The sequence below is a fragment of the Corapipo altera genome, unplaced genomic scaffold, assembly GCF_003945725.1.
Source record: "Corapipo altera isolate COAL_440 unplaced genomic scaffold, ASM394572v1 24b, whole genome shotgun sequence".
In the NCBI taxonomy this organism is placed as follows: Eukaryota; Metazoa; Chordata; class Aves; order Passeriformes; family Pipridae; genus Corapipo; species Corapipo altera.
This window is the reverse complement of record NW_020884888.1, coordinates 9,495,046-9,567,134: the sequence shown is the minus strand read 5'-3', so window position 1 is coordinate 9,567,134 and position 72,089 is coordinate 9,495,046. Positions and strand designations below refer to the sequence as shown.

General features: G+C 35.8%; 1 protein-coding gene across 4 annotated transcripts; it reads left to right on the top strand.

The window, feature by feature from the left end:
• Positions 1-15,645: 15,645 nt before the first annotated feature.
• Positions 15,646-41,811, top strand: VSTM2A (V-set and transmembrane domain containing 2A). Of its 4 annotated transcripts, none has more exons than XM_027643880.1 (5): positions 15,650-16,374; positions 18,679-18,845; positions 19,746-19,796; positions 22,994-23,330; positions 38,827-38,958. In XM_027643880.1, the coding sequence occupies exons 1-5, from the start codon at positions 16,296-16,298 to the stop codon at positions 38,871-38,873; spliced, it is 681 nt and encodes a 226-aa protein (XP_027499681.1). In that variant the 5' UTR covers positions 15,650-16,295; the 3' UTR covers positions 38,874-38,958. The 4 variants fall into 4 exon arrangements, with proteins under 4 accessions (XP_027499682.1, XP_027499681.1, XP_027499680.1 ...); XM_027643879.1 differs by lacking the exon at positions 38,827-38,958 and adding an exon at positions 38,965-41,811 and having other exon boundaries at positions 15,654-16,374; XM_027643878.1 differs by lacking the exon at positions 38,827-38,958 and adding an exon at positions 39,087-41,811 and having other exon boundaries at positions 15,686-16,374.
• The last annotated feature ends 30,278 nt before the right edge of the window (positions 41,812-72,089 follow it).

The window sequence follows — 72,089 nt, the reverse complement described above, 5'->3', positions numbered from 1 at the left end:
TTTTACAACTACCTATAAAGTATGACTGCAATATTATCCTCATTTTACACAGGGTAGCTAAAGTACCAAGATTAAGAACCATTGATTTGGAGAACTCATTTTCTGCGATGACTCAGACTTGAGTGCTCTGCCTGCTCACCCTGTTCGAATCACACCTGCCAGTAACTAGAGTCTCCACACTAGTCCATCAGTACCAGCTGCCTTTCCATTTGGAGACTTCCTACCACCAAGTATCAAAAGCAGGTCTTAGAGAAATGGGAAAGGTCATTAGTCAGCATTCCGACAAATGTGTTTTAAGCAGCTTACCTATCATCAGGCAAAAACTCTGCAGCAGTATCAGGGACAGAAATAGAAATCAGCTTTTCAATGCCCTCACCATGAGGTAACCTTTGTAGCCTTGCCTTGTGCATGGTAGCAGTTCCAGCTTCTGTAAGAGGGAGGCAGGGGGCCCTGAGGAAGCAACCTCCCTCATGCTCCAAAGCACTTCATTCCCAGAGCCCAGTCAGCCTTTTCTGAGGCTGAAGTTGGGTGCTGTGGTATAAAAGAGCCAGAGATGTGCCATCAAGTACACAATGGGATATATGCTGGAACAGAACAAAGGTCACTCAGTTTCATGTCTAACAATGGTTAGTAGAGGTTACTTAAAGGAAGAGTGTAAGAAACAGCTGAAATATGGACAGACATAACTTTCCACCTTGTAAATACAAGAAGCTTAAGATTTCTCTCACACACAATTCTTTTTTTTTTTTTTTAAGGCAGAAGTTGCATCCAAGCTAGTGCATTTAACAGTCATCAATGGACATTCATGAAATAAAGCTTCCTAATTAATTTCTAAACATTTTTGTTTCCTGCAAAATATCTTACAGCAAGAAGCTTCATAATTGAGAACTACAACAAATATATTTATCCGAAAATAGCTTAGTGTTTAGTACAATATCCTTGCAAGATAGAACGGTGCATTTGAAAGCCTTGGGTTTGGAAGAGATATTATCCTGAATCCTGCACATTCAATGACGAGTGCTTTAACCCAAATGTACAAACCAAGGCGTTGATTGCTGTATGTAACCTAAGACAGTGACTATGTCAGAGAAGCTTTTTGAATGTTTAGACTCTTCTGGCACTCCAACTCACATCCATCTCCCATTACATGTAGCAGTTCCTCTGATATAAGATGTCTACAATAATAACCCTTGAATAATATCTTTTACAGTTCTCAACTAACACAAACACAAGGTATTCACATATAGTCAAGGGGAAGTTTATACTTGGAAGTACATGGTATTGAGAAAGCTTTGCTGACATTGTTCAATACACCTGAATGTCCACTACAAATAATGTTGCCTACTTTCTCTCCATGTGTAAATATACACATCTACTCACAGAAATTATGTGGTCATTTTAATATGTAAAAAGTAATGAATCTGTCTCTGAAAGAAAACTTGAAGAAAATTCTTTAAAAATAATATATATTTTTTTTAAATCTCCTCTGGACATACACCAGCTATCATTCCACCATATGATGAAATGTCGAGCATTTCACCCTAAATTCCTTTCATGAATTCCATAGAGGTTGCTAAAATACTAAACTCTAAATGGCTTAGGAATATAGAGCTCATATGATTAGAGAGGTTCTGCTACGTAACCTTGAAACAATTATGTCTTGCCAGTAGATCAGACTAGCAGCCATGCACCAAAACCATACAGGTAGATATCAGTTAAATGAACCACAATTCAAGGAAATTATAAAAATTATAAATGACTGACCCTTATCAGGTCATTGTAAAAAGAAAGAGTAATTATACATCACCCCCAAAAGCTTTCTTTTAAAATCTCAGACACTGTTCAGCCCACTATAATTATCCTAACTTATAAGTAGTAAAATGTTTAGTGGGACAACTTATGGAAGCAGGATCTATGAGAGAAACTATGCAGTTAATGGGGAATTGCTCAAGTTGTAATCTATTAGATACTGTTGCAGATTCCTTGTGTCAGGTTGCAATAAATGGAAGTGTTACTAAAATAATTTATGTTGGTCAATTAACTCCTAGATAATAACTAATTATACTTTTATGCAACACAAACCTAATATTTTAAGCCAAACATCTGAGGTTAGACACCCAAAATCTCACAGCTGCTATACCAATCCTTAGCCTGAGCATGGATTTACACGGCTGAAAGCTGGCAACCACATTTGAATATTGCTTTATCACAATGCTGTGGTGTTGATTCAACAATTATTACAATTTGCTACTTCTTTCTGATTAGCCCCTGCATATCTGAGACATTTGCTAAAACATTTGCTCCCTTAAAAATGAAAGTAAGGATGAAAAAATGAAAACTGGGTTGAATGCAAGTTATTATAAACACTGCCCAAGAGTACAGAGGACTACAGTGTGCAGCTATTTGAGTGGCATATATTTACTTGAGAACACTGGACTTTCTTCAATAATGCATATCACCTCAAGCTAGGAAAATGTGACTAGCTAAAGGCAGGGATGCAAATATTGCTGTGTAAGCCTTTTCTTCCTTTTTTCAGTCCTTTTTTTAGCAGTGGAGAGGGAGACAGAGGGAGATGGAGGGAAAGAATTCATAAGAAAAGACTTGATGTACTACATTTGCTGTCTGAACTTGCTCCTGCTGTTTACTTTTAAAGAGGTCTTACATGGCTGTTGCTCTAAGAATAAACAAATAAAAATAAGTAAAAAAAAGACACATTTTCAAAGAATTTGTTTTGTGAAAAGCCTTGACATATTTTTATAACTAACTATGGAAAAGCAGCAGGAGAAAAAGTCACACCTGCACACTAGATTTAAAAAGAAGGTATACTTAAGATTATCTTTGTTTTTTTTTTTTTTTTAGTCCATTTTCCTGTTCCAAAGTATGGAAGAGAAAAAACCCAGATAAAATAATTTTTTAAAAAATCCTGCAGATAATTGTCTGTCTCTGCATTTTTAATACTAAGAATATACAAGATAAAAATGTAGCAACTCACTGAAGCTATCAAGGCTAAGGATTTGACTTAAGGTTTTTTCACATTCCTCTGGCATATGGCACTCCCAGGAAGGGCAGTACTATGTCAGAAAAGCTCAGTCAGGCCCAGTCATTTCAATATCACCCTCAGATCAACTGGGCATACAAAGTAATGACACTGTGCTACAGCAAGTGGGTAGTTTTAGAGAGTTACCACTGATAAGTTAAACTTAGGACCAACACATTAGCTTTCATCTGTGAATTGCAGAGCTCTTCATCATCCTTAATTTAAACCTGGATGAAGGACTTCTAATTATATGCAGTGTTCCCAAGGAAGCAGAGGACGTTGATGCCAGAACAAGGATCAGAGCTGAGCTCCTCTAAATGCATGCCTGGTAGGCTGAACTTCGGTTTTTTATCCAAACATTCTAAAACTGCATTTTGACATGTAGATAACTCACTGAGGGAAAGAAATTCATACTGTGGGTTGCTGTTTTACAATATCTCATGGGCGTTTCAGGTCAGTTTCTGTATCACACTGGAGGGGAGGCTGGCCTTTTATTTGTTGGTCAGAGCTAACGGGCATAGCCAGAGTATGGTTTGGGACAGTGAGAGACAGAGAAATCAACATGATTTCAAAAAAGCCCTCAGTAGTTATGGTATGAAAGTCACCCTGTTCTCTGCCCTGCACCCTTCCTGTCGTCTGTTGGTGGAAGGTATTTCTCTGCAAGCATCACTTTGTGGTTTTCCAGGCCAAGGACGGAGACAGCCTTTTTTACTAAGTGCAAGGGTAGTTGCTGCTGCTGGACAACTTTTAATTTCCTTATTGCTCTTCACAGAACCTGCAGGAATGAGACCAGTGTGTTCAGAAAAAAAGTGCATCTTTCTTTACTTTATGCTTTCACAGACCTTTGAAATTTACTAAATGCTTCCCAGGAGTCAACTTGTGTAGCAGTGCTGTGCATTATGTGGTAACTACCATCACAGTACTCACATCAGCACTGGAGAGAATTGCACCTGAAACACTCACTTTGGTTTTATAGTACAGAGCAGTGCCCTCTGCAATACTACAGTACAAAGAACTAGAATGACTGACTGTCCTACTTCAGATTCAAGACAAGACAGACTTTTGCCTTGCTATTTAGGAAAAAAAATAATTAAACCAAAAGCTTTCAAGCATCTCCTGTTCCAGCTGTAAAGATGTGGCAGGCAATGTAAATTGAACATTCTTGGCAGGTAGCTTCTTCCTAATGTTTATGGGTCAGGTTGTCAGACGTGAACAGTAGGGTCAGCCAACTTCTTTTCTACAATAAGTGACATACATTTTTACTTGTAGACATCTAAGTGATTTTGTGCTCTGTTCACCTTATCCCTATCTTTGTCTTCCAAGCAAAATTTTTAAGGAACTTTTGAATTGTATTTTATATTATCTTCAATCAACTAGGTGTCTAGATGAAAAAGATATTTTGGGTTATTTCTTTGTCCTTCAGGTCCTGTGCCAATAATTCAGATTTTCTTAGCATTATTTTGAAATAGTACAAACCAGACACCATTGAATGTATTTATGGCTTGTGTATATAATTGAAAACAATTAAAACAATTAAAAGCCTCCTGCAGATGGGAGTTTCCAGTTGCTGAAGGAGCCTGTACAGAAGTGTGAAATCAAAGTAGAATTTTTTTTCCCTGACTCGAAATTGTTTCTTCAACTGTTTAGAGAATACTGATTTGAAATCATAGAATAAGATTATTAGGAGTGCAAGAAACCACTGGAATTCATGGTGCAACACCAACGATTTGCCATCTCTCCTGGTACCAAGAGGTGAAGCTTTATAAAGTTTAAAGAGATAACTTTTTCTACCAAAACCTTTTGGTAGAAAACCTACCAAAATTTTCCTGAGGAAAATATTTAATTTTTTTTAATCTAAAAGAAACAGAAAGAATTCCTTGATCTCAGTAACAGAAGAACCATTTTCCCAAAGCTTTCTTCTATTACTAGAGCTTAATATCACCATTTTCTGAAAATGTTATTACCACCAGTATTTATTTTGATTTTTTCATAGATTTCTATATCTATATTCCATCTTATGATTTTTCATTCCATTATGTGTTTATATGAGTATGGATACATGTTAATGTCTTTCTCTCGGTCTCTTATTTTATGGAAGAATAGATAGAACCATGGAAAACTTATGAGAGCATCGACTGATTAAGCGTAGGAACCTAGTGCCTAAATGGCACCGTAGGATATCCTGACTCATCTCTAGCTGCACTCTCAAACAGATGTAGGATCACTCTAAGCTCTGTTGTGTATCTGCCAACCCCATGCCTGAGATACTCAAGGAAACCTAATAATATCAGTAGACAGCTTTAGCATTAGCAGCTGAATTGCTCTGTTATGACCCGTCCCAGAAGGAGAGGGTAATCCAAGTTCTTATTAATAAATACCTTGGGGTTGACTAGAGTGAAATGACACTGAACAATTGGTGTTTGCAAACATATATATGTAGGGTTTGTTTTAGAACAATTTTGTTTCAAAGGTAAACAGGTATGTTGCCATTTTGAGTGTTATCATCAATAGCAATACAGCAATATTAAAGCATCTATAGCAATATAGCAACATTAAAGCATAGCAATATTAAAGTGTAAAAATAAGACTTAAGGAAATGCATAAGGGAGAAAAAGGGGAAGAAAGGATAAAGGTGGAAAGATGTATATAGTCACTGCATACTGGATCCAGTGATGAAACTTGGAAGTTGCAGCTTCCATGCCTACTAGTGGAAGTGGTGGTCTTGATCTGCTGGGGCTGGGGGAAGCCCCCCCCAAAACTCAAAGATGTCATGAGTAATTATACAGTCTAGACTCAGGTGGGAAAGCCTTGAACTTCCCCAGGGCAGGGAGTTTAACCATGGATCATGTCATGGGACACTTCATAAGCCTCTGACATCCCCTAAGACAGTTGCAGCTGCTTATTGCGTCAGCATCAATCACAGTCCATCATGGTCCAACATTTGAGATGCATAGCCCAGGCTGGATGCCCAGATTTATCATGTATAGGGAGGACATTGCCATAATAAGAGGGATTCTCCCACCTTGCAGGATTTGCCTCTTCTTAGTCTTTTCCCTTATCTTGAAATTCAGTTTGTAGCTTCAGGTACGAATCTGCACCCAGGATGGTTGGACAATGGCTCCCACTTATATGATCTGAAGGTCCTTTGGCAGTATTCAGGGAGGAGTGGGCCTTGCTGGGTGAGTAGCTGCCTCTTTTCAGTTTGCAAAAGTCTTTTGGTGATCTTAAAATGTGTGAGTCATTAACTTTTTCAGTTTCTGACACTCTCCTATTTCGGAGAAGTGTTAAACATCCAACTCCTGCCAGCAAAATGTGGCTTAGAGTTGTTACTTTCATGACCTTTACCTACAGTGCAATGGCAGCAACAAGAATGAAGTTTAAGACACCTTCTGGTTCTCCTTTCAAAATACATCTCACATAGTCAGAGGAAAGCCCACTGTAACTCAAGCTAGGTCCCACAATTAGAGAATTATCTTGGACAGACACTTTTTACTCTTCTAAATGTTGTATTAATTAAATTCTCTTGTAATCTTCTGTAGTGGCAGCAAAAAGCTGCTGTTGTGGCAACCCTAGAGCTGTCCCTCATGAACAGGCTCATGGCAAAATATTCAGTTTACAATAGCTTCTTCTGAATAGCTCAGAAAAACTTGACCTTAACTGCTATTGCACTTTTCAGAATAATTGTAACGTTTTATTTGTATGACTAAAGAGAAAAATATAAATATTTCAACAGAGGGATGGAGGTAGTTTCCATTTAGAGAAAATGGATATTCTCAGGTTTTTCATCTGAAATTATATCAAACCTTTAATAAATAAAATTTTATTTTACTTCAATAAAATATGGAATGGTACTATTCTATAGAATGCAAAAATAGTCTTTTTTTGTTGAAATGACTGCATCTGCAGGTTTCTTCTATTTCCAACAGACATATTAGCGTCACATTTCAATTTTGTACTTAATGTCAAAATAGGATATTAAAACCCCCATCCCTGGTTCCTCATTATACTGAGCTGTACTTGCATAATTATTCTTTAGGCTTCACTTAATTATATGCCCCACCATGTGTTACTTTTCAACATCATAAGTGATACCACCTTACTACTAGGAATATTAAACAATGAAAGGCAACATTCTTTTGTTTGGTTACACAGCATGCTGAGTCTGAATTCAGTCTCCTCTCATAGATCCCCCCTTCCAGCTTCTGAATTATATCCTTTACAAGTGTTTCAAAGAACGGCACTTACAATCATGCACGCTCTACAATGTTAGGGTTGGTGTGTGGCTTTTTGTATTTCCTGTATCCCAGATATTACCCTGTTATTCAGAAAGAAATTGAAAAAGAAAAAATAATGAAAGAAAAGAATGAAGGGAAAAGCTGAACGAAACTACAAAGATTCAGAAGTTTTATTTCAGGTCATTTTTTTCTCAACCTGTCAAAATCACAAGCTAGTAATCAAGATGACAAATGAAGCATTGGAAAACCTACCCATCTAAAAATAGTATTTCTTAGATATCTAACATTGTGTAAACCTAAAAGGACAGGAATGTTTAAGTGAAGAAAAACAGATAGTGACTAAAAAGATACTGAAGTTGTTGATCCAGTTCAATGGAATAACAGAATCACAGAATCGACTAGGCTGGAAAAGACATCTGAGATCATTGAGTCCAACCTTTGAACTAACATCAGCTTGTCAACTAGACCATGGCACTAAGGGCTACATCCAACCTTTTCTTAAACACCTCCAGGGATGGTGACTCCACCACCTCCCTGGGTAGTTCATTCCAGTCCATTCAATGTTGGATATGAATTCTGATCAAACCTTAAACATCCCAAAAGCTTTTTCATTATAATCCAAAAATACGAGACCTCCTGACCACACAGGTGTTAAACATCGGCAGTTTGACTAACCAACTCAGAAATGCTATTTTTAAATAAGAATCTTTTTTCTAAGAATAATTCTAAAGAGTTTGACTTTAATAAACACACTGACAATGTCCAAGTGAGTGAGACAGATGGAATTTTTATAGTCAACACTACTCTATATTATCCAGAGAAATTGTGAACTCTAGGCCACCGAAGTCAAATAAAAGACTCCCATTAGCTAAAACAGCTTTTGCATCAAACTAAAAATGAGGAGATATTAGGAATGTCCCAAATAGAGGAAAATATTTTAATAGTTTAGCCCAATTAAAGTTCATTAGGCTTTATTTTATGGCTTACTTTGTTTAACAATATTCTAAATCAGTCGTAAAAAAACCTCTCAAAAAAAACCCAAACCAAAGCAAAAAAAACCAGACTAAAACAAAAAGAAAAAAACCTAAAACAATCCCAAACAAACAGAGAAAAAAAAAAAGTCAAATTAAATCTTCCTGATAAATCATCCTGAAAAACAAAGTAACCTATCAATCATTTCCAATCAAAAAATCCTAACATTTAATCACAAGCATATTCACACTTCAACATAGATCCACTTCTGTCTTTAAGCTTCTAATTAATAATTGTGTTGTCAAAATGCAGAATCATGAATAGTCCTTAAGGCTTTTCCTGTACAGAAGATGATGAATACTTGTACTTAGACAATCAAAATTTTATTTAGTTGTTAAAGAATATGCCTCCTTAAAGTAGAATCATTGAATTACAGAATACTTTAGGTTGGAAAAAAACCTTTAAGATCATTGAGTCCAACCTTTAACCCAACATTGCCAAGTCCACCACTAAACCATGTCCCCAAGTAAGTTCAAAGAATCAAAATTACAGGCTTTTTGCCATTTTTAATCCAATTTTAAATGTTAAAGAAAGTGAATATCTAATAAATGATTACTGAAGAAGGCACTTCTCTCTAGGCTGTGGACTGTTGGTCTATGGATGTTATCTACTATGATGGATTGATTATACCAAAGTAGGTACTATGGGGTAAATAATATCATCCTTACTCATACATCATAACAAGGATGTAATTTTCTTTACAGAGTGTGGATGTATGAAAAATCAGTAGAACGCATTCTTGCTGATTCATTGGATAAGGAAGATTTAATAAAATGTAAAAAAAAAAAAAAAAAGAAAAGATGAGATAAAAATCAGATTGTTTCTAAGGTAAGTATGTCAAAGATTGGATAGTTTCTTTCTGACAAAATTCAGATGAAAACTAGTCTCTGATAAGTTTCTGCTTACCAGCTACTTTTGTAATAAAAACTTTTCTATTTGCAATGATCTCTGAGGCCTCCTGTCCCTCTTGGCTTCATGGTCCTGCATCGTGAAGATAACCTCACAGTTATTGCGCTTACTTGAAAGCTATTGTCTCATAGGCAGGTAAATGCAGTAAAATAGTGCCCAAAGACAAATGCTGACAATTTTGTTTTTTCTCTCTGAAGAAAATAATTCTTTTCTCAGGTTGAATCTGCTATGGTAGCTGTTTCCCTGAACTACATAAAAACTAAAACAAAAGAAATACATGTAGTTAAAATGATGAAGGTTGATTTATTTACAGAAAAAAAAATGAATAACTTTATATGCAAAGAGCTGAAGTTATGCCAGTGTTTTTCACCATATCCTCCATGAAGCTTTCCAATATGTTGAAAGGGCATTATAGTAGGCATTTTGCAATGTCACTGGTTTACCTCAAAGGGATATGCAATATCCATTGTTGACACAAACAGCTTACTATATTTTGAAATTTATATTTGCTCCCATCAGAAGCATAATGAAAGGTTCTAGTTTTATGAAATCAGAGAGCTCTTCCTTTGCAAGCTAGGTGTACTTCACTGCACGGGTTTATGAAGTATGCTTTTCTTTGGTTTCTTCACTGTTTTTAAAATTACAAAAAAACCTAAACCAAACCAAAATAAACTAACAAAGAAAAAACCTATAAATGCATTTTGGGAATAGCTGAAAGGAATTGAATTCTTCAACCGAAAAGCTTTGTAAGTGCCTCATACTTTTCTGGATAAATAATCACGAGTAGTGATCTTGTCCTAGCTAACCACAGACAGACAATGACCAAATGGTACTTTCCACAGTCTATCTTGTTTGCAAATTGCACAGACTCTCCCAGCTTCCAGTTCTCCAGCTTGCTGGAAAAGGTTGCAAATAACTGTTCTTATCCTCAGCTGTCTCCTTCCCTAAAGAACTGTCCACCAGAGGGCTAGGCTTAGCATAGATTAAAAACAAACCAAAAATCTTTAAAAACTTAACATAGTCAGCAATGTCATGATTTAATTTTGATACAGACTGGGATTTTTCTGAAATGCAACTGTTAAAGTAGGTAGAAATTCATAAGACTGTAATAGAGTTAAATTTGTACAACTTGTTGACATTTGTAAGGCTTAACTGACAAATTTAATTGCAAATTACAACATAACAAAAATTACCACAGAAAAATGTTGTGCATAAAGACTTATTTGAATAAGATTTTGCTTCAAAAACAAACTAACAAATAACATCTACCATGAAACAACAGAAAAAGTATTTTTAAGTGCTAAATAAAGAACTTGTCTTGCAAGAAAATAGTTTTTCCCTAAGGCTACTCTCTACCTTCAGGATTCATTGTAAAACTTTAAACTAAAAAAAAAAAAACAAACAAAAAAAACCCCATGTAACACATATTCTGCTTTCTTTGCTGCTATTTCAGTGTGCAGTTACTCCCAAAATGCCTGTTCTAGTGAAGACAGGGAAAAAGGAGAAACTAAGTGAAAAAATACTAATTCACCAGGAAGTATCCTGTTGTTACTCCTTTAAGATAATTAAGTCTGCTTTTTTAGCACTGTGAGAACACTTTTCCTTCACCAAACTGACAAATCTTAAGGAATCAAGTAAATTTGGGGGCCAACTCCACATTAAAAAAAAAAAAGTATTTCTTTCACGGACAGAGTATTATTTGCCTTCAAAGAAAGGAATGAAGTTTTCTGTCTGACCAGTTTGACAGTTGTCTCCAGTCTTCCCCATTCTTTTGAACATGGTGAGCACGCCCCTCAGTAACAGCACACTGAATAACACGGAGAAAACAGCCCAGTCACTATCTGACCTCCAGTATGCCTTTCTTCCAAGAAACCACCTCAGCTATTGTTGTATTTGGGTATAACACTCTCAAGGATACCAAGAGGAAAAAAGGGGAAATCAAACTGGGATTTCAGTGAAGACTGAATTCAGAAAAGCTGCAGTCAATACTCATAATTCAGGCAGTATAAAATCCTACAATAGCATTTCTACATCTAATTTTTTTGTTTGATCTGCTAAAAAGATCTGATCACATGATACTAAGGAACTAAGGAACTGCTGTTTTTAAAAACTTACTTAAATCAGAATGAATTCATCATACTATAAAGATACTTCTACATTATTCTGGCTATGAACCAACTGGGAAAAAAAAAAAAGGACAAGAAAAAGGAGGAGGTTCGTAAGAAAAGTAATGCACTATCAAGGTTTTTTGCATGGTATGTTTAGCTTTGCCTGTTTTCCATAAACCTAGGGTACAGACTGTGCTTAAAACAGCTTTTTTTTTTTTTCTCTATTAAAAGCAAAGAGAAAACTAGGAAAAAGCATTTGGATTGATGCCTAAAGTCTCATTTTAAGGTTCTGTGGCCTTTTCTCCCAGCTACCTAATGGTAGAGAGAGACAATGGTAGAGTCATAAAATGTTCTGCTGTAAGTAAAAAGCTGTACTGAAAGAACATTTTTAAAGTTGCAAAATCAAGTACTCAAAGACAGCAAAGCAAGTCTTAAACTGCCTCCCTTCATACGTAAAACCATGTAGTCTTTAAATGCACCATGACATAGGGATTTTTTCTAGATCTTAGCCCACCTCATTAAGAGTATGCAAAGAATGGAATTCAATTAATCAGCAGGTCTTTGATATTTTGTTTATTTTGATTGTCCAGTGTGTGTCCTAGGCCTCACCCACACACACCACTCAAATCTTGAGCTGAAGGCAGAATTATGCATTTTCTTCTGGGATTCCCTATGATGCTCATCATGCAAATCTTTGAGAGCTTCCTGAAAGTTAATTTGTCTTAACAAGACCTCTCTGAAGTGACACAGTAATATATTCCACTTTACAGACAGACAACAGAGACATAGACAATGATCAATGCTAAGATACCCAGGGTCCAGATTGTGGGGTTTTGTCACATTTTACAATAATCTGCACCTTCAATCACAGCACCCGTTCACTTTAATTGCAGTTGTGACTGCTCAGTGCTTCTTCATCTCAACCATCAGGATTCTGAGGCAGGTATTCAGAAATGAGAAGCACACTCTAATGGAGCCTCTGTGATGTAAGGGACTGTGGAGCATCCCCCAGGACCTCTGGCAGTCAGAGAGAGGTTCTGCTTCTCCAAGCCAGAACTTAGTTGCCCTGAGATGAAGGCATCCATTCTCTTTCAATACTTGTAAAGCATAAGTACTACAGTATCCTTTATTTTCTGGGCCTGAGCAAGAAGCCATTCTTATACTAGGAGAATTTTGACTGCTCGGTGAAGCATGAACCAAAGTCAAGATTAAGAGAGATTCACCTAAAATGCATCATAATTGCTTGTAAATGAAAGGAATGAATTAAGCTGATGGACAAACTTCATTTTGACATTTTCTAACTTTCAACCCCTTCGCTGGTGCCTCATCTCCTTGTCAAATCTTTCTTTTTTCTTGTTTTTCTTCTGTTTCCCCAGATTCTAATTGCAAGGGGAGTTGCAAGAGGCAACAGTGACATCCTGAGAGAGGTTCAAATGAACACTTGGGTAACAAAACCAAAGAGCAATCCTCAATAAAGAGAATCAACCTCCTTTTTAACTTCTAAAAATTACAAGTTTCATCAGACAATACAAATTTTCCCTTTTAATAGTAAAGAAATATTTGAAATAATCACCAAAAAGAAAGCTGAAAATATCAGTCAAAATATTAAAGTAACTTTTTTGTTTTAATTTTTAACTGAGCTTGTTGGATGGCAACACTCAGCCATTGTTTCAGTCATCAGCTGATCAGCTTCTTGCAGGGCTAGGCAGCCCATACTGGTCCATGGCTTTATGGGACCAAAGCACTCCAACCTTATTGCTGACTAGCAGCACAATAGCTTTCATTTCTAACCTTTATTGAACTTGGAATCATAATCTCCATAAACATTTTTCCTTAATAGTTAAAACAGATGCATAGATCCAGGATCTGCAAGCTGGGCAGAATGGTGAACATGCATGGGCATTTAAGATTTTGAAGGAGCATTTGATCTGGAACATGTACTGAAGTAGTAGTAAGATACAAGGAGATCTACATAATTCAGCTCCACAGCATCATAAATGAGTCTTCTATTATTATTACATTTCATTGGCATATTTGAAAATATTCCCCCATGCATTAATGTTCTGGCTATGACCTGAGAGAATGTCCAGTGATGACTCATCTATTAGAGTCATTGAGAGTGAGAAAAAATGCATCAGAAAGCTCACATATACCATATCACTCCTGTCATAAAGCATGCTTAAGTTAGGCTACATCAAAACTTTCTACAACACAAAAGGCAGAGATTTCACACTAAGTAACTAGACTCATTCACTGCCTAGATTAATACAGAATGGTTGATTATGGAGGATTCACATCCATCAGGGTGAAATTCAACATTGACAGCATGAGGTGGGTTATTTCTGCTTTCTACTTAAAGTATTTGACAGAATCATATGGCTTGCTGCAGCACATAAATAAAATAAAAATAATAACTATGTAACCAAGTTTTAAGATTCTTTCCATTAAATCTATTTCCTAATACATCCTCAATTCTGATATATTAATAACCACATACATAATTTTGTATGTCCTTGTGACAGCAATACAATTTTAATTAGTTCCATTGACTACAGGGTATTTGGGAGAAATATTCTTCTTTCTAAATTACAAACTGAAAAAATTAAATTTACCTATCAAGTGTCATGAATTGAAATAGGCAAATAAAAGAGAAAAAAGTGATCTACTTTTATTTTCTACTTTCCCTCTAAAACAGAAGATACTGCTCAGATTCTTTTTCCTTCTGTCTAATTTACATTTAACTTGACTGGTGATATTATGTCTCTAATTTGTAATTTCAACTGATTACTGATGACGTACATGGGTTTGAAGTGAATCCTATAATCAGCCTTCATTTTCAGGAGTGACTTAGGATTTTGGCTACCAATCTGAAAAGGAACTGATTTCTTTTATAGAAATTATTGAAACATTCACCATCTGAACCTATAAAGACCTTGCAGTGTATGTTTAATCCCTGAATCACTGACAATTCTTGGCTATTTCAGATAATTCAGGTCCACCACCTTTAAAGACTAGTGCTTTCCTTTTGTTTTACAGGCTTTCTTTGGTTTTGAATATATCTATCATGACCTCCTTTGAAGTAATTAAAACTCCGTGGTAATAGGAAATCTTTCAGGTAACATAATTGTTTTCCTATTTGATTTATGATAGTTGATTTATTTTACTAATTTTTGACTCAGAATTATTGCTATGCTTTATATATGACAACAGAGGAATAGGTTATTACCATGGGGAAATGGATCCCTTATTTTCATAAATAAAGATGGAAACTCATGCAATTATTAGAAAAAAAAAAATTAAAATGTAGACAAAAAGGTTGTTTTCCAGTCAGTTAGAATTAGTCCTGTGAAGGAGATCTCTGCAGCTATGTCAGATGTCTTGTATGCACACAATAATTTGGCTGGTGCAGTGAGTAAGGTGAAAGTTGCATCTTGTACCATTGTGGAACTGCTGCACTTCTATTGCCAGGAATGATAGAACTTGTTCTGTTGCAGAAAAGCATATTGCCCATGCAGAAAAAATTCTCTTAATTCGGTATGGCTTGTAGCTTTTTTCACTTTGTGATTAGCAGTTACATTCAGCTATTTGGCACTCTGAGAGATTATCAGGTGCTCTTTTCAGTTCCTATTTAATCTATGTCTCAGCCTTAAGAAGGTATTTGGTGATTGCTTCGTGCAACAAGCACTTTCTAGATGTCTTCTTACTACAAGTAGCAGGACGACTTCAGTCAGAGAACTTCTCTCAGTGCAGATGTGTTTCAAGGTGTTTTGATCACCTAATACAGTCAAGGTTACTCTCTTGTCTAAACAGTATTAACATACATAGGCAGAAAACAGGAAACAGGGAAGAAAACACTGCAGGAGGAAACATTCTTTAATATGCTGTAAACACCTTCTCTGGTATACATAAATATATATACATATTACTGTGAATAATCTGTAACATATCAAAATCCATTTTTATCTAGCTAAATATTTTTTTTCTGCAGAAATCTGTATAATGCCACCTAAACACACTCTAAGTATCCTCCTCTTTGAAGACAAAATGAAGAACATTTTAGCATAATTTGCTAGAAGCATAGTTATTTGGAGCAGGCAGTAGTGAGTGCGATAGGATTACCGAGTAACTATTTTCCCCTCAGACCCTGTAAAAGGGAGAGGAAAAGGAGAAAACAGAAACAGCTTAACTCACCAAAAATCAAACCACTGCATTGCCCTCTTAGCCACTGAGTGTTTTGGGATGTAAGACCGAAGATTACATCAGTACAGTAAAGGCTCCCTTCTCTCTCTACGATCATAAACGGTACACTATTGGGAAAAAAAAAAAAAAAAAGCGACAAAACCCCCGCAGCTTTACCCCAGCATCAGAGCCAGCAGAAGTCAGAACAGGTAGAGAGGTGTAGAGACTGGGGAGGGAGAGGGAAGGGTTAAAGACATTATCGCAGCCATTAGAGGGAAAAGTTGAAGCAATGCAAGCACGGTAGACTTCTCTTTCCTCCCCTCCCCCCCCCCCCCCCCCCCCCCCTTTCTTTCCCCTACTCCTCTCTTCCCAAACTGGATCAGTGTGTAGGGAGGGCAGTCATCACGACATCCTGAGCAGCAAGAGCTGACGCTGGGCGAAGCTGCCAGGTAGCTGAAAAAAGGCGCAGAAAGCAGCTGATATACCCACTTTTCAACGGTTTGTGTTTTTTTAGTCTGAGTCTGGACTTCAAGCAACACAGCGCCTGAGACAGCTCATCTGAACCACACTGTGTTGCAATACTCGCTCTTCTCAAGGAAAAAGACTCCATCGAGTAGCAGAATGCTGCCAGTGTCGCAGTTAGGGTTACAATACAGAGCCTTTTTGTAACATTAGAAATTTCTTTTTGTTCATACATTTAGAGATACGTACATACACTCATACATCAGTTCTTTCTTTTTTTTGAGGGCACCTTTGTTTTTTTTTTTTACCCTGATGTGACTTCTTCATCTTGGAATGATGGGGATTTTTCTGGCTTATGTTGGATTCATTTTCTTTTCAGTTATGTATATTCAGCAAGGATTTTCTACCCAAGGTAAGATCCCTTATTGTCAAATACGTGTGTGTGGTTTTCTATGCTAAAATAGTCTGAGAACCGGATGGGGGGGGGGGGGGGGGGAGGGAAGAGAAAATAAAGGAAGAAAGGTGAAAGAAGAAAAAAGAAACTAAAGTGGATAAGAGATGAGGACAACAAGAATCAGGTTTACATTTAGTTCAAAAACTTGTCTGTAAAGAGGAAAAGAAGTGAGAAGTTCCACAAAGTAGAAATATAACAGGCTTCCTTTACTTGACTGCAAAGAGGGAAATAACAGGCATCTTGCAGAAGAGTAAAGGGGTTTTGGGGAATGGACATTCATGTGTTTGAGTTCTGACCGCTTGTATATAGGCATGTATGCGTACAAGAAACACCTCCCAGTGCATGCATAATTATTGCATTTAGACCAAATACTGGATGGCTAAATCTACTGCTTCCCTTAAGATGTTGCAGTCTCCTTTCGTGCTGTGTTCTCTTTCCTCTCTTATTATCCTGCAACCCTCGGAGTCAGACCTTCATTTCGATTCTGTGACTGTGTATTTCTACCATTCCCCACCCCCATCAAAAATGGGAGAAAAAGACAAAATCGACTTCTTTGAATACCTCCCCCCACCCCCGCCGCCTTCCTCCCTCCCTCTCCACCGAAAGGCGCGCCTTGCATTTCAAGCAGCCCCGCCGCTGCAGGAGCCGGTTGTTCGGGACCCCGAGGCTGCGGCGACGCTGTCAGCACCATGGACAGATCGCTCCCGGCCGCCCCCTGCGCCCGCTGCCCGCTGACTCGCCCGGTGCCTCAGTCTCATGCCCGCTCCTACCGCCCCCAGCCCGCCGTCCCTTGCTCCCTGCCCGCCTTTCCCTGCCGGCAGCTCCCCGCCGGCTTTGCGCTTGGCGGTGCGACCGGGGAGGATGGCGTCTGTATTCCCCTCCGTGTGCCCCCACACCGCTCACGCGCACTGAGCAGGAGGGGGACAGAACAAACAAACAAACAAACAAACAAGAAAAAATCGCCCCAAAACAAACTTACTAGCCCCGGACACGCATAATGCACAGTCCATTTGGCAGCTTAACTCGGTGACTAGCAATCGCTGACTGGTGGGGGTGGGAGCCAGAAAAGGGGACACTGTGAAATATGAAGATAGCAGCTTTGAAAGTATGTGTTCCCAGGCACAAATAAAAGGCGAAGGAGAAGTAACACTGGTTACCAAATTATCCCACCAATTCCAGGTTGGCTAGGAAGATTGGATAGAGAGGAAGAGGGGAGGAGACAAAGAGCAATATTTCCTTCACATCGCGTTTCCTTCACATCATAATATGCTCTAGTCAATCTGTTAACAATGCATAACAGAAAGCGACATTGCAGTGTCTTTCCAAATTTCCTCTTCTTAAAACACAGTATGTATTTATTACATTGTTTGTCTGTAGTCCCCCTCACTTGACTATCATGACTCATTATGTTGTACAATTTTAAAGTGAGTTATAGGAAAGGATGAGAAGGAAGTAAAGACTGAGACTTAAACAATTAATGATGCCCTGGACTACTTCTATTAGGATTAGCTTTTAAACCTAGTAGTGGTACACTGAAATGGGCAGATTCGGTTTGCTAAAGGGCTGGGATACAAATGTGAAGGTTAATTCTAGAAAGTGTCTGCTAAGGACAGAGAAACAGAAGATGAATTGATTTTTGGTTTATTTATACATAACCTTGCAAGCAGAGGTTCTCAGAAACAGTAACTAATTCAGACAAAGCCTTCAAAATGGACATTTGATGAGTGATTGTAACATGCACTCAGAAGAGTGTCCAGAGTTGCCCCTGCCAACAGCTGCTTCAGCTGGCTGCAGAAGGTTTAACAACTTACAGGTTTCCAGCTCAGCCCTCCAAAATACAAAATCCGAATTATTGTTTCTCTCTTAAATTGGTCTTGCACAAAATCCCTCAGTGAATCTGGTGAAATACTGCATTCTGCCCAAGGGTATTTGGACCTAATTATGTGAAACTTCACTAGCCCATGGGTGCAAGCAGGGGGGTCTAGAGCATTTCCTGTGAGCAGAACTGAGAGTGTAAGAGAATGGATTTGTGCCTAAGGGAGTAAAAACATATCTAGGTGTGAGAGAAACCAGGAAAGATAATGTGTGGAAAACTGGAAAAAAAAATAAAAGAAGCAGAAAAGAGGGAGAATGAGAAAAATAAACAGTGACATTAAAAAGAGAAGGGGAAGCAGAAATAATAAAAAAGGCAACATAAAAAGCAGAGCATAAACAATCAGTAGGTAGCAAGAGATCCCAACGTATTATGCATTTGTTTTGCAGCAAAATTCACAGAGTTTCCCCGAAATGTCACAGCCACAGAAGGGCAGAACGTGGAGATGTCTTGTGCTTTCCAAAGTGGCTCCACTTCAGTGTACCTCGAAATCCAGTGGTGGTTTCTGCGGGCAGCTGAGGACCAAGAGGCTGGAGCTGAGGTGACAGGCACTCAGGTACTAATCCTCTGCCATGGATTCCTCAAACCACCTGGAGAATGCCACAGAAGAGAGGAAAGGGGGGAAGGAAAGAAAGGGAGGTCAGAAGGAAGGACCAAAAAGAGGTTCTGTATCTCTCCAGGGACTTAGTTTTGACCATGAAATAACAATGCAGGAACCTGCAGACAAAAATATCCACCTCAAGGGATGGTGCCTTTGGTGCCTGTCGCTCCCTGAATGTAGCTAGGGATGCTCACAAAACCACGTAGATTTTTCAAAGTCTAATTTTTTTATTATTTTTCCCTCTGTTTCTTTTTTTTTTTTCCCCTCTCTTAGATTTTCTCTTTGGAAAGCAGCTGTTCAAAGACTTCTCCTTGTGGGAATTTTTTATTTCCCAAGTGGCAAGATCCTACACATGCCCTCCAATTTACAGCTAGCACAGTCGAGTTGGCAGCCGTAGGTAGCTGCCACAGGAGGGCACACGTTTGGCAGGGGTGGGGAAAGCAGGAGGGAACAAATGGCCCAGAAGAAGCAAAACCCCCAAAATAACACAACTGTGCAATTTCATCCTTCCGAGCGGGACAGGAGGGGCCATATCCACTTACACTGCCATCTGGGGCGCTCTTCCCCGCCTTCGCCTTCGCTGCCCGCTCCTCACCGCTCTCGGCGTTCAGCTGCCCCGGAAAGACTCCCACGCCAGCCGGGAGGGAGGTGGGTCCGCGGGGCAGCGCCCCTCGGCCACGCATCCCGGTTGTCCCGGCTGTCCCCGCTGTCCCGGGCTGTGCCCGGCGCGGCCCGCAGGTGGCAGGCGCGGCGCGCCGCTGCACGGGCTCCGCGGCGGGTTGGGAGAGGGGCGCGGAGCGGGGCGCGGAGCGGGGCGGGGGCCGGAGACCCACGGAGGCGCTCCTTTCCCTGCAGGTGGAGCTCCTGCCCGAGCGGGACCTGGACAGCGACGGCACGAAGATCAGCGTAAGTGTCGCCGCAGGGTGCGGGCAGCCCCCCGCGCCGCTGACCGGGGTCCCTTCCCCAGTCAGAGCCCATCCCTCGGAGGGCCGAGTCTGTTCCTGCCCCGCATCTCCTCCCCATTCGCACCGCAGGCTGCAGGAGGCTGGCAGTCTGCAGCTCAACGGTTGACTCGGCGATCTTAGAGGTCTTTTCCAACCTAAATAATTGATTCTGTGATTCTATGACTTCTTCCTTGCCGGCCCAGGCAAGGTGCCAGGGCATCCCCGCCCCATGCGGCCCCCCACACTCCTGGGCATGGAGGCATTGGCCAACATGGCACAGTCAGTAGACCATTGACAGACTCTGTACTCTGTGAAGCAGTGCACCAATCCTTCCTTGTACCTCTTGTTTTCATTTACCCTGGGTAACTGCTGAGCCTACCTTAGCACTCCAAAGCTGGTTCTAAGGCTGAAATTTGTCTGTGAAGCTCCACTTCCTTTAGTGGGCTGTACAGCTGTTTAAACGGGTGCTTTCCCAGGGCCATGCCCTCTGGCAGAAAGAAAGCTCAGAAAGACTTTGGTCAAGACCTCCCTCTTGGGAGTAATTTCCACTCTTGGTCCCTGAGACTCTAAGAAAGTAAGATTCTGACATCAGAGTTACCAGTCTGCTGTTTGGAGATTAAACCAGAATGTTGTCTCAACAGAATTATGAGTAGCGTTGCTCCAGCCCTTGTCCAGGGAAAGGATCTCTTCCTCAGCAGACCCATATCCTGAGTCAGGCACAGCCACAGGGCTGTTTCTGACCTCAGAATAGTTCAGACCCTCCTTCCTCAGCATCCCAAGAAATGTATAGTGGTGGAGTCATGGTGTGGTGCTCACTGCAGTGGAAAAACACAGATACTTAGCAGATACTGCAGCATGAGTGTTCTCTATGAGGCCAGAGGGGTTTTCTCTTTCTCCGGCAAAATCCCTTTGGAAGTGCCTTATAGCTACAGCCAAGGCTGTAAGTACCAGCAAGACTTAAAACAGCAACAAATAGAGGTAAATAATTTCTGTTAAATCTTTTACTCTGCTGCTTTTGATGCCTACAAATAACTAACCAAATAATTACATCAGGTCAAAGTGCAGCAAGGTATAGCTGAAGGGCATTTATAAATGAGAATTGAGATACACTATGTTCAAAACAATACTTATTCTAGCCATACTTACATTTCCTATGATACTTCTCACCATACACTATAAAAAATTTGTGTCATGGACTGTATATTCAGTTACATTTGTAGACTGTCTTACAAATGAGGTCCACATGTAGTCTTTGGATACTACTCCACTAGACATGGGCCTAGCAGACAATTCATTACCTATCAATACTGTCTCCTTTAAAATCTCTGTAGTAATCCATAAGAACTGAAACACAATATAGGCTTTAAAGCTTGTCTCATCTCTGAAGTAACAAATCTCTTTCATTGTTTATGATAATAATTCATAATGGGGTATTTATAGTGTTTCTATAAGCTTGCATAAAACATTTATTTTACATTTGTAATAAAAAGAAAGTCAATGTTTCATAGATGTCTAAAATCACTTTTTACAAATGTAGTTGTTTTTTCTTTTTTTTCTGAAGACATACTCAGTCTCCATGAGTATTACTGTAAATTATCATCATGAAAAGAAGAAAAAAAGTTTTAAGTGCATTTAGTAATCTTTAACAAAATGCTAAAATATACTGAATGTTTGCTAAAATACACCTCTTTATCAGTTTTAAATGATTATCAGGGACAAATTGAAAACATGCATACGTGCTGCCAGCAACAATTTCTAAATTTCAAATGCAAAAGCCAAAACTAATCCTGTTTTTCGCCAGTGCTATGCAACACTGTTAACTTTGTGGCTATTGTATGGAAGCAAATGAAGGTAAAATATGACCTATGCATCCTCTTTCCATTCATATGAAACTTCTTTAATACTTTTCCTGAACATGAACTGTTCAGTAGAGATTTATTATTATTGAATATGGTTTAAATAACTATCCAGCACTTTATGTGTAATTAATATCAGACATATTATGCTTGTAAGTGTGCAATCCATACTTTCAACTCAGTTTGCCAAGTATAAATTCAGAGCTGGGTACAACACAACAGACTATAAAGTCCATCCAGCACCTTAAAGCAATAACATATTCACAAGTGTTGCTCTTCAATTTATCAAGCAGGCAGAATAGGTGCTTTGCCAGCACTGGTGACTACAGTATGCCAAGCTATCAGAAACAATGTTTTCTACAATCACCAATACCATGTACTAACTTCAATCTAACAGTTCTCCACTTTTGTTAACTACCATGAATTCATCATCCTGATGTTTCCTTATCGCCTGTTATTGATAAGACACAAAGCAACCTTTACGTCCATGTTTATGTAACAGTGAAAGTAAACCAGGTTCAGAAGTTCTTCAAAGCTGAAGTTTTAGAGACCACTGAACATGTTTTAACTGGCTTCTGGTAGGGAAACAGGTATTAATTCAGATAGAGAGTAAGAGAACATTAATGAAATATAAATTCTCTAAAGTGATGAATATACAAAAAGGAACCTGTGTTAACTTTTCCCAATGCATCTTAATACCTATCACATATTTCTGAATGTATAACTTACTCATGTGTTTTAATTATCTGAAACAAAAATATGTTATGTTGCCTTCAAATATTAAAACCAATAAAAAATAAAACAGAAGTCTTTTTTCAGCTGACAACTCTTAAATCGATCTTGAATATGTACTAATCTTATTAATGTGGTTTAAATCTTGGAAAACAGCTCCAGCAAAATTGTTAATGCACTAGTTCAAAAACTGAATTATTCAATTAAGTCAACTAACTGGAAAGGTTTAACCAGGGAAGTGCACAGATACCAGGTTTACGTAAGAAAGCTCATTAAGCATATTCATAATCTTAAGCAATTAATTGAAATGAGCATGGTAGTTTTGGTTATTTGTCTGAGGCTAATTATATTTCAGAGGAAACCATCTAAGCAGATTTGGAAAGAAAATGTCAGGCATCTTCATAGACACAATTAGCCATACACATCCTTGATGTAACCTCCCTGCAGAAAGCACAATCACACCATTGATTAATTTGGCACTATGACAGTAGAGTCAGTAGAGTTTGCAGAGAAAGAAAAATTCCTGACAACATATTTGTTTCTTTGTTTTCTTTTCCTGGCAAATTTGCAGACAGTGAAAGTACAAGGGAATGACATCTCCCACAAGCTGCAGATTTCAAAAGTGAGGAAAAAGGATGAAGGCTTGTATGAGTGCAGGGTGACCGATGCCAACTATGGAGACCTTCAGGAATACAAAGCCCAGGCATTTCTCAAGGTCAATGCTAATAGCCACTCTCGACGAATGCAAGCCTTTGAGGCATCCCCAATGTGGTTGCAAGACATGAAACCTCGTAAAAACATCTCAGCAGCTGTCCCAAGTAGCATCCACAATTCTGCCAATCAGCGTGTGCGTGCCACCTCCAACCCCGAAGCAGCAGCCAAAATCCCCAAACAAAGTCCACAATCAGGTATGGTAAAGCATTTTGAGCTTTCATTTGATTGCTTACCAGCATGCAAAAGGAGGCTAAATCAACAAGGTAACCAGGAATTGTGACTAGGAAGAGTGTGGTGCTCAGTTATTCCTCCTTCTTTCTGGTTCTATTCTTCTTGATATCTGCTTACTTCCTAAAATCTGAAGAATGAATTTCTGAGCAGAAGAAGCAAAAAACCTTAAACTTCTGTATGTGGATTTTATCTCTACTTGTTTTATCCACCTAGGGCTAACTCTCAAATCGAAGCTTATCTTTCCCTGTAGTGTGTGTGGAGAGAGAGGGCCATGTCAGTGAATGACTCATTTCATTTTAAGATGGCTGTGCCTGATAAATTAAATAAAACACTCATCCAGATGTGTTTCTTCCTAAGTTATTTTGCACCAGTCACCTAATTTTTGTATTTCCAACATTTGGTAAAATTAATTTACTTTTAGTATCAATCCTATTTTCATAAGGAACTTACCTTTTAAATCTAAGCAAACCTTAGATACACCACATAGTTTCTCTATTGTGTAGGATTTAGAAAGACCACGGGTTTGTCAGAAAATATGTTGTTGTCGTCTGCAAGTGCTTGACCATCAGTTTTAAAACAAGGGTTAAAATGGAAATACCACCATTCTCTGTCATGTAGAAATGAACATACTTCACATTTTGTTTGGGGGATTTTGTTCAGCACTGTATAAATAACCTATTATCAATATCAGTCTGCATTTTCTACATTGATACAGTAAAATTCACAGTTATGCACAGGCTTATGAATATACAGGAGGTGCAGCACTATATGATGGCAATAGAGAGATGGACAGGATAAAAAATTGAGACATTGAAAATTATCAGATATCCTCTGGAAAACAAACTGTGTAAGTTGAAGGGTTCCTGGGTTACTTCTATTTACACTGAGGGCCCAATGTAAGGCAGGAAATCACAACATACCTTAAAATATATAATGGAAAATAATTAGCTCTGATGCATCATTTTTCTGCTACTGTGTTATTAAATAAAAAGTTGTGAATGCCATAAATTTAATAGCACATCTACTGTGAAATCACTTTCATCTTACAGGCATACTATTAGAAAAACTTTTTCATAAGGAAAATACATTTCGTTATAGATCGGAACAATATGATTATTCATATGAAAATTCTTATATTTGTATTGCTCCTAAAAAAGCTGGTGTATGTGCTACCACTATTTTATCTCTGTATACATTTTTTAAGCTTTTTTAAAAGTTACATTCAGTTCTCCTTTACTGAAATTGAGCCACTTTTATTTTTTAGCTCTTCTGAAAAACATCTAAGCTGTTAAAAGAAAACAAATATTTCAGTTTATATTAAACCATCATTCTATCATTGCTTTGCTCTCAGATAAATGTATATACTGCTGATTTTCCATTGGACGCATACATTTCAAAGCAGCAGACTTTTCTATAAATGGAAAACTCTGGTTTCTATTCAGTCTAGGTGAAATTAATTTAAAGAGTTAGAGGTTTATGAAATATGTAGTAACAGACTACACTGCATTGCAGCCAAAGTATGTAAAAAACCAGCTAATCCACTAAATCATTTTTGATATATAATTGAATCTATAGTATTGTTTATGTCTTTAGTCCAAGCAATATCTTGACTGATTACTGGACATTGGCAATTTGAGAGCAGTAGATTATTACATGGAAAGGTCCCTGTAAAAAGAAAAAACAATACAAAAAACCAAATCCTTTATTTTTTACTTGAGCAAAGATTACTGCAGATCAAGTGCAGACGATCACAATCATAAATAATTTAAAAATTAAACCGATAAAAATATAATTTATGTTATAAATTCATTTTTTTATGAAAAAGCGCAGGCAAACTCTGCATTCATCAGAGGTGTAGCTTATGTACTGAAGAAACAGAGTGTACCAAAAATCACTATTAGGCCTAATTTCAATTTAGTAGTCGCTTGCTACACTAATTATTTGTGATATTTTTGGTGAACATCAGTTTAACTCATGAGAACCAAGATTTACTTTCTTTTGCTTCAGAAAATCTTGGCCTCACTTTTCCAGCTATGGTGAGATTTAGATTTTCACTCCATTTTACAGTCATTCTACACTAACAGAAATACCCATGGGAACAAAAGGCAGGGAGGGGGTTTAACTTTGAGGAGCAACTTCAGCTGAGGAAAGGGAGATGTCAGTTGTGAGACCTCAAAAAAGCAAAAAGAAGTTGTCGTAGACATTAATAGTCTTCTTTTTATGATGCAGAATCAACACAGTCTCCTTGTTTAATCAAATGAGAAACTCTTCCCTTCTTCATCGTCCTACTAACTATATATATGCATGCACAGACAGCTGTGCTATATGTAAGCAGTGTATCCATCCAGCCTAGAACACACAATCATGTTTGAATACAAATGTATCTTTATTAACTACATGTTTTGAAAGACATACAGGTTGATTATGATGTGTTTGTCAATGTTGAGTAATACTGCTTGAAGGGAGAAATATTAGTAACCATAGGCAATTGTATCAAATATTCTCCAATATTAGGGAGCTGGTACATAGTTATTGGCAAGCAATAACTTTTACTACCATGATCACAGATTATTGTAAAATACGTTTACAACAATGGGAAACATGACACTCTGAAATTATTGGGAATTCTCTATTCAGCCATTTCTGAAGAGGTCAGTTACTAATATATGAAAAATTGACTCTGATTTTATTAATATTTTGTCCCCAAAATTTATTTTTGAAAGGTAGATAGCACTCTACTCGACTTCTTCTATCCTGAAAAACACTGCAGAATTTCATTTATTTCTTAACAATAGATATTTAATATGTAGCTCCAGAAAAGCAGTTTACAGTCACCACCATTTTAAAACATCATCATTTCCCAACTGAATAGATATTTCTGCTATTCTCCTTTACGCAAAAGTAAAAATATCTGTGATAACTGTGAGGGAGCTCAATAGCCAGGGCTGACAAATTAAAGTGGTATGAGGTCCATTCAGTATTTTGCACTGCTCTGAAAACACTATGCGAGTGTAAAAAAAAGATATCTATTATTATTAGTGTAATGGAGATTCAGTATAGGATGAAATAGCTAATGAGAACAGACACTCCCACAGACAGTCTTAATACAGTATACTAAGAAGCCCTAAATGACTAACTCAAAGTCAAAATAGTCAGGAAAGAAAAAAGTCAAAGCTAACATATCTTGACCCTTTCATTTCATAATTATAGATTGCAGCAAATGAAGTAACCCATCACAGCGTAGCAGGAATCTGAGTAATTTGATGGGGTAATCTGCATATATCCAGAAATTGTCCTATGTAGGTGGAGTGACAGACTTTTTTTCCTGCATAACTCATAACAACCTATCTTATTCCAAAGGCAAGAGCAGAGAGTTATGACAAATCCTTGTAACTCTAAACAATGCTGCAATTAAATGGAGTCCAAGAGCTAAAATGACTTCAGGTGAAAGGAAGCTAAATAGTCTCCAGGCTGCACCAAATGTCACTGTTTCATGGATACAAATCTAGACAAACTTTGCTGCCTGAATTCAAGTGACTCAACATTTATGACAACAAAAAGGGCTGAAGAATTTGTTGTACTGGGAATGTGTATATCCCATTTGTTGTGCTGGAAATGTGTATATCCTCCAAACTCTTCCTGTTCTGCCAATGCTCTGTTAAAGCACTCAAAACCATTAGTTGCTTTTCAGACTCTAGAAGATCAGTCTCAGAGAACTCAAAAAGGAACAACTACAAATGAAGTGACAATAAGGTTCATTTTCTGACTGCTTACATATGAATTCTTCACATTTCTAGCAACTTTTTGTTATTTCATGAAGTAACAAATTCAACTATTAACCTAACTACATGCCAAAACTTCCTGTTGATGATAGCAGTTGCAGTGAGTGACTTGAAAAGGAGAAGGTGGTCCTTACCTAAGACAGAATGGTCTGGATTCTTGGCATCATAAATCACACTGAGAAGCTGATCATCATGAATGCAAAAGAAGAGGATTAAAATGTTTCATCTGTCTGTTGATACTCATAAACCAATGACATACCTTCCTGTCTCCGTTTTTATCTACGGAATCTAGGAATCTTTTATTATTAATCTATTTTAAGCAAAAAAATTATGTCCAATTTGAAATCTTCTGAGATATAAACCAACTTCTGTGTTGTTGTTTTTTTTTTCTTTTTTATTTATGTTCCATCTCCTCTTAAAGCAAAGGAACAAAAGTCTGCTCTAGCCTCCATCAAGATGATGGCCAAGATTACTGTTTTCTTTGCTAAGAGAGTCTTTAGGTTACTCTTTTAGAAACTATGAATATCCATAAGGTTGGGAGGCACCAACCATTATTGTGATTGCAGCACAACAAAAAGTCAAGTCTCTGTTTTCTTAAGACTTCATTAAAGCAAAAACCAAGTGACAGTTCTGTTGTTATTCAGCTGTTCTCAGAAATTCTTGCAAGATGATGATGCAATGACTATCCCATTTTAAACCTGTATACACTGCAATCTCTGCTTCTACTTGAAATTTACGCTTTCATTCCCTCTTCCTGAAAAGAAGCTGCTCCACCTTTTTTAGATTCTCTGAAATAACAGAATAAATTGAAACCATGTTAGTTGATGTAGCCCTAATAACTAGTTAGCTGTTGACCTGGGAACTGTAAACCTCACCTTTGGAGCAAAAGTCATATACAAAGATCTGGTAGAAGACACCCACAGGAGTTCTCTCAGTAGCAAAATTGCAGTAATTCTGCTCTACATACCTGATATAACTTTATTTGGTAAATAACCACTAAATTGCCCACACATGCAGTAAACAAAGAGAAAAGCATAAAGGAAGAAGAGAGAAAATGGGGAAGGGGGAGAAGCTGTGTATGATTTGTTTGTCAGTTCACTCAAATTGCTTTTTATTGCTTCACGATTAGACAGCTTGCACTGGGTCATCAGAGATTGCAGCATATGTGACAGGGCCTGCTCTTGAAATAACTGATGGGATTTCCTTGCTTCAGAACACAACTCATTTGTTACTTGACAGATATACAGCAAAGCAGAGAATATTTTTGCTTCAGATGAGAAACAGGAAGTTTCCCCTCTTCGGTGCCCTACTTCATTATGAAAATCCTTTACATCACATAAAATGAAAAAGAATGGGTGCAATTGTCTGCTGACTGGAAGGGATACAACTCTGCTGAAGTTTAAAAAACATCATTCATCTACAATAGCAAAAAATTTGGCTCAATGAAGATGAACATGACTTTTCTTCTACTCATAGAGTGAATTATAAGAAAAATCTAAACTCTGCCTAGCATGTACCACCTGAAGATGTTTAGTACAGTGAAGGTTTCTAGAAACAGAATGAAGGGAAGGAAAACATCTAAAAACTGCTGTTTTCACCTCATTCAGATTCAGGGAGAGAGGGTATTCTTGGTGGTAGGTTTTGTTGCGTCAGAGTTTTTTTGTGTTTTTTCTTCAACTTTGATTAATCTTTTTCTAGTGCTTCTCTTTGCAGCCTTAGGTCAGACTAGCTCGAAAGCTCAACACTTTTAATATTTTCTTATTCTCTGGACAGGGAGTTTACATTTGATTAATTCAAAAGCTTCAAAGACATTCCAGACATATTACCATCTTTACAGCTACAATAATAATCCTTCTTTGTTGATGACAAAGCTGGATGGCATTTGAAGAGCAACTAATGATGTTTCTGTCAGCCTTGAGAAGACTCTTCTCCAAACTCTCCATTTTACCCTATAATAAGGAAGTTGCAATCATAGTGTTTGGCAGAGCAACTTGCTATTCTGTCTGTGTGTGGGTGTTCTAGTCAGATCCACCTCACTGAAGTTTGTTCCCCCATCTATTTTCAAATGCTACTGTCTTGGAACAAAGCTGCTGTAAAAATGTGAAAGTTAGATGCACAGCCACATTTGCAGTGCTTCAAACATTCAATTTGTGTGTTCATCAACCAACAGAAATACAAAGAGTAAATCTGAATGCTACTTCTGCTACCAGTCCTGTTTCTACTGCCGCTATTATCTCAACTGTTGTTGTTGCCTGTGACACTGACTGAGGATTTTGGCCATCAAATCAAAGACATGGGGCTATAAGGATTATAAAATGACTTCTACAAGGCTACAGAAGATGGTGTATCCATCTCCAGTTCCTTCTGGGTAACTGAAAAAAAGAAGAGTTCAAAAGTCAAGATGTTTTGTCAAGGAGCAATAACAAATCAATCATGAAGCCAAGAACTAGCAGTAGGTCTCACAGAGAGCCATACATTCAGATGGTGCAAAGACCTTTACTAGAATAATACTGTTAGATATTATGACTACATAGGATTGTGTCTGTCTGAAACACTTCCAAAATAACAGGTCAATTACTTATTTTGAAGTCAATTGAATTATTCCCACACATACAATATCTACTAATCAGGGACCATCTTTTACCTGAAGAGACTTTGAATATCGATGAATGATATTATGATTGATCCCACATCTCAGAACTGTAATGAGAAAGGTTGAGAAAATCTGAAATAAAAGCAGGAAAATTCAATAATCTAGAATATGAATAAGATAGAATTAATACAATATTTGGCACAAATACTTAATCTTCATTCTCACAATACACCACTTTCAAACTAGCGTACTGTGGTTGTAGGCACGATACCCTTTTTTTATTTTATTTTACTTGTAACACAGCAATAGCAAGGGTAAAGGCTTTGGATTGTGAACACTGATTTAGCTCTTATAGTTTAAAGTGTTGCCACCCAAAGTATTTGTCTTGCTCCTATAGAAGTTATTGCCCCAAATCTGGATGGCAGAAGGAAATAGGTGTCTTCTCCTCAGCTTTCACAGTTCACAGTGTCAAGCCTCTATATTCCCATAAATGCATAATTTATAAGCCTCTATGACAGCTGATAAACTAAAACACAGAGCTGTTAAATTGAGATAAATGAAGAGATGGCATGGTGTTTGTTTGTATCACTCATACTATTGGGGGTTTAATTTCCATAAGAGGGGGAGTCAGAGAGATGGAGGCACTGAAATCTTAAACTGCTCCAGCTAAACCCATTAAGAGCTTGTGAGTCACAGCTCTTAGACAGAGGTACCTTCTGTTAATCAGAGCCATTGTTCTAGTCTCTAACACAACTGCATCATCCACCAAGCAAACAAAGGATCAAAGGAATGGTCCCTGCCTCAAAACACTTATCATCTAGGAATCAGACAGAAGAAACCAGATTCATCCAGTGAGAGTTTAGCCGGGTTCCATGAAAATAACTCTTATATAAATGATATAAACAGAAGGAGATCAGGTTGACTGTACGTCAATTATGAACCTAAGTGTCAGGTGTGAAAAATGAGAAAAGGGATTAGATATCATATGTTGAAATATTCACAAAAAATTTAAATTTTCCTTCCATCTGTGTCATAATAGCCCTCTTTATATTTGTTTTTTTTTTTTTTAATGACAGTGCTGTTGAAGTTAATAGAGTAATATTAAGTATCACCCACTTAAATTTTCTTTCCAATAGATGAAAGAATTAACAGGGTGCAAAAAGCAGAGGAGTAAAAAGACAAGTCCAATTTTAGTTTTCTTCAAATAAAACTCTTGTTTTTATTGTATATTTCAGAAATGGTTCCATTAAGAGTTTAATTACTAAGTGGCATATATCAAATATATACACATATATATATATATAAACATTGCTAAAATGCTGAGCAATTTGTGTTGGAGTCATGTTTTCTAACAACAGCAGAATTCAGTTGCTAAAAGAGTCAATTCAATAGTTTTTGTTAACAACCTAAATTTGACCTTCATTCAGGATAGGGCATAACTATATGCAAGTATACGATGGAGATGGGTTACCATAGGACAGTCAGAAAAAATTGCATTTCCTTTAGAATCAACCATTTCATACAGATGAATACAAATGTAGCAGGTTTTATTTTTTCTGCCACACATTAAAAAAATTCTAGGACATTTTTTGTCCATGGTTTTCAGGGATACAATAAGAGGGAAAGGTGCCCAGTGATGATAAGAGCAGTCAAAAAGCATGCCACCAGTTGTTCTGAAACAATACCAGTCATCCAATTGGGGACTTGCATTTGCTTGAGCTTGCACCCCTTCCCCTCTTCTTTGAAGTTGTTGCAGTGGGTACTGCATACTGGCCTGCTTTTCAGTTTTATATAAATAGCTAACTCTGGTATTTCACAAACTATTTGCAAACACCTCTTTTAGCAACCTTTTCTCCAAAAAGTACTCTCTCATTGAAACACCTGAAGTCAATGCATTGCATTACTTATACACGTGAAGAGATTTGAAAACTTTCCAAGCTAAAAACACCAACTAAAGGAAGGAAAAAAAATTAGAATATCTGCTACAAGTGATTGATGCTTGGACATTTCTCACTCTGAGACCAAAGTAGGCAGAATCTCATTGTCCTAAGAAAGTCAGGCAGGGAAGTTTGAGTATTAAGGTTAAAAAGCTTCCATAATGTAGTAAATATATAATAATGGAAGTACTCATAGTTTTACATACACTGAACAGTTCAGAGACATCAAGACCTCACTATATCTTTGGATGATCACATGAAATTTGAAGAAGTTGAGCATGTGCACAAAAATGTTCCTAGCTGCTAGAAGGAAATATAGACTTTTAAAGCTGAAAGCTGTGTCCCTTAGCTTCAAAAATCATTATGACTTTGACACGCCTTACCCCCCATATTGCCTGCACAGTCAATTCATCAACACTTCATTTCACCAAATAAGAATCTAACTACTTGCAGTGTTACTACTCTAAATTTGTTTAGGAGAATATCATATGTAAATGCTAAGGAAATTAAAATTTCAGAAACTGAATTTTAGTGGGACAATCTGCCCACATACCTAGACCACTTTTAGACCAAAACAACCTAAAAACTTTTCTAAAGAAGCATAAGCATTAGAATAAAACTTAGAATAACTGCTACAAAAATGAATGACACTCATAAAGCCAGTAGAACTGTATCAGGATTTCCTAATCATATTCATATATAAAACATTATTTAGTACTGAACTACTTAAGAACAGAATTTAAACAAAGCTATATATGAAAACAGAAGGAAATGCACTGATGAGAATGGAAGTTGTGTATTACAGGATAAAGGACGTAAGAGAGACCAAAAATTACACCCGAAATGGATTAAGTCAAGTACACTATCCAGTTCATCTTTCTGAAAAACTGGGTTCAAACTCAACAGTTATTTTTGGCTGGTTTTATCAGAACAGTATGAAAATCTATACATGTTGATGAAATTCTCATTTGAATTATATGTTTAGGGATCTCACCCCTCACTCCTGTCTGTTCAAAGTGAAAGGATGGCAGGGTTGAATCATTTTGATGATCTCATTTTCATCTTTGAGAATGACATTAGAGATCCTTTTATCTTATTCATAGTGCATGATTGCCCAATTAGGAAGCCTGGTTCTACTCACTAGGTAAATAATGCGATACAAACAAGAACATTTTTTAAAGAATTAAAAAGAGAATGATGACTCTCAGATATGTTTCAATAGAAGGACAAGAATGATGAGATTTAGTTGTTTCTGTGGGTAGGATTTAATGTAGGGAGTGATGTAGAAACTGGTCTGAATGTAAAATCCCATATTTGTTCACACTGGTATACACTTAATTTTACTTCTGTCCATCTTGGCATCGTGAAAGTGTAGAAGTCATTCAAACTCCCATTCTTCTTTCTTTTTTTCTCCTTTCATACTGCCATCTGTTCCCTTTTATAGATTTACTATGGCTTGTTCTGAACCACTGCCTGAAGCCAAGTATCATTTTCCTACATGCTACCTATATTTGAAGTCCCCTCAGGTTTTTTCTTCTCCCAAGTATTAACGTCTTAAATTTACATTAGAACATGACTTTAGGTGTAGCCGGCAACAGTTTAAAGGTTGTGGCCTGCCTTAGTCGAGAAAGAGCTCCAGGAGTTATTGTGGCTCAAGTTTCTGTTAGAATTCTCCCCTCTATTTGGAGTTGGAAAGTTGTCACTTTTTTTGCTCCACGACAAGGTTGAACACATCTGTTCACCTGGGCACCTTACCTAGTGAAAGCTAAGGATTTACCATCCATCTAGAATCCCATCCCTCTTCCTTATCTGCTCTTCTAGATGTTCTTGACAGATAAGGAACAGACATCAGATGAACAGCACTACACACTGAATGTGAAATCTAAGTAGACTTCAGGGAAATTCAAGACATAACCTATTCTAAACTTCAATCAATTTGGAAGCAGCTTTCTTCCAAAACGCAAAAAAAGCCACAAAAAAACCCACAAAAGAACCAAGTAAATCAAACCAACCAACCAACCAAAACAAAGAAAAAAAACCCAAACAAACAGAAATTCAGAACTTTTTCCTCTGGTGTATAAGACAAATTCATTTGCTCAAGCAGCAATTCGCACTAGTTTAGGCTGATTACTGTACAGCCAATGGATAAAGATGGAGGGAAATCTTAAGGAAGAGGATCTGCATTGAATCTGATACTTACTGGACATCTGTTATTCAGTTCCTCAAAATCAAACACAGATGACTGAGCCTTAAAACACACATGAGAAGTCACTCCTCTAAAGAGGAAGAGGGATATATATATCTCAGCAGTATAAGACATATATACAACAATGATTTATGCAATTCAGAGGAACAAGGATGATAGCAATTGATAGGCCAAAGAGAAAAAATCTATTTATTAAAAACCTGTGTGAGACACATTCAAATAAAACTTCAAATAAAATCAACCGTACTTGATTTTATTTATCTTTATGTATATAATACAGCAAATGTCCTCCAAGATATCTTATAGTTAATTTATGTCCCCAGTAAAATTAAGGCAAGTTTATCTCATGAACTTTTTACTTACTTTACATGGAAATAATGCAAAATTATGATTTCACGTGTTTTCAACTGGGGCTGACAAGAAGGTTATGTAAAATCTAACACTATAAAGCAAAGCTAAGTGTTGCAAAACAGCAGACCAGGCACTTAAAGATGGAAAACATCAGCACAAATTCCTGAAAAATGAAACTTCCAAGATTTCAAAAATTAGTAGAACAGCAAAATTAATTCATATTCAGCACAACCCCATGTATATGTAAGGATATTTTGGTATAATGTAATACATACTGAGAATCTAGGATGGATTTTTGTGTCACTGGCTGTATTTCTCCTGTACTGGTCAGCACAAAACCAGGACGCTGCTCAGGCATTGATCAGTGGGTTACTATTTAAAGGAAATTCAAGGATACCCTAACTAAACTTATATGTTTAATAAAATAGTAAAGAAGTGCTGTTGAATTTGCAGATTCCTTCTGTTATTTATATGAGAATACACTATTCATGATATGCCTAACTGTAAGAAGGCAATTTTGAGAGTCTCTGACAGGTATGAGGCTCAGAATGCAGAAGGCTATTACGTCCCAAATCTTAGAAAGCGCAGATGGAAACTGCTTAAGACCCAAGGTGGTTAACCATGCAAGATACTCCTACAAATAGGAGCTGCTAAAATTGTAGTGCCCGAGGCAGCTGCTTAGTTTACAATTCAGTGTTTCATCCAGTTGTGAGAAAATGAACGGGCAAAATTATTCAACCAGTGTTTGCTTTTCTCTGCTTGTCTCCCAAAATCCCATGTATCTTTACACAAATTTTATCTGATCAATATCTTAGTGAAAGCCAGGGACTGTAGTCATTCAGGCATGAGATGAGTAACTACTTTTTTGATCAGTTAGGGTTCACTAGAATTTATAACTTCTGATGGCTTTATTTTATACTTAGATGCTCTAAAACTTTCATTAACAGAACAAAATTGATGTTTACCTGTGTGGTCCATACACTGTGAACCACAAAATATGTTTCAGCATTTCTGACAGAGATATTTTTATTGTTTTAAACATTAAGGTCACAATTATTTATCAGAATTTTTTCTCTCTGTATTCCTAACATTTAAGAAAACCATGAATTTGAATAAAACACAGTTTCAAACACCTTAGTGGCATGAACTACTCTTTCATGCCGTGGCACAAAAACTTATCTCATAATCACATGCCTTTGGCAGTATGGCATTTGTTTACAGGAGAAAGCTGAGTATTTCATGGACATTTGCTCTTTTGGATGTGTGTTAGTAGCAGGAAGTAAAAGAAAAATAATAAGTATTTACATTTCACAGGAAGAATTTAACTGGATCCCAGTGGCTGATAGGTGAAACTCTGAGAATGTCTGACACACACATCAAGTAGAGTTTAATTAATAATGTAGAAACAAAATACGCATACATTATACTCCGCTACTTCTTCTGAGTTACTGTTTTTGAGGGTTACATAATTGCAGTCCAGCTTTACCCAGTGTTGTTGACGTGCAATAAAATTTATTTTAGCTGTCCTTATGTTATTAGAAAATAATGCTTGAAATGGATACATAATGCGTAATCAATTTATCAAATCCACAGCCTGATAGACAGGTTTTAACTTACATTACTTTGCTCACAGTTCCAGTGATTCAAGTACACTAAAAACACATCTGCATGAAAAGTCTGAATCTGGATACTCTGAATTTTCAAGATATTTGAATTTTCAAGATATTTTAACTTGGATTTTGATGTGTACCTTGCCTTTGACATAAGTTTAAAATGGTGGAACTGAGTCTCTGATTTAAGCACCCTATGACTTTCAGATTTGAACTCAAAATGGAAATTTCTGAATATTTTTGGTCACATCTTCTTTGAAGAGGAAAAACAAAGTAATATAATATGAACAAATAGAACAAAAAAAGAAAAAAAGTCTAAAAAAGCTGCTTTCAGTTTTGCTATGTCCTCATTCTTCATTGGCAGCTTTCACTCTTTCAAAAGCTTAAGAAACACTTGGGTTCATGAAAAAACAAATACAATTATTTTTCACATGTCTGGGAAAAAAACCAACCTGAATATACTTAAACTGCAATTTTATTTCATAAAGCATCACTGAAAAGATGAGAGCACACCTGATAGCCGTACATGTCACTCTATGTTGCAATTTTATTTGGGCTGATATATTACTGAAAATTTATCCACTTGGGTTAGACAGCATTTTGGAAATTATTAAACCAAATTAGGATATCCTAACTGGTTCCCAAAACCTCACAGAGGACACTGTCTATGACAATTTTTTCCAACAAACCTAATAGCCTCTTTCTTCACATTGAAGCTGAAATTGTTTTAGTTGTTATTTTGCCTAAATCTTTTCTCATGTGTTCCGAATTGCTTTAGCCTGCATTTACTGCTTGTACTCTAACCTAAATCCCCCGCAAGATAAAGAAAAACAGACTTGCTCTTTAGAGAAGAACATGTACATAGAACAATTGGAGGGAGGTCATGGTTTATGTAGAAACTGAACACTATAAATTAAAAGATTATCATGAGTTTGTATCATATATTACCCCCTAATTTGGGGATCTACAGATTGTCATATTGAAAAAGCAAAAAAACCCCAAAATCAAAGAAACTTTTCCCTGCAAATATTTCCCACTGTGAAATATTTTATCAAACTTATTTTATATCATACTGTTTCTCCTCCACACATTACAGCTTTTGAATTCAAAAATTGCAACACTATTAATTGTTAAAAAACTCTATTAAAAAATATCCATGAGATTCTTCTGAGATGTATTATACATATTTTGTGCAAAGGAAATGTATCTCCAAAGACCTCTTGAGCCATGTATTTCCCTAATTCAATCAAAAAAACCCTCATTTCAATGGACTAAAACAAGTGAAAATAATTGAATACATTAGGAAATGATCTAGCATTAATAAAGGTTGTAACTAAGTTCTGCTAACCTTATTAGGGAAAGAAAATCCTTTATAATAATCTGTCAAATTACAAATTTTACACATTATATAAAGAGAGAACAAATCCATGCTGTAACAAAACCAAAAATTACTTCAACCCTGGAGTTCAAGTTCATAAATACTACCTGTGTGAGAACAAGCCCCAGAAAGAAGTCACAGTCAATTTGCTTGTGTGTTTGCTTGTTCCTAATGCAGAGCAAGTGTTTTGAGATGCTCAGAAGAATGCTGCAGTGTACTTGAATATTACTCAAGTAATAATGCAGGTAGCATTATCAGATGGGCAAGAGATAAGTAGGCTTACCATACCTGTGTTCTTCCAGTAGGAACTAAGCTCAGAATTCCCTTGGACTTCTTTGAAACATCTCAGTAATGTCTTTGAGATGTTTCCATTTAAAAGTTAATATTCATTTAGAAATTCAGTTCACATGTGGATAATTGAAATATCACTGTTACTTAGAAGGTTTTGTGTATGTGACAGAGGACTAAGAGAGCTTCATGGCAACTGCTATGTATGCAACATCTCACATCACGTATTTACTAAAGTAAGCAGTGTTCATCGAAAATCTGGAATTTAGTTTAATCCCTATTTCTGAAGGGAAAAATTTACTAAAGACAGGAACAGAAACACTTCTTGCTACACTTATAACCATAGATAGCAGATATAAAGAAACTGTGTTACTGATAAATATCTGCAAGGTTTAAAAAATGCACTTTCCTGGAGTTCTTTTTGCTTTCATTGTGTATAGTCTTGATGAGGAGACAAATATGCTTTTTGGGGCTGCAGTGAAATTCATCATCCTACTTAATAATACATTTTTTACAAAAATAACTTATACATGATCAATAGATTTTTTTTTTAAAATAGCTATTTATTACAAGTCCAAGACTGCTTATAACACCATTATTACTTCACTGTAGAACTGATGCCTGTAACTATCAATAACATTAATACTTTCCAAATATACAACACAGATATAAAATCTATTGATTATGCATTAATCTGTTATAATTGGAACTCCTATTTATAGTGCAACCAAATTAAATTTATAGTTTTCACCTCATGTAATATGTTTCAAATTTGGAATGTGATATAGGGAGTTATCAAACCCTGAGACTTGGTATGTAAGACATCTAAATACTTATACTCTTGGTGTGCGAACTTTTCAGTTTAATTAGTCTAGCCCTGAATGTTTTTTTTCTGCTAACATGCTTAAATATATAGTCACATGTTTAGAAATAATGATATGTACCATTGTTTTCATAGCTTTATTTAAAAAAAAAAAAAATCTGGGAAAATCTAGTTTCTCAAAAAAAATAATCCAAACACTTTTGCAATCTGTTTCCCCCTTGTAAATAGCACAGCCATTTGCCAGGATCTCCTCCAGTTTACAAGAAAACACTCTTTAGCCACTAGATGATTTTGTTGTAAGTAATCAATGATGTGATGTTGGAAATGATTTTGTAAAGAACACTCTGAGATGGAAGGTGTTTGGGTTTGTCCCTCTTAGTATATGGTTTCACTGGGTAACATTGTTTAAAAAGACAGATGAGAAAGAAAAGCAAAGCAAAACAAAAACCCTCCCTGGGACTGAAATACTCTGTATGTGTTGTTATTTGCAGTGCATGCCAAGACATTCATGGGCACCAGAGCCAACCTGGCGAGCTAATTAAATATATAAATGTATGTGTTTAAAACAGCCTTATAAGGAGCATTGGAAATCTGCAAGATGAGCGAATATCTTATAACTTCTTCCGCAGGTGCGAGGATAGCTACAAGCCATGGACTTTCTGTCCTGCTTCTTGTTTGTGGCTTTGTGAAGGGTGCTTTGCTTTAATCTAAAAGTGCTGACTTTTTCCAATATCACTTTCTCTTCTTAAAGCAAAGAGCAAATCGCCTGTAAAATCCACGGAGCGGACAGCAAAGTTGACCCTAACCTCCAACCACCACTCTGCACCCAATGTACTCTAAATCTCTACACAAGGAGCACCTTCTTCAGGAAGTACAAACAAAATTACTAAATAAAATAAATAAAATAAAATAAAATAAATATTATAAAAAAAAGAAGAGGATACCACATGTTTTCTTGATATATCTTATTTTCTTTGGCGTATCACTGATATTTTATTTGAAGAGAACTGGTGTGATGTAATCAAACATTTTGTAACAGCAAGACATAGTTTCCTTTTCTTTCGGCAAGGAGAAGCCTCATCCTTGACTTCTCAGGGGTTGGCCTGCGAGTCATCAGTATTACAGAATTAACCATGGATGACATTTGGTTTCCTACACTGAAAGAACCATTCCAGCCTGGAAGCAAAAAGAGGCCAAATAATGAAACAAACCATAGTGATTTAACATCGACCCAAATAAAATACATGCAAACTTTTTCAAAAAGCCTTTTTTTTTCTTTTTTTTTTTTTTTTTGTCATGAGAAATAGGGAGGAGAAAATTAATTCCACAAAGCAGCTCAGCAGACTAGAGGATGTTGTTTCTGGAAAACAAATGAGGGTATTTTTCTTTTGAGTTTTTTTTCTCTTTTTCTTTTTTCTCTTTTTAATATATTATTCTTTTTCCCCTGTGAGGTTTTTTTCCTGTCTTTTTGTTTGCTTCTTGTTCAATGGTGGCAATTACAGACTTAGGCCAACCCCTGATGATTGTGTGGAGGTTTATATATATACATCTTTTTTTTGTGTGTGTGCGTTCTATATTTCAGTGTGTTTTCTCTAATTTTGCAACTACTGTATATGCAAAACTAACTTAAATTCTGTAAATTGCTTACAGTCTGTGTGATATAACTTCAGAGTAGACATACTTTGGTCCTCATGCAAGCCAGTTTTTAATATTATCTATATGTCGTGCCACCGAGAGACATTTTAATTTCTTTTTTTGACTAAACATCACTTTTACTTTGTAATTCAGTAATGTGTGGATTTTGTAATACATATTCTTCACTTTGACTGGTTTGACTTCCTTCAGCCCTCTGTTTACTCTGTAAATGCACATTAAAATTTGTTATGGTCTCTAGACAACAAATTATTTTAGTTTGTATGTTGTGTTGGAGTTCAGATGCTGAAAGCTCTTTTAACTTGTGATGTTTATAGAAGACGAAGTGATTCAATTACTAGAGACTGTAAAATGCTGGTTTGCAGTCAAATACTGCATGTAAGGGAACGTTAGAAACAGAAAACAGTCAAATAAACCAGAACATGACTTTAAGGAGGTTCTTTTGGTAAAGAGTTATAGGAAAGTGAATTTATTACACTGATAAACTATATTCTCATCACGGTTCGTCTACATGGCCAAAGAAGCGTTTTTCTTTGCTTTTTCTGGAAGTGGATTTTCATTGCTCATTGATATTCTTAATTAAAATATTTTTTGTCTGTGAAATGAACATGAAAATTTTGCTGTTGAATGATGTAATATGCGTTACATGAATTACATTCATTAATGCAGGAAGGAAAAATTGCTACCATTTGCAGCTGCAATCAGGAAGGTTTTTTTCTTGTTCCCTCTTTCCACTGATGCTGAAAAATTCACACCCTTTCATTTATCAGCACAGACAATCACATATACCACATGCTTATTATGATCTATTTACAGCAGCATTAAGTAGTTGCAGTGTGGTCAGATGTGTGATTTCTCCTCACTTTGTAAGCAATGTAGAAGGAAGCAAAAAACTATGTTTAATATCTCACCAGTCTGTGGTCAACAAGCCTAGCATTTTATCTCAAAACTCTCATAAGTCTGAAGTCTTCCTCCATTACTTTCAAGGGATAAATACCAATTAGGGGCATAGAATCAACACTTTGGAACACTGATGGTTTGAAAAAGGATAATGTATTTGTGCAGATCTAATTTCCCATACATTCTGTACTATAAACTTAATTGGGAATAGTCAGTCTTTCTTTGATTTTAGTCTAAGCAGTAATAAAGAGAAAAGACATTTGGTGTAATACAGACAAATCAGGAATAACTGTCAGAGAAAAAGGAAAAAAATTCTTCTATATTCACATAAAATTTATGACCCACTTGGAATATTGTATATTGAAAAAGTTTTGCTCCATAGTAATAACAGCCTACTGATAGAAAGATTAAAAACAGTCCCCATTTAAATGTTCTTAATCAAAACCAATATTGTGGATCAGAGAGGATGTAAAGGAAAGAAAAAGTCAAGAGTCAGATCTTTTTGAAGTCTCACTTTCTGGACACACCTATGGAACCAAACTTTCAGAACTCTGGAGAGAAATCTACATTTTCACCATGAAATGGATGTCTGTGACTGGATGATATGAGAACCTCCTGCCTGGAGCTAGGAAACTTCAGTTTCCATTGGTCTTAACTGGAACCAAATGCTTAATGTCATGTTTTTTTGTTGGTTTACTGTATCCATATAACTTGTATGACTATTCCATGTATGCACAGTCATATAAACTACCCAGAGTGACATATGGCATTTTGCAGAGCACTTTAGCCTCACAATGTTAAAAGTTGTTACTATGTTAAACTGATATTGTGTTTTGCTTTATGCTGTTAGCTGCTTGGATATAAATCACCATGTACTAGGAATTCAGATTAAAGAACCAGCTGAAATTAAAAGCAGAATTCTAGACCACTTGGCCTAGTGTGATGCAAGTCAGGAGACATTATCAAAAAAAGTGCCATATTGTGATCTGCTATTGTTCAACAGTATCAGCAGAAAAAGGCCCAAAAAAATCTGTAGGACTTTTGAAAAACCTTTAAATCTTGCATGAGATGTGAAGGGGATACAATAACTGTCCTCTTTCCTCCCTCCACAGGATAACATGCCCAAATTCTTCAGATGAGGCTGATCCAGCCTTTCTGGTTGCAGATCTAGAGCACAACTTTAGAGTTTCTGCCAATCTGTGTGGATGCAGAAGCAACATCTCCTAACAGGAGAAAGTATTGCATTTCTAAATTCTATGTTTTGTCTTAACATCTTAACAGCCATTCTTCAGATTGAGAATTTTCCTGAAGCTCCTAGAAATTCTCATAATGGAAGTTAAGCTTCAATAGCCCCCCTTTGTTCTAAGAATTGAGTTATGAATAATATTTGGTATAGAAATGCAACTATTGCCAATTTCTGTCTGGTACAGTTCTAGTTTGGCTTTAATACCAATAGATAAAAAAAATTAGCTTAATTATATCCTTTAAAGCTCCTTATTGTTTTAGGTATCTGAAAGGTCAATTTACATCTAGAAGTGGTAAAATCTCTCAACCTTTCTACAAAAACAGTCCAGTTTTGAGATGGTCATTTACATGACTCATGCTTCTCACTTTGTGTCCCAAAGGCCTCATTGTATATGTGACTTTCTTCGAATCATTCCAACAGTTTCTGTTTTTAATGAAAGAATAAGCATGGGTAAGTATGAAACACTTTTGTATTTCAAGGTATATGCCATCTACATTCACGCACTTTGAGATCTGGTGTATCATCAGGCTAAAAGAAACATATTCCAGTCCCATTAAATGTCAATGATAGTTTTTGTATTAAATGAAAAAAAGATCTGTGGCATTTTTGTACTACTACTCAATGATTAGTACTGCAACAGAGCCTGTCTAAAAAAGTCTCCTTTTCTATGGTTACCCATATTCCTTCAAGCTCTAGAATTTCATGCATACAAGTTGTTGTGTAACATGTTTGAACTTTCCTTTCTTAGTTGCCTTTTGTAGATTCTTCAAATTTGTGGAGCATGAGGGATGCTTAGACCATAGATTTAAAAATCTTGGAAGACTAATTTAAAATCTTCCAAGACTAATTAGTCTTGGAAGACTAATTTAAGATTATCTGATCCTCAGAGCTCCTATTAAGAAAGGTACTAGAAAATGTGCATGGTAAACACTGAATCTATCATGAGTTATTGTTATTTCTTTTTCATTCTCAACATTGAAAATTTATATTACAGCAATACCTGAAGGCAAAGATCAGAAGTAGGTATAAACATATGAGACATCATGGCAAATGCAATAGGACTGCTGGAGGTTCATACTTATGCACATAATTCAGTGCTGCTGTGATTTAGGATCAGAACACACTCTAGAACCAGTTTTTCTCACATTCATTCTTTAAAGTATTTTTGCTTCATTCAAATAAAATGAGAAAACAGTGGCCACTGCAAAAATCTGAATGTTTGCCTAATATTTTTCAGTGTTAAACATTTGACTTCTAATGATTTCTACAGTAATATATAATTCATAATTTAATTCATTGTTTAAAAAAAAAAAGAAAAAAACTTCACTGCTGTCAATCTTTGGTTCCTTCCTCAAAAAGAAAAAAAAAAAAAGGAAGAGAGAACAATTCAAACCTTTGTCATTTGCAGGGTATGGGAATATTTGTCCATAATATTATTATTGGTAAATGTCAGATGTTGTTTACAGAGATAAAAGCATTAAGAACCAAGAATGGGATCATCATACTTTGCAATATAAATTTTTAAAGGTTAATGTTCATGATTAGCTCAGCTATACAATGCTAAGCACACAGTAAATTGCTTAATGCAGCTCACCATAAACGCCTTCAGTCTTTTGTTCTGAGCTTCCTAAATATTTACTTATTTGATTTCACAGTCATAAAATTTTCAGATATGTTGACATAGTTGAAAGATTATACATATTTTTCTAGTGCTCTTCATCCTATCAATAAAAGGAGAAAGTTAAATCAATCTGTAACAATGAATCACAATCAATTGTTAGGCATATTTGCAAAGAAACAGAAGTACACTTTCTTGAGAGTCAAGTTTAATTGCAATCTTATTTCATTTTCTCCTTTTTCTACTATTCTTTTTTTGCCAAAATTTCAATCTAAAACCCAGAAAATACTGTATATCTTACTACTTCTTATAAGGTGACAGAGGACAAAATAATATCACGTTTGTTATGAAAGAATGTAGGGAGGGAAAAGGAGGAGAAAAGAATCTTTTCATTTAACAATAGTCTAAATATCTGCAGTGCCCATCACCTCAAAATATCTTGATATATATATATAATTTGAATTCCAACTATATCATTCTGACAGTAGAGATGGTCTTCAGTTGGGAGCAAATGAATTCACTCATTGAAATGATCCTTTACATTAACAATACAGCAGAGAAAGAGGTCTTAACTGTATACGAGAGTATTTACTGAAAACTCATAAGGAAGTCAAAATGTACATAATAGACTATTAATTCCTTTCTTCTTTTTATATGCCATGGACTTGAAGAATGAGAGATTGGGTCTGACAACTAGCTGCTTAAAATAAACTATTTCATTTAAAACTCTGAAGAAGCAAATTCATTATTAAAATGATTTGTATGACTATAACCTTTTAGATTATATGGGGTTTAGATTTTTAAGCAAAGTTATATATATTATATATAATATCCTTGTATATTCAGCTGAGAAGGAAGGAGACAATGACTTCTTTTGCTACTTCTGATAGAAGATTATGTTTATTGCTGTTGATTGTTTTCAATATCAAATGATTTAACAGACCCTTTAAATCGCTTCTTAAAAAATCGGGCGTCAGTTTTTCTATCACCTATGATACCCTTCAGTTTTTGATTGTTAACCAACACTGGTTCAGATTTTTAAAATGTTACTTTTTCCTCATAATAGAAAAGAAGGAATCCACCCTTTATTAAAAATAAATGTCAACATGTTTACTAAACCACCTTAATGTCTTCTTTGGTGATTTGGGCACAAGATATATTATTTTTGTTCATATATTTTTTCCACTCCATGGGGCTAAGCACCGAAAAAAAGACAGGGAAAAGTGGATCTTAGTTGTTCCACTTACTAAATGAAATCCTGTGTAAGAGAGAGAAAACAGAAGGTACGATTCTTCTGTTTCCCTACAACAGCCAATAACGAAGAACCTTCATAGGGACTAACAAACTAAATCCCAGCCATAAAAGATGATTTTGATATTTCAACTTTGATGTTTCACCTTTGTAACAAGGTGAAACACTCAATAAAATTGAAAGAAATTTCTCTAGCAAAATGCAAAAAGCTTTTCTTCCAAAACTGTGATTCTTCCAACTGATTAGGGCTTTGAACAGGGGAAGGTTTTGTCCACCTTTTGCAACTGCACAATGGCTATCCCAAAGAGCCTGTCAGGTGTTTCCATCCCACCAACACTGCCCCACCCTTGATTATTAATGATGACGGCACCTGGGAGATTAATATATATTTCAGAACAATAATTTTCTATACCTAATTTTTTTTTTTACTATTTTTAGCTTTTCAGTAGAAAAAATCTTCTTGCATCCCTTAGGTAGTTTTCTTTTAAGAAGTGAGGCAATGTTTCCATAATTCATAACTGTTGTAGATAGTTTGGGAGTTTAGTTGTTGTTTTGGTTTTTTTTAATAGTTCTTCTTAGCACTTAAAAGAACGGACTTAAAAAGTCACCCAATAGTATTCTAAAGCTGTCTTTGTGCAAGAACTACTTGCATCAATGGAAAAAAACCCAAACAAACAAACAAAAAAACTCCCACAGAAATCTCCTGTCCTGGAGTTCATTCTAATGAGGAATGCAAAATGCTGGGGAAAGGAGGTGAGGAGGAGAAAGCTCCTGGAGTGATTTTGGTGATGGTGGTCTGATCTTTGTCTTTAACCTTTCCAGTATACTTCTTGGACTCAGCAAAGGAATAAATTCTGAAAGAACTTATTATGCACATGCAGCAGCAGAAATAAAGCATGCAATACTGCTGCCAGTCTTGTGCAAACCACAAGACCTACTGAGTTTGCACCACAGTACTGTGCACAAGGGCAGAATATCTGGCATTGTCTGGATTCTAAAAAAGCTGAATGCCTGGAGCTGCTAGATATAGGCTACTCCCACCTCTGGATAGGATTTGTATAACTAGAAAAGTTACTCCCCTTCTAAAGCTCCTAACCCATGGGACAAATAAAATAGAGAATGCTGAAAAATAAAGAATATTGAACAAAATTCCTCAGGAGTCTCCCTTACTTCCTGTTTGTGACTAACACTTCTAATATAAAAATTCAAGAAAACTGCTCTCCACCGCATTAACCTTCACAGATGGACTTGGAGAATACTATTTGACCTGAATTTTACATCCCAACTTTAATTCTTTCACTTTTGCAAGGTATGTCAACATTGAAATAAAACACAAGCAAATAAAGAAAAGCCAAAATGACGTATTGTGCCAAAATCCTCACTCAAAACAATATTAAATGTGAATTATCAAGTATATCTAACACTAAACCAAACTCTTTTATTAGGCACTTTAAAGAGTCATTGATTTATAATCATGAAATTTAAGCAGAGATCTGAGGATTATGTTCTATTATGCATTTGTTTCAAAAAATAGTAACCTTAGAGCTGCTTGTAATTTGGTAAATTAAACGCTATTTAGTATGGTTATCTATAAAGGTAAACAATACAGGTATTTAAGACATTTGTCATGAAAATATACACAGAACACACAGAAATTTAGAGACAGACCTCCTCATAGTAACAGTTTCTTTTCTCAGCAGATGGATGAAGCAGATGGAAGACCTGTGTTTTCTTCACACTTTTCCTACGATCACTAGTTACAGCAGTAATATCAATTCTACCCTGGAGATATATATGTGAAGCAATTTTTCATCTTATTCAGTTTTTCTTTTTAATCAGATTAGGCTTTTGGTAGTCCTCAGAAATATGTAACAGAAAAAAACACAGGCAGCTGTATGGAAGTATGAGGGCCTTCAAGTATATTCACTCAACAAATAAAAGCAAACTTTCCTTAGGAAAAGAAATACAACATATTATACTGTATGATGAGTTTGTTATATACAAGTTATATTTGTTTGTTATATACAAGTTATATTTGACACACTGTTCAGAAAGATTTGCCATCACTTATGGCAAAAAGGAGGCTCTACTAGAAACATTTGTGTTGCAAAATTCTAAAATATCCTATTTTTCCTCATTTTATTGTGAATTTCTCAATTGTGTTCTGTGTTTTGTTTCAACAATTTAAGATATTAAGCCATACAGCATCACTGAAGTGATGAGAAGCACTCGTGCAATCTGTTTCACCAGGTCATCTTTGAAGGCTCTGACTTCCTAGCTGTAGGGTGGTTACAAGGAAGTAGAGTGGCAGAAATGTTTTAAAACAATCACAGCTGTATCTGGTCATCCAAAAAAATCTCCAGCCATCTTGTGGGGGAGGATTTCAAGGGAACACCATTCAGGAAGCTGACACAAGATCTGCGAATGAACCAGTATACAAGTACCTAGTGTAAGTGAGCTGAACCTAATACTAGAATAATTTGTTTCTGTACTAACTGCAGACATTCCAGAGGAAGAGGAATGTACTCAGTGTGTCAGAATCAATGAAAACACCATTGTAGTGGTTAATGGGCAGACAAGCAGAAAGTTAATGTTATGACATATATGAAACAAGCTACATAATAAACTCTGAAAATAATAAAATGACATGACACATGTTTCTGCTGTGTGTTGCTGAGGAAAACTAGGTGCAGGTTTAGACTCATTATCTCTGACAACACCAATACCAGCATGAGGCAATGAGATAAAGCCCTAACTCAAAATGAAGCTGGATGACAGAAAACACTGTATCCCAAGAAGTAACCATATGAGCGCTGAAGATAGATAGTAAAATTCTGAGTGAAACTGGACGTTTGTAGGAACAATAACAAAAACTACAGATCCAGTAGAAGGGTTTCTTTAAAAGGCTCATGTGGGTGTGTAGCAAGCAGGACTGAGGAACTGTTCATCCTCCTCTACTTGGCACTGGTAGGGCTGAACCTCAGATCCTTGTGTTCAGTTTTGGGCCCCTTACTACAAGACACTGAGGTGCTGGAACATGTCCAGAGAAGGGCAACAGAGCTCATGAAAGATCTGAAACACAGGTCTTATGAGGAGCAGCTGAGAGAGCTGGAGTTGTTTAGCCTGGAGAAGAGGAGGCTTAGGGAAAACCTTATCACTGTCTACAACCACCTGAAAAGAGGCTGTAGCCAGGTGAGTGTCAGTCTGTTCTCCCAAGCAATAAGAAACAGGATGAGAGGAAATTACTTAAATTTGTCTCAGAAGAAGCTTAGAATGGATATTATGAAAAATTACTTTGCCAAAAGGGTTGTCAAGCACTGGAACAGGCTGCCCAGAAAAGTGGTTGAGTAACCATCCCTGGAGGTATTTAAAAGACATTTAAATTTGGCACTTAGGAACATGATTTAGTGGTGGACTTGACTTGTTAGGTTAATGGTTGGACTCAATGATCTTAAAGGTCCTTTCCAAACTAAATTATTCTATGATTCTGTGAATATAAATCTTCATGTTTCCAAACTGAAAGTAAAAAACATCTACTGCTGGTGAAGAATAACATAACCTTTAAACATATAGTTCCATGAGCAAATTATTCCAGGAGAATATTTCTGCTTATCTCTGAGGAACATATGGATATGGTTATTACTGAACACAAAATACTGAAGTAGGGGGCCCCCTTTCAGATATGGACAGTGCAGAGATTTCAGAGATTTTTCTGACTGGGAACACAGATAGGACCATTGTTAAACCAATTGTTTAGACTGTCATGCTGTATTATGACCTTTTAGGCTTCCTTCTAATAAAGTCTTGTTTCAAGATTTTCAATTTTTTTTTACGCTATAAATCCTATTTCCTTTTTTGTCTGTGAAAAACAATTTTTTTTCCTAGCCTTCTCTGTAGAAGCTTTTTAAGGTCCAAAAGGAAGATTGGTGGTTTACGCACAATTTACCACCAGCAATTCTTAGTGGGAAGAAAGGTAGATGTGGTGGTTACTTCAATACACCACAAGTAGAACATTAGCACTAGCACTTTAAGGCAGCATAACTGAGACTTTTGATTTTAAAATTCATCAGATGTCGTAATGAAGTTGATTAACAATATTGTTTTGGTTTGGTTGGAAGTACAAGCAGATAATTGTCACATGCCAAGAAAACATGGAAGTGTCAACTCAGCCGAAGATATTGGGTCATCCTTCTGGCTACATAGTACCCTATCTAGGAGAAGCATACCTCGTATTGACTTTTAAACTAACTTCTATCCTCATTAAACAGCATATATTTTAGCAGAAACAAGCAGTATAGTGTTAATCCTAATGCAGTTACAAAAATGTTTCTACTGATTCATTTGAGCAAGAGAGAATGGGACATATATGAAAATGAAGGAATGTAGAAAGTAATACATAAAGATTAAACACATGTAGATTGGCGGAAAAGTTAACATCACTACCAGCTCATGTCTTTCTGGCAGGATCTACCATAGAAGCATATTTTTGCCTTTTCCTCCCCGCCCCCTTAATTTTCTGTTTTCTTCTCATGCGTCTATTGTAAAGGAATGTATAAATATGATGTGCTCAATTATTAATCATGTATCATTCAAGCCTGGCAAGCAGCTTCAGAAATAAAAATGCAGAGAAGACTTAAAATTATATCCCACTTCAGGAGTTTTACCTAAAAATAGCTGGTTCCTGTATCAGCCACATCCTGTTGACTTTTATCACAGAAGTACCAGGCTGGAATTCTAAGTATTCACATACTGCAAGACATTTTCACTTAAAAAAAAAGAAAAAGAAGTTGAATAAGTGAATCTAACTCAACACGAACTCAGGTGGTTTTCTCTGCTGCACTGGTACAAAGAACATCCTATCATTTGAAACTGCATGTAAAACCATATGATTTGTTTGCCCAGATTACAAAAAAATGACATTAAGAAGAAAACAACCCAAAGCTTTAAATCATAGTCTACTTTCTGTTAGCTAGCTTCAAGAGGCCTGATTAGAATTTACTAAAACATATTTCTGCATTTTAAAATATCAGATTATTTAAGACATCACCAACATAGCAACTACTAAAACTAAGAACAAATGAGCTCCATTTACTTTTGAAAATAAGGATCAATACTGAGAGAGGTAGGAAGGCAGAAGTTTGAGAACAGGAATTGCTGCTAATAATAATAAGGGCAAAGTAGAACAGAGAGTTATTGGTGTTAAAATATAAAAGATTAAATGGTATAATGGAGGTGGGTTAACAGATTGATCACCTATGAAACTCAGCCTTCATAAGTAAAATGACAGAAGCAAACCAACAGTGTTTGTCCAGAAGACCTTGCCATGTACTGGGTTGACTACCTCAAATTATTGTTTCCCTGATCACTGCCTGTCACTGACCACTGATAAGCATAACAGTTCTTTTCAGTTTACTTTTCTGTATTGCTTTCCTTCAGGGTAATTTGTTGCTAGATCCTCTGAGTGCTTATTTGTTCATGCATTTTAATTTTCATTGCAGTTCTTTATGTCTTTGTAAGAAGAAAGAAAAGGAAAAAGGAAGAAAAAGATTTGATGTGTCTCTTGACTAGAAATATTTGTCCTTAGATAGAAATGAGTAAGATTGTTTGCATGGGTAGCTGGGGTGAGAAGACAGACAGTGTCAGGTCGTAGAGAGAAATTAAAGCTATTTTTCTTTAAAACACGGCCTTTTAAAAATGAAAAAGTAACAGAACTAAAGCTTCCTAGAAGCCTCTCAAGGACTAAGATTTGGGAGCTTCAAAGCCAGCTAAAGGTGGGAGATTTTTATCAATGAGGGAATCTTTTCAACATAAAACAATCCCTTCATTAGTTTTTATGAGAAGAGGAAAGATATGAGGAAGAAGAATGATATTTCAAGTCTTTCAAATAATGCAGTGACCAAATTAAATAGTTACTAAACCCCCAAAATATCACTAGTCAAGTCAAGGCATTTAGAAGAAATAGGGAATTGAATACATTTAGAATTTGATCTTGAAACATAAATTCTAATGTCTTTGAATGACTATATACTTGGGGCACAGTTTTTCCTTGGTTAGGTAAGAAACTCCATCTATGACAAGAAAATTTTTTAGCTGGTAGGAGGTTTTTGAGGTTCACATGCTTCTCTTAGAATCTGTTCTGAAGCTGATTTTGTAGTGACAAATGGCAGGCATTGTAAAATGCCTCCCATACTGCTATAACAGAATGTTCAACTTTTCTTCGGTGTCATTCTGAGCAGTGATAATAGTGGCCTTAAATAATATGGGAGAAATTGCTAAAACAACCTCAAACTGACAAAGGTGAAAAAGTATAAAAGGAAGGACTTCAGACTGTGTGACATAGGGGAAAAAAAAAAGACTGGTAGTTCTGTAGTGAAGGGACAAAAAGCAGAAGATACAAAAAGCATAACAACAAACATATTACAATTGGTTTGGAAGAGAAGAAAAACGAAACACAAAATATTCTGATTTATGTGATGACAAAGTTGATTAGCTCGTCAATCAAGTGCCTCTGTACTTAAGGCAGACCTAGTTAAGTTAAACTATGTAGCACTAGTTAAACTATGTAACACCAAAGAAAAAAACAGAGATAAAGAGAAAGCACTCTTCATCACTTGCTCAATTCTTCATGGCAAAAGGAACAGAAATTATCACGTAAAACTTTACATACAACCAATAAAATCATAAGTATATTGCTAAATCTCCATGAACATGTCACGTCTCTCTCTAGTTATTTTGGTGTATTCTAAATTGATAATCACACCATACAATTAATTGTACTCCAAGTTTTCCCACACATTAGAAAGCTTTTACTCTTTCTAAATATGTTTTTATTTCATTAGAAAATGTCTCATTTATGATTTCTGCATACTTACCTATGAAACCATTTGTCACTTTTTCTTGTGGAAAAGAAAAAAACTGAAAGGAGAAATGACAGAAGAAAATAAAACTAGAAGTGGCATAAAGTAAGACTGACAGAAATTTTTCACTCTGTTTTCCAGTGAATGAAACAAGAGTAGGAACACGTTTCAAGACAAACAAAAGTAGGTGAAAAAGACCTCACCAAAACTAATGTGGATGCAAGAAGTTCATATAGGTTGGTTGATTAGAAGGCTGAAAAGGTTTATGGAAGTGAAATTTGTGGTGGGTTGCACATTAATAGAACCACATAGAGTCAGGAGATTTCTACAGTGAAAATAACTGGAGCATGAAATTAGCATTAGACAGAAGTGTTGTATTATAACCTTGTCCTGCTCTTCGTTTTCTCAAGCCATTCACTTGTGGATGCTGTTGGATACAATACATAACTTGGCCTTTGGCATGACTCTCTAACTGCCGTCACTCACTGATGCCTCCAAGTGAAACTCTGAATGTGTCTTCAAAGCTGTTCTTCTCTATGAATGTCATATAGTCCAAATAACTACTCCATGAATTCTCAAAAATTTTTGGATAACCTGCAACCTTTACTTCTATTCCTACTGATTTCATAAGGGAGTTTTTTTTTAATTTATCTATCATATTTTGTATTATCCAAAACCTCTGTTTTGACCATATTTCCTTCCCCTGTTCTCTTCTAACAAAATTTTCCACTTCTATTATTCTTACCACTTTCCACTTCTAAGAGTTTCTGTCCTTTATGCGTTGGGGTTTACAATTGTGTTGAAATAATATTCTGTTCTGTTTGTTTATTTTTCTTCTGCCTGTAAACTGAAAATTGGCAATACTTTTCCAGTCAACTTTCGTTTGTGAACAGTTTTTCTTGGATTTAATTTGTTTTTTGACCCTTTCACCTTCATTATTTAGAATAAGTTTTAGATAGGTTACTGAGAGGAAAAACTTGTCAGTCTCTACAAAGATATCACAAAGTAGAGAAATATTCTGAAGATTGATGACCCCTGAAAAATTCTGAAGGTAAAATTTTAAATATAAAATAAAATTTTGTCTCAATTTTAAACCAAAAGTTTTATCTCCATAGTTTTATTACCAAACAGTGACCAGTCTGTTGTACATGGCTTGGTTAGAGCATATTTCCTTTGTCAACACTTAACCTCTTACTGGCTATATACATCAGCTAGCTATCTTGCCAGTCCTTTCTCTTTTGCAGTCCTAAGATACTTTATAAACTAAACATCAGAATCACTTTATCCTACACCGAATTTTATTTACATCTCAGTTGAAACAGAACTGTCTTGTAACATTCTGCAACACCTTCACAGTGGTTTAAAACAAAAGAGGTCAACACATTAAGGTAAAAATGCAAGTATAAGTTTTCAAACAAAACCAAACTTAGTAGCTAGATTAGTGTAATGGTCAGTACACTACTTTTACGTTTAAAGAGAGCATCAAGGAAAATTTATTAATCTATAATAAGCAGAAACCTTAATTTAATTTGACATTTTAGTTTTATGACTTAACATTTAATAAATGGATCAATTTTTAAGGGAAAATATTTATCACTCATTTATAAGATATCATACTTATTTCCTCCTTTAATGTTAGAAAATTATTACGGCATTTAAGTACTGCTTTATGGTAACTTTGAAAATACTGACTCATTCTGGTAGCGATGATACAGCACCAGTTCCAAAGCAAACTCAGCTTTCAACATTAAGCATTGGAGTGGTAGGCATGACTTTTTTCTATCAGTGTCTCCCTAATTTAAAGATCAGAATAAGGAGATTTTCTTTAATATTAAATTAATATCTATAACCTTAGGTCACACAGTACCATATAAAGCTACATCATCTTCACTGACAGCACCCTATTGTATATATTATGGAAACTCTGAGTTGTTTACTTGTTTCTAAATAGTGAAGAATCCAAATCAGTTGAAATACCAACATACTATTAATAAAAATCTGCGTTCACCATGTGAAAAACAGCTATAAAAATTTGCTCTTCCATCTTAAAAACAGACAAACTTTTACATAAAATAAACATAAAATATTGGCATATTTATTAAAATTATTTAGTATGTCAAACTCTAAGAGAAAAAAAAAAACTTACTTCAAAAACCATCATCCAGAAAAACTGCAATCAACACAATTTATTTCTACTTTCTATATTGCGAACCACTGTGGCTTAATAACATATATCCACTGACTGCTTTAAATGTATCTTTTCTTTCTGTATCTATCCACACCTACATGAGACTAGAAATGGTTCAGTGAACAGTATGTGCACTACGTGGTGAAGGTTTCTCCAAGTAATTATTTAACTGTACAAGTTGGATAGGTCAAAGCCTCTTTTCCATAGTGTTCTTTTTGTTTACCACTGATTTACTGAATGTGACCAGAGAGTTTCTTTCGTTAGAGGCTTTAAGAAACAGATTAAAAAAACAGTTATCAGAAAGTTTGTTATACAATTCATCCTGTATGGGAGCAGTGGAATGAACTTGGTGACTTTCAAGATCTCTTCATCCTATGTGCTAGGCTTTTGCAAAATTTAGAAACAAAGTCAAATATGAGAGATCACTTTGACAATTTTGAGCATGAACCAATGCCTTCTCATATCAATGATAGCTTTTTCAATTAATTCAAAACCATATAGGATTAAGGAACACAAAACTGATGATTCTAATCCATGTTTTTACAGCCTATCTTTTATCATTAGAGCATAAATTGTCAAAGATACGATTATATTAGGTATTGCAAATACATTTGAGAACGTATTTGGACACATACATACATTATGAATATCAGACAGTGATGTGTAATTTAAGTCATCAAATGTGTTTTGAACACTATGTTTATAGCCCAGAGAGCTGCTCTGTGGTTTGTAGAAGGGCAGACATCTGGATCATTATAGTATCTGTACGATCAAAAAATAGAGAGTTGATTTCACAGCCATTTTTGACCTCTCTGAATAATTTCAATCTGACTATGCAAAAACTCTTCCCCCAGCAGACAACAGCATTGTACCCATGTCAATTATTGTAGGCAGTCAATGTATGGATGCTGAATAAGTGATTCAGTCCTTATGGAATTGGTATTTAGATCTGGCATCTGTTTTTCTTGGCTTGTTTCTCTGCTGACTTTGCCAGCTTCTTAATCTGTGTCCCTTGCTTTCTCTTACATGCATAGACATTTTTCGATTGCCTCTCAATTTCTGCAGCAAGCAACATGTTGACCTGTTTTCTTTTCTGTGATCCTGGTTTTTTTTCAGTCACAGTGTTCAACTCATTCTTTAATTCTATTGAGTATGTTTCAAATTTTAGCATATTGTTTGACTTTGATTTCCCCCTCCATTGCTTCATATGCAAAGGACTGTGAGACAAAATGAAGAAAGCTCTGAATTCACCAGAAAAGATAGAATACTTGGGGTAACAATAGGAATTTTTCCTCCCAAGTACATATTCCTTAAACATGTCATAAGAAAAGTGTTAGGACACCATAGACATCCAAAACCTACAGTTTCAAAACTAGAAAGGCTGCAGAGGCATCAAAAGTCTTGCTGATGGCAGGTTTCTAGCAGGGTTTTCAAAGCTATTTCATCCCTTCCTTCTCTTTACTTTAGAGAAAGTAAAGGCCATTTCATCTATATGTATCCTGAGAACCTAAACAGTTCTCAAACACAGGCCCACTGGCTACCTAAACATTTACAGACGATTTCAAATCTAGCCATGGTACAGAACAATATGAGGCAACACGTATCAATACAGTATGATACTGCTAAAACTGCCCAGAATTCCCAGCTTCAGGTGTAGTTTAAAATGCAAACACATTGATAGTGGTCAAGGTCAGAGACAAAATGCAGGACTGAAAGTACCTCAGCTATCACCCTGAAGGGAAGTTCTAAGATTAATCCAGAAATCTGAATAGGTATCCTGACCAAAAAAATAACACTTAAAAAACCAGTTAAGGTCACTAAATTGATCAGATTCCAGCTATCATGTAGAACAACTCTAATCATATGGAGTTGTATCCACTGTTCACTTCGGTATTACCAAGTAAAATACTTGCATGCAGTGTAAACAGAAAGAGAAGATAGTGCACAATTAAGTCCTTGGAAATGAAAAACAGAAGAACAATTGGTAATGACGACCAATATGACCAACATGACCAACATTTCCTGCACAGATGTACATGCAGGTGGCTCGCAGACATGAGTAGATGAGCTCAAGCCACATTTTTGGGACGGCTTTTGAAGATGGTTGAAGGACTGCTTCCCATGATAAATAGAAGATAGAAAAGAATTTCTAGAGGCATCTGTTTTGCAGGGATCTTGTGTGATGATTATTTCAATGCAATGGGGCTCTTGTTCTCACAACCAGTAGCAACAAAAAGATACTTGGAGAAGAATAAAGTCTTAAGAGAATAAGGGAAGTGATTCTAAAGAATTGCTACTTATTTGGCATTGATCCAAGAAAGGTCACAAAATACCTGAAAATATGCTTAAGATTCTGTGAACCTTTCAACAATGTCAGGGCAAAAATTGAAGTAAACCTTGACCTCTCTGACTCTGACAGAGACTTCAGAAAATTATTATCTCCTCATTTCAGTCTATTCCTGCCTCCTGGACTTTTATCCACACACAGAAAAAAAAAAGTCAACAAAATGGTAATCACCAGTGGTATAAAGAGTATATTTTCTTATTTTTCTTGTAGTATTGATAAACTCCACCTAATCAGTCACTTACTCATATGATTTTCAAAATTCCATTCCAATTTATAGCATATTATTGAATCCTGAGGTACAAGGGCCTGTTGAGCCAACTACAATATCTTCTACTGGGATGCTCAATTAAACACCACTATTTTCCATGTGCAAATAAAGGGATTTTTTTTCCCATTGTTTCAACACTTTCTAATTTTGTGTTTCTTATTTAAAGAAGTTGATCTCCATTAGTTTACAAACTTGATGACATTTGAAATGCCACACCATTCACTTTAAGATCTGAAAGCAAGAACGTTGACTTTGGGAATTCTATCAAAATCCAATAATCCTTGAATTCCGTGTGAGCTCTGCTACTCAACACACGAAGGAAGACAGCCTCTGCAGATGTCTACTTCACACAACCACATGTAGTAAAGGTATGGTTTCCACCTCCCCTCCTTCCCCATTTTTTACCCAGGAACAGAGCTTCTCCCTGTGTGACTAGTACCCCTTGCTCCTGACCCCTTGTAACATCCTACCAAGGATCCCCAAGAGAATCTGTCTGTCCCTGTTGTGTGTCTCTCTGTTACACCTCATCTTTGATCACTGCTGGCCATTAATTCCAACATTTTATAGAACAATTTATAATTATTGACATGCTTTTAGAGAAAAGTGGAACAACAGAAGAGGTTGGTAAGAGAGGAAAAGCAAATAGGCACATGGTCATTTGGCTCAACAGACTTAAGAATTTTCTTCAGGTTGCCAAGACAGCAGTTAAATGCAATAAAGTTAATTTCTGACAGCATATCTCAACAAAATTTTGATGGCTTTCACATTCCCTTTAATAAAAATATTTTAAGAGGCATGCCATTTTTTCTTAACCTCCTAAGGAATTATTTACTGACCTTTTCTGACTATGAGTATCCTAGTAACATTTCAAATGCTATTAGGATAATTATTTTATTATCCAGCACTATCTATTCCTATTTTTCTACAGGATATCACCTTAAAGAAAATGACACAGGTAAAAACAATAAGCAGAGAATTGTTTTTGAGAAACGAAATCATTCAGATGACTGAAACTAAGAGAAATAGCTTTAAATTGAGGGGACAATTATTATTCTCTTCAAATTGTTCTGTTCTCTCTTATGTATACTCCTGCAACTCTTACAATTCCATAAATTTTGTACTGAAATTGTATTAACCTTTCATAGACAGTATACTGATGAGAAAGAGAGAAGGATCATCATTCTCTTGCTGTTTCAATGTTGTGATTTCTTTATGACAAATTCTGTAACTCCATCACCAGTACTATTCATTAAATAACAAGATTAACTAATGAGAAGACCAATCTGTTTCACTTTGACTAACATGCATAGACTAATGTAGTTCTTCTGATGTTTATGAAACTTTCATAGTAAAAATATAATTCCATTTAAAGAACTCAGATTTCCACAAATATGCAAAGTCTGCTCTACCAAGTCTCCATCTTTAATTAAAATTAGTTAAACAATGCACATTCAAAGAAAAGTTATTTTCTTATAACTGATTAGTAGCTTCTACATGTGACAGAAATGAATTGAATTATTTTTACCTGTAAAAATACTCTACATCTTACTCTCTAATATGTTTGTAGTACTTCACATTATTTTTTTCCTGTGGTTTACACAGGAACAGTTTGTCAAACTGATATTATGATCTGTAAGTCCAAGCCTAGGCCTCAGCTATAAGCCAGAGCAACTCTGAATCTATTTGAACAACAGCAAATTGCAACCTCAAGATCTCATTCTCTCCTAATCATTTAAAGTGATACTGTCACCTTAAAGGCCCAGGTTGATTTCAGGCTCTGATTTGTTTCTATCATCTCTGTCTTTTCGTGTGCTTACAAGATTGTGACGCTCAGGTGCTCCATTGGAAACATCACTGTAAACAGAGCCACTTTTAATTTGATTTTATAGTTTGGATTTAGCAGACCCTCAAGATTTTGATAATATTGACTGCATCTACTGGCATTAGCTCAGACAGTTTATGAGCCTACCTATGACCTTTATGAAACACTGATTGTGGGGAAGTTTTGCTGAGTTGCAGGCATTTTTAACCTTCCAGATATCCTATTAGATTCTTTTTTTCAACAATGAGGTATATGTCTCTTTTGTCATGGTACAAATATAGCTATTTGATTTTTTATGATACTAAAGTTATATTATTTATTTTAGGCTACATATCCTAACTCTTATGTCTATATCTTGCATATTTGCCTCCATATTTATAACACGTCTTCTCCAATCATGTCTTCCTACATCTGACTTTTATCTCTTATCTACTTAATGCTCAAAGTTTTGTTGTTTTTTTTTTTTTTTTACTTACTTGGATTTGTATATTTTAAGTTTAACTTGATTAATTGAACTGGTATTTTGCTGCTATATCTGAACAATTACAATTAAGCAAGAACAATATTCATTTTTCCCTTTTTCTTCTTGAAGTTCAAGAAGTCCTACTGCAGCAGTTAGCTGGTACGTTTCTCTTTCTTCTTTTTGATAATTAGTTAGCATTTCAGGATTTTTACTCAAAACCCAGGCTCTTAAGGCAAAAAGTCCACTGTGTTTTCACAAAAGCTTTCTACCTTTCTCCTGAAACTGTGAAGAGCTCTTCTGTGCTGTTTCATGAAAAAAAGAAGCACCATGAATCTCAGGTAAAATAAAATAATTATTTATTTGAAGCAACTACCTATAGATATTATACTAGTAGGATGCCACCACTTCCTCTTTTTTTGCCTTCTACTTTCTAAGGAAATTGAATGCAAGCGGGTTATGAAAGTCAGTGGGGTATTTCCTGAACAGAAGCATAATTGGAAAAAACAGGAGATTTGCTTTGCTGTTAGCTGAACTCTAAACTTATTATTTTAACTAGTAACAAGCAGTTCAGGATCCACAGATACATTTAACTTAAAAGAGTATGTGTTCCATTGCAATCGAAGAAGCAAAATATTCAACTCATTGCTATACTTTGCTATGGGGACATCTTCCACAGAAGTGCTTAACCAGATCACGCTTTAAAAAGAAAGGCAGCTTCCATAACCTCTGGCATCTAACAGTATCATTTTGGAGGAGGGCTTGGGAGGAGTAACCAGGCTACTGGTTGAGGACCTACAGCCATAGAAAACCTGGAAGTAAGACATAGCTAATGAAATTAAACCTAGTTGCAAGTATTGACTACTTCACGTGAGTCTTTGTGGAAGATTTTCCCTTATGGATGGTGAAAAAAAGAAATTAAATTTCATGAAAAAGATAATTTGGTTATTTGACATTGTCATGGGGTTGGCATATGGAAATCAAGTTCTAGAAAATATGTGAACTTTGCAACTGGAAAAAACCATCAATTTGCATTCAATCTGTAAAAATTCATAACTATTTTATAATTTTAACATGCCTATTCTACCCATTCTAGCAGAACAGTGAAAAGTATAAAAGGCAGAAAATTGAAGTTTTCTTGGTCAACTGACATAATGAGGATAAAATGACGTTTCAGTGATAATTTAGTCTAACTTTAATTTAAAAAAATTTCTTAAATTAATTTTTAATTGAGGCATATATTTTTAAGGAAAAAAAAAAGAAAAGACGGTGTAATCTTGATAACAAATTAACTAGTGACCACAGTTTCTGCTAATTTGCCCTAGTCTTCAGTGAAACTGTGATCCATAGTCTAAAACCTCATGAATGAGTAGTGTCTGACTATATCATGTCCAGTACAATCACAGTGAGGATCCAAGGTGCATTCACCTTTATGCAAATCAGAGAATATAGAACAATTCACTAGGTTGCTTTTTCTCTTCCCCAAGTTCTTCATGATCTCAAGGATTTAAAGACATTTAAACACTACAGCCAAAAGTTTAGACATAGAAGAAAAAAGTGTTTTCATAACTTTTTTTTCTAAATGCTTTGCAAGTAATTTATATAAAATTAAAACTACTGCTAATCAGTTGTACTCATATACAATATTTCCTCTTTCTTTCCCGCAAATCATTTGACTATGAGTAACAGCTCTGACACATTCTATTCAATTTGGCAACATTCTTAATTCTAGAGACAAGAAGCTCTAGCAGTGTCCTGATGATCTATTTATAGGAGGTTCACTGTCCTTTTTTTACATTTCTACTGTGAAGCACAATTAGCCCTTTGAATCGGAGTATGACTTTTCAACTACAGGATCTTGCCCTCAGTAGTTACGTTCCCCAAACTCTGATTCTTATTCTTTTGGAAGAATTTGTAATATTTTATAGAAGATGTCCCTAGTCTGTGTGGTTATACTGGTATCTCAGAGGTTTTGCAGGCAGTACCTGCAGTCCACTAAATGTACTCATGGTCCTTGTCAATACTCTGTTTCTGGTAAGTAGCTAAGTGAGTATCTAATTCTACATTCTTCCCTTGTGTTCATCAACATAACTAACAGGGTCCACTTATTTCTGTAGAATGTAAGGTAAAATTTCTCTTATGGTTGACAATTTTGCCTGGTTTTTTTTGGAGAAAACTCCATGTTGATGTTCCACTAACAGTTGCAATATGAAATGAAAATGTTTCGAAAAGATATTATTGCTATTCAGGTTTTTCTTTCTTGTCTTACAGGCTTCCCTTTAAGAATAACAACACAATTTGGTGGTAACAGCTACCTGAGTATGAACCACAAACACTAACCCAATGAAAAGGTTGCGTAACATTTAGCTGAACCAGCTTTTAGATGGTGATTAGTGAACAGCTTTTGCACCTATACAGGGTAAATCACAATGCAGCTGCAATGACTCAGGACCCTTCATGATAGTCCACTTTCCCATTCAGAAATTGTATAATAACCAATAGTCATTACGTATGTGCAAGGTGGAAAGAACACACAACTTTATTCTAGTTCTGCAATTCCAGAAGCTAGCGTTCAAAGCAGCGTAAGTAGGAACTGCCATACTTATTATGTCAACCCAAATTTTAATTAATATGCTGCATTTTTCTTGAGAGTTCAACATACTTACACAAGGTAGGCAGATCTAAAATGTTCTCCAAAGCTTCTCTGACTGCCTAATTATTGTCCCACAACTACTCTGTCTACCAGTTCCACGATCTGACCAACATATGACCAATCAGTAAAAACTACTTCTCAGGCTTTCAAGATTACTGTGTATAAAAGATGTATATTATATATTATGCATACTAGGTATACACTATATATTGTATATATAAGGTAAAATCACTTCAGCTTTAAAGGTCAATGTGATCTCTTGCATTTTATCTGAAAAAAACTCCCCAGTTTCATACTACACAGCACAGAAAACTTATGTTATTACTTTGTAGTTGGCAGATCCTTACCATGGCAATCAGTATAGGAAGGCTTGTGTATGGATGACAGTACATATCTCTGTATTTATAGGAATGAAACAACACATAGGGGTTCATTCATAAATCGAGCATCAGGCAACAAGCAAGTATAGCCTATCGTGTCAATATAGTGTTATTGATATTGAGAAGGAGCACAACTCTCACAACAGTGAGAGTGAACCAGGTCAGCAGAACAAGTTGTGGATCGAAACAGCATACAAAACAAATGTGGGGATCTAATAAGTTATAGAAAAAAAAATATTAGGGGTTTTTGCATCATAAATGAAGGGTTTAGAGTATTATACAATTCTTACTAAAATATGCTACCACATCCAAGTACCCTGAATAAAAATTAAGAAAATCTCCCATATGAGCTTTCAGTGACATCATTCAAAGCAATTTTCACTTAGAATAAGTCAGAAGATAAGCAGGATACTGTCTTGGTCAGCAATTACAACTACCACAGAATGCCAAGGAATGGAAGGTCATTGGGCAAGTTCCCCAATGTGCAACATATGCTGCAGTCATGAAAGCTTAAGCCTTATGACCCGCTATGAATGCAAGCTGTTCCCAACTAGTGTTCAATAATTTGCTGTTGCATCTATTATACATATTAAAACCACCAACACAGTATGAAATTAAGTGTTCACCTGCTTTCTAAGATGTATTTGTATATTTGCTAATAGAACAAGCATTAGCAAAGAATCAGTCTATAATCAGATTTTATTGAGAAATTCTAGGAAGAGTTAAGCTTGAGAATTAACATAGAATTTAAAGCTTAAGAAATATGTTTTGTTGGAAGTGTTAGTCAGCTTTTTCTATAAAAAATTTACTTCACTCATATAAATCGATGGGACATTTGTCATTGTCTCTAAAAGAAGTAAAATCACACCCCACTTTAACAACCTTTTACTTATTAGACCATAGGGATTAAACATTGCTTTTCTCCTCATGCATAAAATCTTCAGTAGGCTATAAAACACTCTTTTACTGTATACTGTAGCTTTTTGACATAAATAGCTGTGTTTCAGAAGCAGAAATTCCACCAACTTGGATCAAACTACATGCCTTCTGATGCTTCTATTTTTTTCCTGACAGTACTAGCTATTAACCAAGTATCTCTCTAGTGATCCTGACCAGAAAACAATTGTATGTCAATGATCATTTGAATGACCAAAAAAGAAGATATTCAGCCACAGACAAGATCTGCAGAGCATGCAATGGAAAAACCCATCTGGGATCAATCCAATGTTACATGAAAGCAGGGGTCCCAGCATCTGGAGGGATACAAGATTTACTCTCTATCTGTATTTTTCTTTTTTTTCTGTCTTATTAAAACAGCTGTTTTATTGAGCCCTTTGTTGTCCAACCTTTCTTATTGAGATCCAGAAAGAACCCTACACCATCTCCCTCTTTCACACACCCTTCTCCTTGAGCTGGTTCATCTGACTTTTATATTTTATTTTCTTCAAACAATAATGGATTTGCAGAATGCTATGAGACTGATTAGCCCTTTCCCCCAAGAAAACAGCCAAAATTGCTGTAGCTGCAGACCTTTAGTTAATTTACTAATTAGTTAATTACCTTATTTAGTAATTTACTCTCAGAACCAACAATTTGAAAGCTCTTTTAAATTTTGGTGAAAATAAAGTCTTTTACTACACTATTGATGAGGGGCAAGTACATATTATACCCTAAACAGGTTCACTGAGAGTCTTCAAAGACAACCTGGTTGAGAAAATGCTCAGTTCAGCCAGAGAAAGACTCGACAACCTAGAATGTTACAGTCCTGCAGTAGTCACTGAACAAATGACAATGACGAGGCGATATTATGAAATTCAACTTTCAGAAATAAACCATTAACTGGGTGTTTAGTTCCTGCAAAGCTCACTTTGAGCAGAAGAAAGATAGCTTAAGTGTCCAGCTTCTGATTTCACCTGAATTTACCCACTGTAAACTCCAGAAATGGCTGCATTTTAGCAGTGGAAATACCATTGCAAGTTGTACAGTTGACAAAGTTCAGGAAGGCTAGAGAATGAAGACTGCCGTACAAAATCTAAGGGCAGAATCCTTCAGATTAACCTAAAACTCCATTAAGAGGATTCCTTGGTTAACAAAAAACATTTCAAAAGAATTATCATTTGGAGAACTTAACAACCAGTCATGCTGATAGATGGTTTCATTTGCCTGAGAAAAGACTATTTCAGTATTATGAGAGAGAAAAAGGAACAGCAAAAGTTGGCTGTGAGCCACTTGACACAGTGGTTCAGCATACGCTGCTCTGCATCCCAGCTTTGGAGGGACGGAAAGCTCTTAGAAAAGTAAGTGGACAGAATCAATCTCATATGAGGCAGACAAAGACATAACTGCCATCTTCATCTGAAGATTTCTCCATTAAAAGTACTGATTTTCCTCATTAAGCAGTAGTCTTTGCTAATAAATGTACCTGGTTATGTTTGGGTATTCATGGAGTAATACTAAAATGGTAGATTTCCTTACTGAGAATGTCCTGAGCAAGTAACTACACTTTACAGACTGGCCCACAAACTCTTGCATATGGATTCAGAATTAAGCTACAACCAAAACACACAGTTCCCACTCAGTGCAAATGATGGTGGGCTTTAGAGAGCAGGTATTCCTCGTCTGACAATGTGTTCCATGACCACACTAATGCTAGTGACACCAGGGCTTTAATGAAGCCAATGCCAGTACAGGAGTCATCTACAGTGATGAAGGTCAGCTGTATCACTCTCAACATGCCTCCTACCAGCACCAGAGCCTAAGGGGAAAAACTAATGTCTCATCAGTGGCACAGATGTGCCCGCAGGAAAATGTTCCTCTGGTTATTTATGGTTGGATAAAGTCATTAAAAGAGTTTCAGTGGAGCCAAAGGGCCATAACCAGATTTGAGAATCTATTTTCTTTTTAAATCTCCACAGGATTTTCCATATACTGTAACTACACTGCATTCATAGAACATTTCCCTCAAAGAAAAAGTGATTTTATCCAAACTCATTATTTGAAAGAGGTTTCTGGAGGGGGTCTTCTGTTGAATATTTCCCACTAGAAATTCAGGGTGAAGTGAAAAATTAGCATGTGTTCAGTGTAATCTACCCATTTAGTTGGGACGAAAGAAAGCAGGAACTATAAAGAAGAATGGGATAAAAGAGGCAATGACCCAGTGCCTTCAACGGTCACCAGAAATATACAGTTTAGTGTTAATGTTACTCAAGCAAAATATTCTGATGTATACTAGGGTATTTTTGATACAATTATCCATCAGAAAAATTGGCCATCTGCATTTTCACTTTTGAGAAGAGTGAGGACAAAAGAATACATTGATATCTCAACACAACATGTGACAGAAATTCCTTTTACTGATCACTTCTACCAATGGCTGGCAAGGATGTGTCTGATGAGTGAGAAAAGAAGCTGATCAAAAGAAAGGACTATGTGAACCTTGAGACAGACAAAGCTGAGATATTTCAGAAGATATAACACAGAGATACAAACAGGACATAAAAGAGTCGGCATATGAATGAAGTACACGGTTAGTAAGGAACTGAAAAAAGATGGTTAAAGCTTAAGTAAAGTCTTCCTGCTAGTGGTCTAAAGTACTTTTTCTATCTTACACCTCCAAACATAATAAGGATTCTTGTTACAGCTATATGATTTTCCTAGTACATTATTTAATACTATTCTTTAATAAATACATTGTTTAAGTCTTTTTCACTACTTGAAGAGTGGAAAGTGATCTTCCCTTAGATAGCTTCATAGATATAGGCCACTTCCTACACATAGGTGCATAAACGTTGAGCTATTCCAATTATCATCCTATTATTTGCCATACAAAAACCAGAAGATCTCTTTTAAAAAAATTTCTCCATCTGTAAAATATTTTTCTGTAAACAATTTTACACAAATTTAATCACCCTATGATGAAATGAGTTACCATATCCTTCAGCCACCATGTCATAAGACCTATACTAAGAAATAAAATATTTTCTTGTTTTCTGTATTAACTTTGCATTAGCCTTCTCTAAAAAGTCAAAATATGTCCTGACACCTGTGCCATTTTATACAAGCATAGAATTTTCATCTTATTTGTCAAATGTTCTGATCTAAAACACAGTTCAAATCCTCTGTTAGGTTATTCTACTTGTAAATCCTTTGTGCTTAACAGAATAATGTAAACTTATAAATAAGGCCATTTTAGTTTTCTACTATATAGTCAATACACTTAGCCAGAAAGTACTAAACAGATCTATGGTCACAATGCTTCACAAACCATACAAAACAAAAAAACCCACAACCCCCTCAAAATTTTCATAAATGGAATAGAAGTTACATATGTGTGCATAAAACACAGAAGAACCAATATTTAGTATTTTACATGTAGCACATTTGTTTGTGACAAACTTTTTCATTCTCTACAAAATCTCAAAAAATCCTTCAGGCTATTGTAATTATTCTAAACAGTGATTAGATCACCCCACTGCTAAAATGATCAGTAACTTAAAAAAATATATTTTTCAACATTTGTTTAGAGTTCTAAAATTTATGATTGTATTTAAACTCATTAATTACTTATTTATACATTAAAAATAAAATATGAAAATTTTTGTTGCTAATGATGACAAAGTAAAGTTAAAAAAAGTCAAATCTAAATCATCTTTATCAATGCAAGTAGTAAGAAACTTCTGTATGATTAAAGCAGTACCCTTAAATAATGATACATTTCAATAGAATTTAGTAGAATTAGCAGATAAGCTAACTCTTCATTTTATATTAGATTATAAAAATAGCTTTATTTTACTTAATTTCCTAGTGGAAACCACTGTGGCAAATGACAGAATTTACAGAGCCATGAAAAGGGCAGACAAAGCAAGTTGTGCATGTTAAAGAGTAGAGAGGTTTTTGTAAACATTCTTTGTGCGATTTATATGACTATACATATACTATATATACATATACATATACTACTTCAACAAAATGAAGGTTCAGTGGCCTACTTTTAAATACAGAGTTGAAAATCATAATGCAAAGCATAAAATATTAATTAATATATTCATTTAATTTAGGTTTTTTAGAAGCTTTCACAATGCTAAAATTTTTCATCACATGACATTTTGACAATTAAGGCAGGATAGACTCCTCAAATGCATAAAATTCAAATGCACATGTTTAAACAGATGAAGAGTCAAAACAGAAACCATGCCTGTTCACCTACTTTAGTTCTACCCTGAAATACATTAACAACTGAAGCAATCCAATTGCTAATGAGCAGCTGTGGGTTGCACAAACTGTCTCTGGACTTACTAAACCAGACATAAGGTATTGCATGCACAATTAATACTGCTTTTAAACAAATATGTAGGGAAATGCAGTTTTACTTTAACAACGTGGCTTTCTGTAAGCACACCAAAGCATACTCTAGTAACAGAAGAAGCTTTTGAAAGAATTATGAAATCAATAAGCATTAAGAATTTAACTAGCTTCCAGGACTAAGGACACAGAATTTACTACACAGTACCAACAGCCTTAATTTGGCAAGGCCAGAGTGTTTTGCTGAATGAGTTCAACGTATGCATAAAGTTTAGCTGTAAAATATTTTATCAAGTATGGCCCATAATGGAGAATTAAGTGAAAGTCAAGAATTTTTCTAATCTTTCAAATGTAATTTTTGCTTGAAGTTAATTAAACTTCTTTCACACGCATTTTTAATGGCACAGGCTCTCTGAATTTTATTTCTTCACCTATAATCCTTTCAGTCATTAAATAGGCAACAACACCACTTTAACATTTGGTTTATGTCTTGTAAATTGATCTATGAAAAATGAGAAGTGTTCAGGAGCCCAGTTGTAACTGAAACAAAAATCAAATACTAGATCCTGAAGAGCATTACTTAGGATTTTCTACAATATAAATGATAATCTGGAGTGCTGATTTCCTTCTAAGAAATATATTGATAAAATACTTGCACTTTTCAAGTTTCCCTGCAGACTTTTTGTGAAATCTAGTGGCTAGCCCACAAAGCCCTTCATCCTTATTTAAAAGTAATATGAATTTTGACTCATGTTCACAGTTGCTTACCTGGGAAATTTTAGAATGCTTTGGCCATAACTCAAAGAATTTATTCTCAGAAGTATTTGCAACTTTAACTGGATACTGCTGGAGAAGAATGCATGTAGGGAGGTGGAAAGACTAACTTCTGTCATCACAGATATGTCAGTCTCCATCACCCTGATCAAATTTAGCCATAGTTTGCATAAGGACAGAGGGAGGATGATTATTTGCCTTGGGTCAAAGATGCAGCACTAAGTAGAAGGGTAAAATTATCAGTGACCTTATCTATTGCTGTCACTTGTCACTGTAAAGATCAGTTTAACTTTACAGCATCCAAAGCATCTTTTATTCCTTTTAGTGCCATAGCACACCTCAACACGACTCTTTCACTGAGTGCTCTTGGGTCCCTAGTGGGCACTTAAGAATCTCAGGGTAATTGTATAATAGAATGTAGTCTGACTGGCTGCAACTCGCTGGCTTTCCTGCACTCCAGAAAAACAAAATGAAACAAAACCCCAAACATCCACAAAAACCTCCCTCCCTCTTCTACCATCCGAAGCAAGATTTAGGGGTTTTAATTTTTTTTAAGAGGGAAAATAAAGGCCAGGGGAAAGGGAGAGGAGGATAAATATGAAAAATGTGAATATCTAAGGAGTGATTAAAAATAATCGAGAGAAAAAATAATAAGTTGGCCACAAGCATTCAGTAAAACTGAATTCATTACATGCAGAGTAAAGACTGTGATTTGAACACACTCATAAAAGTGGCATTAAGGAGGAATCTAGGCCTTCAGACAAGAAGTTCTGATATTAGATTAAACATTATATAAGATTATACCATTCAAAGTCTCAGTTTTTAATATATGTTTGCCTTCAACTTACTTGGTAGATCTGGCAAACAGAATTATTTATGCAAGACATCTATCCGACATCTCCTCAAAGTCAAACAGAATAAGTAGTAAGAGTGCTTCTTCAGTATATGCTTTTTTAAAAAAAATATTTCTTATTTTTATTGCCTACAAGTGGTTGCTGGTATACAACAGCAAACTGAATGTGTTTTCTAAACACAGCTACAGAATTCAAATATTATTCAGTATTTAATAGCGTCATCATCCACCTTGTTTTCAACTTAAAAAAATAGACTTCAAGAGGAAGCTGGAGGAGAGATGATGGACCCTTTATGTCTTTAAAGAAAACCACTTAAGAGGCCTCATAGTTTCTACTTTGAAATTGGTTAGAGGGTGGCTTAACAATAATAAATTATTCAGTACAATGAGCACAATTAAATGCCATTTACAGTATTTTAAACAGGAATTTTCAAGCCTCCTTTTAATAAGGTGTAGTGATAGAAAAACAGGGGTAGCAAATTATTTCATCATATGAACCTCTAATGTCTTAAAATTATTATCTTCAAAGGAAGGTAGTGGCTATAAATAAGACAATATGCTGTTTTATCTTCTATCAAGATGTGTATGTTCTTATGCTGCACTTAGAAATTTTCCAAAGCCAAATTTATTTTTTGAGGAAAATACAAATCACCCTTCTATTCTTAGATGATAGTAAAATAAAAGGAAATATCTTCTATATAAGTATATATATATATATATATATATAAATTGGTTTACTTTTTTCACCTCAAACCCCAGTTGGGAGACTTAAACCAATTTAAGGACCTATGTGGGTAAAGAAGGTCTGTTACAGAGACAATTGGTCTGCATCAGCAGGTTATACATCACTGTACTGCAGTCTAGATGAGCTTGAAAGATTAAGGTATTTTTCTCCTTCTAACTCATAGAATAACTCATATCCTCAATGCTATGCTTTAAAGTACAAAGTCTAGTCTTTAAGGATCTAATAACAGCATATGTTTTGAGATAAACCTGAAAGCATAAACAATGGACTATTTCTATCTCTCTAAAGGCCCATCTCTTCTATTTGGGCCTGAGAACAGTTTCCCCGTGCAGTAATTATTCTGGCTAAATCTTGTTTTTACAGAGATAGAGATGACCAAGAGTACTAAAACTGTTCTTAATCTTATGGGTTGAATTACAAGCAAAACAGTCAATTTTCAATACTGATTATTAAGTTAGAAAATTATAATACAACCTTTCATCTTCAAGATCATTACAGCTCTGCATGAATAATTGCCAAATATAAGAAACACATGCATGTGTCTTATATATATGGTACTTGGAGAATACTGGAGAATATTATGATTTGGTGTGTACACTGCAAAAAGATTTCATGTTAATTACAGAAGTTTCAAATGGTGTCTGCTTTTCAATCATTCACATACTAAAACTTCCATAAGAGTAAATATACAGGCTTATAAATATAGATTGGTCAACTACATGCTTTAAAAGAAAAAAAATCATAGTTTTTGCCTTATTTCTAAGATGTTTTATGTAAGGAACATTTTATAAAAGTAATCATTATTATGGCTTGTATGGTACATAAAATATGTCAGAGAAGAGTGTTTCACAGGAAAATATACTAAAAATAACAGTTTAATGAATTCAAGAGCCATCTTGAATGGCAAATAAGGTATATGAATGCCACTGCTAAGGAAAGAAACCTGGTTGGTACTGAGTTTATATTATCCCAGCAAAAGAACTTCAGGAAATGCCTATACTTCAGAAAAACAAATAAACTAATTAACTAACTAACTAAAACAACCCATAGACTTTAAAAATGTGTGCAAGAGTTCTATCTCTTCAGTACATAAAAAGAAGAACCTGTAAATCCTTTGTTGGAATTCAGAAACTGCATTCTTCCTCTCCAGCTCCCCTACAGAGAAGGCAATGTAACCTTGTAGCCCACTAAATACAGTATTGCTAGGAATAGGCTATAAGTTTTGTGCTGGTGTTGCAAGGCCTCAGAACTGTCAGGATTACTTTGAAATTTTCTTGACCTGCCTGGAACTTTGTTTTAACTTGTTTAGCTACAACAACCTGACCAGGTGGCTATGGTTAATATGTGTTGTATAACTGTAGTCCTGTACATACTGTTGTAACAAGCGGTTATTCTGTGTAGAACAAAATATTCTTGGCTGTAACATTATGATGTAATGTAGAGATATAGAAGCCTGGTATGACAGAAGAGGCTTTAAAAGCAGGGACTTTGGTCACAGTGTAGAGGAGCACTGGCATGAGATGCTAAGAGAAGAGACACAGAGTTGACTCTAGAGAACCCAGAACCATAAACAACTCAGCTACGGACAGTTAAAGGAATACAGATGTGGAGCTGGACAAAAACAGCTAAAGGTAGCAAGGAGAACAAGTATCCAGTATATACAACATGTTTCCTATGCAGTAAATTCACCTTTAACCGAGCGCAAAGAAAGAGCAAAGTTTGCAATGTGTGTTAGTAAGCACATAAAAATAAGCAGCTCCTACAGTGAGGAGAAGGCAATCGTCATTAACAGGATCCTGAAAATTTCCATGTCCCATTGAAGCTGTCAACTGTAAGAACCCAAGGGGCAGTGGAAGGGTGAACATAGCTGCAAGGAAAGGGGTAGTTATGAAGAAGTCCATGTTTGATAATTTTACTCTATTATTATTACTGATTTCCTCTACAATACAGAAGGTTTTGTTCATTTGCTTTTTCTTTGTTTCTCTGCAACAAATTTGAAGCAATGAATGTTCTTTGATTAGTCATTTAAGATTTGGATTACACATAGAAATTACTGCTTTACTTATATAAGATTTATTTATTTTTGCTCTTAAGAAAAGTTTAGACCCCTGCAAAACTCTATGAAAAGATTTTATTAGCGTCTCAACACTAGGAAATAACCTTCCTGTTGAGTCGAACTCATGCAACCTGATGTTTTTTCAGAACATTTTCCCCCATCATATTCCAAAGACTATTTTCCCTTCTACATACCCTTCTTCTCTGTATGTACCAACATTTACAATCAAAAAGAATCCACAGAGGTTAATAGATTTGTGCAGGTATTTGAAGAAAAAAGATTTTTTTACTTTGCTGTCTAGCCTTAAAATACTTAATCCTAAAAGAACATAATTTGGACAACATTATTAATTTCAAGTATGGAATGAAAGAAATATTTGATA

Excerpts from the sequence above, each read along its gene's own strand:
- VSTM2A (XM_027643878.1), top strand. The coding sequence starts at position 16,296 with ATGATGGGGATTTTTCTGGCTTATGTTGGATTCATTTTCTTTTCAGTT. Across the intron at positions 16,375-18,678 it reads GCAAGGATTTTCTACCCAAG|CAAAATTCACAGAGTTTCCC; the intron begins GTAAGATCCCTT and ends TTTGTTTTGCAG. Across the intron at positions 19,797-22,993 it reads GCGACGGCACGAAGATCAGC|ACAGTGAAAGTACAAGGGAA; the intron begins GTAAGTGTCGCC and ends GCAAATTTGCAG.